The following is a 72,089-nucleotide window of genomic DNA, read 5'->3' on the forward strand; positions in this document are numbered from 1 at the left end:
TCTGAGGGTCACTGTTCCTGATCTACAGATGTACTGTTTGGATATTAATGCTGTGTTTGCTCTGTTTCCTGCTCAGGACTTTCCATTTCTTAAATTCTGTTAGCTTAAACCTCACAGACTAGAAAAGAGGTCATTATTTTCTTTTTGTTATCCTGAGATGAATAAAGTAAAGGGCAAGGATCATTGTATGCTAAGATGGCAGCAGCATCTTCAGTTGAGGCAGCATTTGAGATCTTGAGAACTATGAAGGATATTTAGGAACTAAGCACAGGTTTGTCTGGGAACACACATGTGCAAGTCTCCCCTCCAACCAGTGTGGATTCCCAAGGAGAATCAGCAGCACTCGCTCTTTGTTAGTAGGTACATTGATATCTAAACACTAGTATAGCCTCTTCCTTTGCAAGGTCTCCATCTATTTACTTATTCAGCTGTCAAGTTGTGGTTTCCAGAAATTGCATGCTGGAAATTGGAACCAGAGGTTCTAGAATTGGGTGCTCATAATAAGCATAGCTCTTTGCAAACCTACTGATCCAACTGCTGGGTCTGCATTTAAGGTCAGGAGACATCCCAAGCTGTCATGAAATTCAGGTCCCAGGAAAACTCACTGGACTGTAAGGAAAGAACATGGTAATTATAGAAAACCAGACATATAGATCAATAGAATAGGAGACCTACAAATACATATACACAAAAATGTCAAAAAACATACATTGGAGTAAATACTGAGTGATTTCTCATCACAAAATGAAGCCTCTAGTTACAGGAATGCATTCAGTTTAATAAAGTTATTAGTAAAGGGGCCCCAGGGGAACCCTCAAGCTATACAGGCTATTGCTAAGGCTATTAGTTGTTCTCTACACTCTGATGAAATCCTACTGATGAAGGCAATACCTATAAAACTCATTGAACATAGAGGATTTGAGCTGGTGTCAATCTAGAGCCTTCACCCTTACTGGGTTCATGGTACAGGAAAGTACTCTACATGCTCCCAGAGGAGAAAAGTAAACACCAGCCCAGCTACAAACCCTTTGACCTAAAATGGTGACTTGCCTGAAAGATATGCTGATGCAATAGGAGCACAGATGTTGTAGGAGTAATGAACCATTAACTGATGAATTTAAGGCCCGCTCGATGAAGTAGAACCCATGTCTGATACTGCTTTTGTGTCCAAGGACCTGAGAGCCATGGACCTAGGGGAAAAGCTATAATACTGTTATGTAGCAAATAAGATGATTTAAACAACAACAATAAAATAAACTTCTAGATCAGTGAATTGTTGAGTCATCATCAGAGATGGGAACAATACAAAGACCTGTAACTGGACAAAATGCAAAAAGAAACCTTGGTATACTCAGTCCTAAATGGGATGTCTCTGTTAAATCCCTCCTTTCACAGTCAGGGAGCCCTGCTGAAGAGCATGCAGAAAGACTGTTAGAGCCAGAGTATGTGAAGGACACCAAGAAATCAAGGCCTCCTAAACAGAGCAGAACCAACCAATGCACGTTAAGAATTCACAGAGTGTGACTGCATGCAGAGGCCTTGAACAGATCTTGGCCAGATGAGAACCCAATGAGAAGTTATTATTTTTTTTTCCAATAGAATGTCATTGGATATACAAACCACTCTTAAGGCCAGGCCTCATGCTCAGAAGTATATATCTAGTACAAAACAAATTCAATGTCAGTTTTGAAGGTTTGTGTTCTCATAATATTTTGTCAGGGCTTTTTGGGGGGCAAATATTTATTTCTCTGTGTGTGAGTGTGTGTCTTTCTGCATTTATATGTGTTTCTTAACCTTTTCTTTGTCTCCTTTTCTTTGCTTACTTGTTTGTTTTGTCCCATTCCGGTTTATTTTAATTTAATTTTAAATTATTATTACTTGTTTTGTTTATATGTCTGTATCCTAATGATAGATAGAAGGAAAGGGTTTTAATCAGAATACATTGTATTTTAAAAAGTATATTTTCAACTAGACAAAGACTGTCACAAACAAATAATGTTGATAAAAAGGGTATTTCCACACAGAAGGAGGAGGAGGAAGAGGGGAAGTATAAGGCAGAAGAGGAGGAGGAGGAGGAAGTAGAGGTAGAGGAGAAGGAGGAGGAAGAGGAGAAGGAGACTGTATTTAAATCTCTCAGCCTGCACAAAAATAAAATTAAAATGAAAAAGAGACCTTAGTGCAAGACCTTAAAATTTCAGGAATGAACTTGTGCAGTCCCCATGAAAATCAGTATCATGGTTCTCACAAAACAAAGAGACAAACAAAAACCAACCAATCAGCCAGCAATCAAAAATCAATTGCAGATGGAAATAACATGACGGATATATTCCTTCACTGTCAGTAAACATAGCACAGCAATACTTACAAGTACATGCTTATTGATGCACTATTTATCGCAATCAAGAAATGAAACCATCCAAGATATTGGACAATAGAAGAAGACAGAAGAAAACATGGTAGACACAGTAAAAGAACTTATACTGCCGCAGAATAGAATCATGCCATCTTTAGGAAATCAGACAGCCGGAAAACATTATATTAAGCAGAATAAACTGTATTGAGAAAAACAAGAACTACATAATTTCTCTTATCTGTAAGAATTATGTTTAGATTTTATTTATTCATGTGGTTAAGATATAATGTAATAGTTTTTGTCATGGCCCTGTCATGTATCATCATTATAGATTTTTCTCCTTTGCTTCCCTCTTCACCACCCTCCCCATGCCCACCATCTTCCAGATAGTTCCTCTTGTCCCTCTCTTCAAATAGTCACAAAAGGGTTCTGGGACATCTTCCTTTTGATCTCCTTTCTCATTTCCTCACACTAAGGAACTTAAGCAGCCCAGTCAGCCATTCCTAGGAGCCATAGGAAACACAGGACGGATAAGGCTCTGACTTTCAGATCTCAGGTTCCTTGTATACATCATCATCTAAACTTTTACATGTCTGCCATAAAACAAGCCCTTCTCTCCTGTAGATGCTGGGCTCAGGTCTCCGAGCCAAGCAAAAACTAGAACAAAACTGAACCAGAGGTTCACTCCATAAGTGACTAAATAAAAACACAAACCAAAATCTCTACTTAACAGGCTATTCTTTGTCAAAGTCAAGAAGATTGAAATAAAAATGGAATTCTGAGTATTAGAATGGAAAAATAGACAAGACTGTGATAAAGTCTGGCAGACTAAATCCTCAACTTTCTGCCTTCTTTCACAGCAAAAACAGATTTCCCAATACCTTGGATGAGAAAATTTAGCTCACTTTGTCCCCCACCCCAAACCTGTAATAGATCCTCTTGACATAGGTGTCCTCTTAAAAAGCCTTTAATTTCCAGAGGCCACCATCACCAAGCTTTTCAGTTTGTAGACTCCTGATTAAATACAATTTTCATAAAGTCATCATGGATAAGGCACAGAATATAATCCATATACAAGTGTTCTACACATCCAAACAGAAACTGCATGATTATCCTAATTTATGCAGATAGAGTCATGGGGGAACGTGTGTAAAATAGATGTTAAAGATGTGGGATGATGTTTCAAGATACAAAATGAGATTAGGCCAATTTCATCAACATGGTTCCATCAAATAAAGCCTTTAGATATAATGTTTTGGATCAAGAAGTTACAATATTTATTTATATTTGATTGGTTGCCTCAAGTGTAGATCAAAAATTGCCTACATCAACTAAGAATGAAAGAACAGTCTTTGTAAGCTAAAAAGGAAGTATACAAAAACTTTGAATGATCAGAATGGTTGTCTGGACTTATGTAAGAATTGCTTTCCAGATGGAAAACATAACTTTCTCCTTAACTATGAGAATTTATTCATAAGAATAATTTGAGCAGCTTCGATAAGTCTTGGAAGTCCTATTCTTCATGGGACAAAAGTTTTCATGAAAACTGCTAATGGAAGGGTCCTAAAATACAGTGGAGACAATCATGTAGAGTTGCTGACAACCACCAAAGACAAGGAGATCATGGTTTATACAATAGGCTGCTGGGAGCAGAGCCAAATTAGTAACTACACAAAGACCTGCTTTGTTGGTTAATTGATTATGGTTCTTGAAAAAAAATAAAAAGAAAAGATCAGATAATCTGTTATGTGGTCTGTATTAGTGGAAGAGTTCTAAGGCAAATTTTCAGATTATTTGAATATGATCTTGAACAGAGTAAAATAACCGCTCATTGCCAGAACCATATGATTATATCATCACTTGAATGGAGGGGAAGTTGGCTATCTTTGAGGAAGTATTTCACTATATGGATAACAAATTATTCTCATGAATCCTTTTGTCCAGCCTTTCCTTTCACTGGTATGAATGATGCTTTAACCCCCATGGGCCTAAGACACTTGCTTAACTATGTTCATAGCAGCTTTATTCACAATAGCCAGAACCTAGAAACAACATAGATGGCCCTCAACTGAAGAATGGATAAAAAAATGTGGTACATTCACAGAATAGAATACTATTGAAAACAAAGACACCATGAATTTTGCAGGAAAAAGAAAGAACTTATGAATATCATTCTGAGTGAGGTAACACAGACTCAGGAAGACAAATATGGTAGCTACTCATTGTATTGTATGGACATTAGCCATAAAGTGCAGGATAATCATGCTACAATCCATAGACCCAAAGAAACTGAGTAAGAAGGATCATCCCAAGTGAGGATGCTTGAATCTCACTCAGAAGGGGAAATAAAACAGACGTCAGAGGTAGGAGAGGGGGATCTGGGTGAGATCTGGGTGGGAGAGGGGGTGAAAGGGGGAATGGAAATGGGGATCAGGTGTGGAGAGGGAGGGCAGGAGAGGTCTGGGAGAGAGAATATAAATCTGTGAGGGGTTTCTCTGGGACTACCTAGAGACCTGGGGTGGGTTAGCGTGGGGTGGGGAGGGGAGGCTCCCCGGAGTCTATAAGACTTCTAGCGGCAGAGGAAGGGTATGAAAACTGAAATGGCCACCTCCCGTAGTGAGGTAGGACTTCCAGTGGAGGAAGGGAGACACCAACATACCCACAAAACCTTTCACTCAAAATCTATCTTGCCTACAAATATTTGCAGCAATAAAGATGGAGTAGAGATTGAAGGAATGGTCCAAGTTGAGACACATCCCATGGGAGAAAGCCAACCTCTGACACTATTAATGATACCCTGCTATGTTTACAGACAGTAGCCTAGCATAACGGTCTCCTTTAACTCCTGAGAGGCTTCAGCTAGCAGCTGATGGAAACCGATGGATAAATTCACAGCTAAGCATCAGGCTGAGCTCTGGGAGTCTTGTCGAAGAGTGAGGGATAGGACTGAGAGAGCTGGAGGAGTCAAGGACACCTACAGACTCACAGCCTACTTTTAATATCAGATGGAATATAAGGCCATATAATCCATGAGGATACAGACTTGGAGGACACTATAAAATAATAAGACCGAATATACACAAAGAAAATTATGTATAACAGTAGCAATAGAAATCATGTTTTTCTGGCATGCACATTATATTCTCCATGATAGAACATTTATTAGTTTATATGACACATCGTTTATCTAATTTTGAATAGGGTTTCAATCCAAACTCTCCAACATGCTAGGCAGTTATTTTACTACTGAGCTACACCTTGGAACCCCAATATGTCTTAATCAATTATAAGATGTAAACAATGTGAAAAATATTTGCAGTAATTGTAGAATGAAGCTAGATATCAATGACAGGACACATGGAAAATTCATATCTATGTGGAAATTCAATGCAGTTCCCCCAAGAATCACTGGGTCAGAGAAGAATCCAGGGGAACTAAAAAATGCTATGAGAGGAACAACAGCATAAGTCTAGTTATGAACCCTTGGTCACACAAGTGGCACTGGTTATACTCTGTGGGTCAATAAAGTTAAGTTATGAATATGGCAACAAACGGTAAGGGTCAAGAAGGAGACAAGAGAGGGTAGAGAAAGAATGATCAGGATGTATTAGACACATGTATGAAATTGCTTATGAACAAAATTTATTGGTTGAAAACCAAAATGAGACTGTAAGAAAACCAATGTAATGATCAGTAAGAGAGAAGTAGATCTAAGTGAGAAAAAGATGTCATACCATTGTCTTACTTCTGTTTCAGTCTCTGTGATTAAAATATCTTGATACTAGGCAATTTAGGAGGGAAAGGGGGTTATTTAAGTTTATAATTTCAGGTTATAGACCATTATTATAAGTAAAACAAGGAAGGGAATGAAAGCACCACGTCTAATCTTCAAGGCAGAGAGAAAATAAATGCATGGTTCCTTGCTTGCTTGTTTGTGCTCAGTGCCTAACTATTATTCAGTGTAATGCCAAGTCTACGAGATGGTGCCACCCATACTCAGTGTGAGTCTTTACTCTTCACTTAACAGCCAAGACATTTGCTTATAGATATTTTTATAGCCATACCTGGTCTAGGTAATTCCTCATTAAGATTTTTTTCCAGGTGAGTATACATTGTAGGAACAGTTAAAAACCTAAAAAAAACAAAACAAAACAAAACCCTACCTTCATGCTATAAGGAACTTAGATAAAATTAGTAAGCCAGAATTTAACAAAATAAATATTACCATGGTGATAAATAGAAAATAGAAAAACACTAGAATCAATAAAGCAAAAAGAAAAACAACAACAAAAAAGGTTTTACAAACTATCAAGAAGTTTGCAAAGACTTTATTTAGACTCATTAAACAAAAGACAGTGCACATAACTGAGATGAGAACAGAATTACATTACTATTGACTTTACAGAAGTCATCAGAGAATACTGACAGCAATTTAGATGATATGAATAGAGCAGGCGAATTATTAGTAACACTTAAGGAACCAAAATTTACTTAAGCAAAATAGACTCACCATAACTAAACTGATGAAATTAAATATCAGAAACCTTCCAAAAGAAATCCCTGGGGCTAGAGGGTTGGCTTAGTAGTTTAAAATGCCTGCTCTTCCGGAGGACCTGGGCTCAATTCCCAGTACCCACATAGTGGCTTATAGTCATATGTACTTCAGTTCCAGGGAATCTGAGGGCCACTTCTGGCCTCCATGAGCACGTCACAGTCACACATGTAGTATAAGACATGCACACAAAACTCCAATACACATACAATAAAACAATTAAAAAAATAAGCTCAGTCAGCTCTATCAAACACTTAAAGAATTAAAACTATCAAACACTTAAAGAATTGGAATGTTCCCCTAAAGTATAGGGTGGAAGAATATGTCATGCCACATTGTTTGGGCCAATATTGCCTTATTACCAGAGCCAGACTGAGGCAGCACAATAAAACAAAACTAATTCTCTTTGAATAAATATGAAAAAATAATTTATAAAATTCTAGCAAACCAAACTGATAAGTATGAAAAGGATTTCACAATCTGACCTGTGGGGATTTATTTCGGCAAAGACAACATGATTCAACTTGAGAAAAAAATTACTGTACTAATATGCATGGAAAGAACTTTCATAATCAGTACAAACCATCAGATCAATTGTTTAATAAAAGTTGACATGTTTTTATAATAAAAATTCAAGATAAACTAAGACAGAGAGGAGCTTCCATAAAGTATTAAAGAACTTAAGAAAATCCCGTAACAGCGACTTGGTGATGAAAAATTGAAAGATTTCTTCTGAGATTAGAAATAAGATAAGCATGCTTTTTTTTTTGTATCGGTAGTCAACATTGTATCTGAAGTTCAAGTTCTGGCAATTAGTTAACAAAGTAGAAAGCAGAGTATGGTTTGAATGAAAATGGCCCCAGAAGTCTTGAATTCTTGGTCTCCAGTTAGTGGAACTGTTTGGGAAGGATTAGAAGGTGTGGCCTTGTTAGAGAAGATATGCCACTGGGGGTTGGCTTTGAGATTTCAAAAGCCTGGGCCGGTCTGACTCTTGCTCTGCCTCCATCTTGCAGATCGGATGTGAACTCTCAGCTACTGCTCTAGAGCCATACCTACCTGCTTGCTGCCACACTCCCCTCTCTGTTGATCATGGACTAACCCTCTGAAACTGTAAGTCACTCTCCAATTAAAGGATATGCTATAAGTTACCTTGGTGATGATGTTCTATCACAGCAATAGAACGGGAGCACAAAGGGGTCCAAGTTAGAACAGGTGAAACCACACACCAAATAGTCACAATTTTGTGTGTTACAAATTCACTGAACTTGTAGAACTAATGAATATTTCCAGCAAAATCTCAGGGTGCAACACCAACAGGTGAGGACCAGTTGTGCATTTGCACAAGAACAATGAACAGCCTATAAAAGAGGTTAATAAAATGATGCCATTAATACAATTAATTCAATAATAAAGAAAACATACTGTATCTAATAATAAATTTTATCCAATCAGGTAAAAAACTTACATACTAACCTTTAAATTGTTTCTGTCAGAAATTAAAGAGGAGTTAAGGAATTAGAAAGACAGTCTCTGCTTAGTTAGAACACAGAACTTAATATTGTTTAAAAAAAAAAGGCAATACTACTCAAAGTGAGTCAGAATCAATGTGACCACTGTCAAAACAAAATTCTGTCTCCGTCTCCCCGTCTCCCCATCTCCCCATCTCCCCATCTCTCTGTCTCTCCATCTAAATCTCCATCTTGGAAACACCACTATTGCCCTTGGTTTCCCAAAGAGAAACACTTATAGGTAAGTCCTTATTGCTTTGAACACTACACAATTCAAACACAGGTTAAAGAGACCCCTGAGCTGGAACTGACCTGAATGCTTGTTCTTTGAGGAGTAGGGTATAATGGTTCCAGGAGGTGCCATATAAGAGGAGAGAAGCCAGCAGCAGTTATACCCAGTTATGATTCTTAGGAACCACAACAATGTCTGGCATGGCATGATAACCTCAAGAGTGTAATGGTGGTATGCATATCTTGGCAGTGACTACTTCCTTTATGACTGGACTGAAGACCTGCTTAACAAAAGGGAAACCATCCTAGTACTGTAAATCTATGTAACTACCTAGAGCAAGTGAAGTTGTGGATCTTGGGAAAGAATCTTCGACAATAACTTTATTAAACTTGAAGCGTGGTTGATATGCCCAGTGATACTTTATTGGAGAAAACCAATTTTGGTTTTTACAAAGATATCAACTCCATTTATAAGAAATTGACCAACAAATGATGCCAACACAGCTGATTATGCATATGCAAAAAAATACTCAATCTCTTCATACCATGTATGTCGGGGAATTGCAGGCTGGTCTTCAGTTGAGCTGAGGTCTGAACCCTGGGAATGGTGATAATTCACCTTCATGACGTAGTAGGCGTTCCCTCATGTTCCTGGAACTCTGGCCCCTGCCTAAGTTACCGCCCCCCACAGTCCCCACAAGAGAAGCATGGTCAATAGTCATGTAGGCAATGGCCCAAGCTTCTGACCTTCAGGCTAAACTCCTCCCCAGTTACCTAGCAACAGTGAAAAACCATAAAAAGGGTTGTTCAGCCCCACCTTGCTCTCTTACCTCTTACTTCTCACTCTCTTACTTGTCTCTCTTGCTTCTTACCCCTCACTCTCACCCTCTCTTTGTCTTCTCTCCTCTCCTCACCTCTCTCCCTCTTACTCTCTCTCTCTCCCCCCCTTTTCTCTTTCTCCATGCATTTCTATAATAAAGCTCTTAAACCATAGTCACTGCTCATCAAAATCCGCTGCACGCACTCTGATCAGTGTTGGGAACCTCTTCCCTCATCCCTCTCTCCTATAACCAGGGCTTTAGCAAGGTAGCTCTGGGAATCCCAGGTAGGGCTGCTCCTTGGCCACCCCCTGAAGAGTGGGATAGAGGAATGCCCATCCAGGGATGAGTGGAAGGGCAGGTAGCAGCCCTCCCATGCCTGACAGACCAGAGGATAGGGAAAACTCTGGTGGGGTGTGGGTCTTTACCCTTCCCCCACTTTCCCAGGGCCCCCATTTTTAGTTCCCAACACATGTACAAAAGTTGACTTCAAGTGGGTCAGTGACATAAATATGATGGTCTGAAATACAAAACTCTTAGAAGAAAACTAATAGATAAATAGTCATGACAATGAGTTTATTAATGTACTCTTCAGTAAGGCATTTACATGTGAACAAGGAAAGTAGATGAATTGGCTACATAAACATTTTAAGCTTTGTTCATCAAAGTAGAGTAATTGGCAAAGCAAAAAAATTGTAAAATGGTAGAAAAAGTTTATAAGTCTTATATGTAATAGTGATCTACTATCCAGAATAGATAAAGGCCACACAACACAGCAGAAAAATGTCATGAAATTTAATTTAAAAAATTGGCAAAATATTTGAAAACACGTGTGTTGAATGTATTGAATACCACATCATTTTAGTCATTACAGAAAAACAAAGCAAAATTACAAGATACCCCTTTACATCCACTATGACGGCAATATTAAAAAGAAGCAAAAAAGCAAATAACAAGGATGTGGAGAAGTTAGATCCTTGTTGGTGAGACACAACGTGGTGCATTTATTATGAAAGGGAAACCTTGTCCTTCTTCAGACAGCTAAAGAATCACCATGACAACCATTAATGTAATCCCTGGATGTCCATCCCCAATATTGAGTGCAGGTACAGGTGCAAACACTGGGTGTAAGTAGTTGTAGCACCATTCACAACAGTACAAACAAGTTCAACAACCCCAGTGTTCTCCATAGGATGAGTGGATAGACAGAGTGTAGACATAAAATGTTACTTGGCTTTTTAAAAGGAAGGAAATACTTCAATATCTTACAAAGTAGATAAATCTCAAAAACATTATGCTGTTTAAAAATGATCTGGTGCAAAATGTTCTATATTGTATCCTTCCATTTATGTGAACTAATTATTGCAGGTAACTTATAAAGTTAGAAAGATTGGGGGTTGCTAGTAACTAAGGAAAAGGGTTTATGAGGAGTAGCCACTAAGTAGAGAATCTCTTTAGTGGGGAATTAAAGTGTCTTAGAACTAGTTAGAAGGTAGTGGTCACATATATTGTGAAAGTATTAAATGTATTGAACTGTATACTTTAAAATTGTTCATGTTACTTCCAACTAATTTTGCCTTAATAAGAAAATACATTTTTAAAACCACTACATCAGAATTGCTTACTTAACAACTGATTAAGTGAAACTGAAGTATTATTAATAATGGAAAAGGTTTAACACTAAAATTATTAAGCATAATGGGTTACCTACTCATGAAAAAAGAATATGGAGGAATGCAAGAAGAATACAAACCGGGTAGACATTTATGGCTGGTGAAAAGCACACATCCAGGGGATGAGTATAAAAGAAACTACTTTCAAAGGTTGAGTAATGGATGGTGGAGAGAATGTGGCAGGTCTGCAAAGGATGGGTAATATTCTCATAAGTTCTACCCTGTGGGACAATCTGGTGATTACTTAGGATTCTTAGTAAGGGTGCCAAACAAGGAAGCTTTCTGTTGGGCAGCTGGCATGGGGAAATGAAGGGGGTGGGAGAGAACCCGTGTCCCACCAGAGCTCTGGTACTCTGGGTGGGCGGACTCAGCGGACTGCCATGCTTTCTCTACGAGGCCCAGGTGGGCATGTGGCTGTGGGAAGCCACAGAACTCCAGTCCACAGGGGTAGAGAGGAAGCAGTCGCGGGTCTCTGGGCCTCACAGAGGCCAGAGATGACAGGTTCTCAGTCTCGGACATCTCAGATGTCGCTGTATGTCACTGAAGAGCAGAACAAAGTGAGGGCCCAGGAGGCAGCTCAGTCAGCCCCAAGGCCGAAGGGAGAAGAGGGCAGGGGGAGAGGGGGCACTGGGTGGTTCCCACGCTGGTGAGAGTCCTTGGTCTGGTCAGTGGCTGGAGCTCAGTAAGGCCTTCTGGAAGGACGTTAAATGAAACTCTTTAGTGGAAAGCCCAAGCACTGCAAGTCTCAATGAGCAGAGAGGATCTATGATTTTAGAGCTTTATTGTAGAAAGGCAGAGAGAGAGAAGCAAGAAAGAGAGAGGCCAGCCATGGCCACGTAGAGAGAGGGGGAAGAGGGGGAAGAGAGGGAGAGAAGGAGAGCTAGAGGTGAGAATAAGAGAGGTGAGAGCTTAAGAGAGAGAGGAGGGGCCAAGCAGCTCCTTTTAAAGTGGGCTGGCCTGCCTTGTTGCCAGGTAACTGTGGGGCGGAGCATACCTGACTATTGCCAGGTAACTGTGAGGGTGGAGTCTAGTCAGAATGCCAGGAACTTGGGACATTGTGTGACTGATAGTCACAGGATTTTGGAGTTGGGGGCTCTGTGGTGTCAGGCTGGAAGCGTGTCTGTCTAGGAGCATGGCTCACTGTACCATCTTTTGTAGTTTCTACTGAGTCTCCGGAGTAAATCTTGTGCAACCAGAAAACAGGCTGCCTTTGGCAGTCCTACAGCTTTCTGCCACACTCAAATGCTTGGAATCTGCCTTCAGGGAGAAGCTATACATGGGAAGTGCTCTTGCCTGCTGCACTCTGTGGTTTACCAAAAGGAACACAATGGAGCCAAGGGAAGGAAGCCTGTCCTGTCCTGACACTGCCCAGTATCTCTAGACACTAACAAATAATACTATTACATCAGCTAGCAAAGAAGTGCACTCAAGATTTGCCTGCATTGTTGCACAGCAGGGAATAAAGCAAAGGTTTCATCTGAGAGACAATAAATAGATTAACTAGCACAAAAATATTCTACCAAAATGAGTTTAGATGATTTTTATCCTTGACTGTAAAAAAACAAAAAACAAACAAACAAAAAAAAACCTTCTTTATTCATTTGATTGTTTTGTTGTTTTCTTGGTCTCTAATATTACTTTTGATTATCAGGAAGTTAGAAAGATGCATGCCTTAGAAGGAAAAAGTTATGTTATTTTCCTCAATATACATGTTATAAAGTCAATTAATGATATTGGATTAAATGTAATAATGGATTTTAAAATGTTCCATTAATAGCAAGGCACTCTTATTCATAAAGTGAGAGGGGCATAAATCTGCCAATCAGAGTCTCACATTCTGGTTAGTTCTATCAAGGGGAGCCTCTACTGGGAACCCACACACAGAGAACAAGCTTTCTCAGCAAGAAGGCTTTCTGATCATCAAAAATAAAACCAGCCATATTTGGACCAAGTTGGACAACCATAACTTTGAGTATTATACAAATATCAAGTGTACAATTATGGCATCCTTATTCTAAGATGATTACTTTTCTAGCATTTTCTTAGAGCAAAGTATAATTTGCTATAACTACATTATTGCAATAGAGCGACTGTGTGTAAAGGTTATTTTACAGGATGAAAATCCTTTCTCAACTTTGAAGTCTGCTTCTAGAGAATGAGCTCTGGTTCACATTTGTACAGCAGCAGGAGACCATTATCTTGTGACAACATTTCATTGCACTGACATTATCTTTTAGTTATCTTTGCGGCCACTAATTTTGAGCCGGAAGAGTTGGATGTCTGGTCCTCACCAGTTGTACGACTGCTCATTCTTTCTCCCTGGATGAACCTAGAAGAGAAGCAAGCCTTAGTTGAAGGCAGAGCCAAGGCAAAGGTTATATTTCAGAAACATTTCTGAAGACACTCTGATTATACAGTGTGATTCTCAATAGTCATGTGTCTTAGTCAGGGTTTCTATTCCTGCACAAACATCATGACCAAGAAGCAAGTTGGGAAGGAAAGGGTTTATTCGGCTTACACTTCCATACTGCTGTTCATCACCAAGGAAGTCAGAACTGGAACTCAAGCAGGTCAGGAAGCAGGAGCTGATGCAGAGGCCATGGAGGGATGTTCTTTACTGGCTTGCCTCCCCTGGCTTGCTCAGCCTGCTCTCTTATAGAACCCAAGACTACCAGCCCAGAGATGGTCCCACCCACAAGGGGCCTTTTCCCCTTGATCACTAATTGAGAAAATGCCTTACAGTTGGATCTCATGGAGGCATTTCCTCAACTGAAGCTCCTTTCTCTGTGATAGCTCCAGCTGTGTCAAGTTGACACAAAACTAGCCAGTACAGTCATGTGACCTGCCTCTCATGTGACCTGTGCATGAAACTGTCTAAGGCACCTATCCTCATCATATTACTCTTTTCAAAGGATTTCTGAGTGAGTTTCATGTAGTTTTTGCCTGAATTTTTTTCTGCTTTGTGAATACACTCCATAGGTATTTAATAAGCACTAATTTTATAGAAAGATAATGGGATTTTTTTTTGGGGGGGGGAATGGAAGAGTAAGGAAATTCCATGAGGAATAGAAAAGCAGTGAGCAAGAAGACAAAGAACACATAGCCTTGTTTAAGTGACATGTTTTACAAGAATGTAAATCACACTCATTTACTTTGACAACGTCACCTGCACGAAATTGAGAAGCTTTTACCAGGTTAAGGACATTCCCCTTTAAAAATGTGACTTCTAGGAGCTGAAAGCTGGCTTTGTGTTTAAGAGCACTTGGTACTTTCTCTCTTGCAGAAGACCTAGGTTCTGTGTCTAGTACCTGCAGGGGGCTCAGAACCATCTGCATGTGGTTCTAAGGAATCTGACGTCCTGTCCATGCCTCTGTGAGCACCAGGTACACAGCTGGTGCATCACATGCTTTCAGATGAACCACACATACACATAAAAACACAAATAAAACTTTAAAAAATGTGAGTTCTAGTAATGAGAAACTTTATTCCGGAACTCCTAGTGCCTAAGAACACAATTTTTTCCCCAACATAATTGGTTTCCCACTGTTATTTTCTCTGAGTTAGTACAGCATCCATTTTTGCTCCTCTGGCACCCCAAAACTTGTGTAACCCCCTTTCGGTGTGTAAACCCTTGTAGAAAGTAGGTGCTGCTTTTCATTGCTCAATAGCTGCGACAATGCGGTGGCTCCAAAAGCCATAGACTAAACAAGAACCTGGGAAATTCTAACACGAGCCAGGAAAAGCCATAAGTGCAGCCGCTCTCTCACAAAAATCGCAAAAATCAATAGATCTTTATGACATTTTTATGCATTCTCTTCTGGTCACATGATTGTGCAGATCTTGAGCATGAGTTTAGCATAAGGCCATGGCATGCTGTCCTGTCAGTCACTCCTGCTCCATCACAGGGCACATCTAACAGGGAGACTACCTTTGTGTTTGAAAGAGAGTCCCATGGAAAAGCAGCTGAAGTAAGCAGACAGGCAAAACTTGTGCTGCATCCTAGTTGACACAGCTGTGACGGTGGTGAGGTGTGTGCAGCAATAGACTCATGAAACCCAAGTCAAAAGATTGCCTTCCAAGAAGAAAAAAGCTCCAATTTGGAAAACATTGTTGTTGTTGTTGTTCTTATATATATTTTTTTACAGTACAGTCATTATCCCCTTCCCAGTACATACTCTGACAGTTCTTCATCCCATTCCTCCTCCCTCATCTCCAAGATTAGAAAAACATTTTAAAACACTCTGAATTAGTAATTTAATCAGAGGCACCGGCATGCACTTGTAATCCATGCACTTGGAAAGTGGAGCCAGGAGGATCAGGAGTTCGAGGCCAGCCACAGCTACGTAGTGACTTCAACATGATCAAAACCCAACCCAAACCAAAAAACAAAACTCAAATGAATAAGTTATGTTAATACCTTTATTAGCACGATTGGTTTATGTATGAACTATTATGATACAATCTATTACTATGCTCTTATTTTTATACAAGCATGTACACATGTCAGGGAGTTAGATTAGGGAAAGTGTATTTACTGTTACTTAGCCTGCTTGGTTGTGGTATTCTGTTTGTTGAAAGTGTGTAAAGGCCTCCATTGCTGCTGTCTAAAAGCTAATACCACCAGGAAGACAGTTTATAATTTTCATGTTTTTAACAAATGGTCTTGGAGAAGAAATAAACTGAACATGTTTGAGCATAGAGAATAGAGCAGTGACCTGGCTCCAGTGGCTTCAGGCTACATTCTACTTTCATTTAACTCCCTGAAGCAAGTTATTTCTTGTCACTAATTCCAGTCACTAGTTAGGACTATATAATGTATATGTCAATGAATTATTTGTGTATTTAGTTTAGCTATAAAAATCAGAATAAATACATTATCTTAGTTATTTTAACTATTTAATTTTCTGCCACTTCAAAGGAGGATTAGGGATATTAGACATATCCTATCTATCTATCTATCTATCTATCTATCTATCTATCTATCTATCTATCTATCTATCTCTATCTACCTATGTATTAGACTATTAGTTAGCATAACTTCATTTCTTTAACTCTTCAGTGACAAAACAACACTTCAACCCACATTACACAATCTATTTTTCTTTAGTGGAGAAAGAAGGGCTCTGACACTTGTGGTGCTTTAAATATGCCTGGCCCATGGGAAGTGGCACTTATTACAAGCTGTGGCCTTATTGGAGTAGGGTTGGTCTTGTTGGAGAAAGTACATCACTGTAGGGGTGGGCTTTGAATCTCTACCCAGTGCAGAAGAGTCAGTTTCTCCTGGCTACAGTCAGATCGAGATGAAGAATTCTCAGTTTCAGCTCCTTGCCCAGTATCATGTCTGCCTGGATGTTGCCATGTTTCCTGTCATGATGATAATGGACTAAATATCTGAAACTGTAAGCCAGCTCAAATGAAATGTTTGCCTTTGTAAGAGTTGCTTGGGTCATGGTATCTCTTCACAGCAGTAAAACCCTAAGACAATACTGTGTTTGAAATGGCGGGCCTTTGCAAATATAGAATTATTAATAATAACAACTAAGAGTTATTAATAATATCTTATTAATAGTAACTAAGAGTTGTTAATAATAACTTATTAATAGCAACTTCTTTATATATTTAAAATGCAGACAATTTTGCTTCTACTGAAGAAATACAGAAAAGTGTGCAGTGTACTTAGTTTTCAGTGTGATCCTGCCTTTACCTCCTGGATGTACTGTGGAGAAAACAGAGCAAAATAGAGTTAGGTCTGGCTACTCCCATATTTCTTGCTTAGTCTGAGGGAACACATTGCTCTCTGGATAGCAAACAGAGAAGGCAGAGCAGAAGAAGTAATCTTTTTATATTAGTTATAGAACATCACCAGCCAAAAATAAACCATAATAATAAACTAGTAAAAAAAAAATAACCCTGATATCCCATAGAACACCCAAGATGTATTTTTTTTCTTGAGGACTTAAGGTTTCAGTCATCAAAGAGCGATGATTACAATACCCACAGATTTATTTTATTGGAAAATTTGGGTCAGCCAAGGTAATATTCTGATATATCTTACCCTTTAATTCCAGCTCAGTGGAGCTACAGTTCCCCTCCTTTCCCTACATCACATTTTCAAATGGTACTGTGTCAGACTAACCATTAACAATGTTATTTTTGTTCATCCATCTTTGCAGACTCTACACTTCATGCAGGATATTTTAATTGGCTTTCGGATGTTATCCTGCAGTAAAATGGCCCTCACCTTTCCCTCTAAATGAAGATGAAAGCTGCTGAAGAGCCTAAGCAATAGATAAGGCTGGTGACTAATCAGGAAGGCAGAATGAGTTAGGTCTCTTCTCTCCCACCCCCACACTTGAGATATTCAATGCTGAACACTTGGCTGTTGTGTTTGTTTTTAATCTGACCTGACACTGAGCTAGCTTTACTCCTGTGGTAAGGTTACATCTCAGGATTATGCAAAAGAAGTTTGGGGGCCATTTAAAAAGTAGCTCTTGCACCTTTAAAATCATGTCAAAAATTTAAAATGTAAATATGACTGGAAAAAAATCTTCCCATACCAATTTTTGTTTTCTTCTCCAAGTCAGTACACAGTAATATAAAGATTTTTCTAGAACATAAACACACCAAATTATCTCAATATATAGGTACAATGGGAAAGACCAAAAATTAGATGGGAAAAAATTCTTCAGTGTGCAATATTAAATTTTTTTCTTTAGGTCTACTGAATCACGACCATTTAGACCATATTCTGATTTTTAGTATGACTATTATGTTTTTTTTTTAAACTGAGACTTTCAGAGTAGGTGTAAATTAATGATGATTTATAAAACTGCAGGCATGGAGGAAATTAGAGATATGATCTAGAAACAGTTGAAATTGTCCAGAACATTATGTGAATTATCTATCATTGAATTTTTATTCAAATAAGATAAAGAAATGAATACTAAAAGGATTACATAATGTACATGTGCGTGGTATTGCACACATGTATATACATTCTGTTCTTTGGGAAACTTTAGAATGGACAGGTGTGGAACAAATGTGCTTTCACATAACTATTACTTTATGAAACTTTATCTATTTTACAGTGATGGTAACTAAATGTAGAATGTGCTAGCAAAGTGCCCTCACATTGACCTAAATCTTTAGCATCTTTTATGTTTTGTTTTCTGAGGTAAATTCTCACAAAGTTGCCTAGGTCGGCCTTGAGTTTGTAGTTCTGCCTGAGATGCTTTGGTAGTTAGGATTAGGCTTGAGATGGCTGAAGTAAGGCTTTCTCTTTGTTTACATTGTAAAGAGAAAATTAACATGGGGATCTTTGACATATATATCCACCATGCTATATGTCACAGCTACTTGGAAAGGGCTTCTGGGCAGACTTGCTGGTGAGGATCTTAGCCACATTCTCCCTGAGCGTGCCAGTTTTAACTTGAGGAAAGGCATTCACCATACTCATAAATTAGGATGCTATTGATGAAAAGATAAATTGTGCCAGCATTGTGATGAGAGAAGAAACCGGATGTGCATGAGCCAGAGGGAGTCAGTGGGTAGGATGACAGGAAGCTTGCCACATTGGAGGCTGCTGGCAGAAGCAGGGAACAGGGTACATGGTGTAACACTTCCTCTTGTAAGCCTGATGTGAAATTAACTGCTAATTCTGAGCTGGGTAGCAGTTAGTGACCCTGGCAGAAAGACAAATCACCAGAACGAAATATTAATCATAGTATAATATTATATAATAATATAGTAATGATAAATAAGACAGATGAGAGAGACATTTGGACAGTTGCTCATAGCTCTTAGGGAAAAACAGCTCACACCATCTTACTCCTTGCCCACTTAGTTCATTTATGCTCAGAAAAGACTGATTCTTATTTGTTCTTTTTGATTACAGAAAATTGAGACTTAATAGCATTAAAAGCTTAAAATAGATCAATTGATTTTCTCAACAGTTTAATTATGCTAGAGAATGGGAGTACCCATCCCATCAAAAATAAATTTCAGTTATCTGACTCTCAAGGTAATTCTGGATAATTTAAATAAAAATATATTCAAACATATTTAAAGATATCAATAAGCTCAGAAGGAAAATGGAAACTTAAGAATAACTTTCATAATTATGATCTGTTTTTCAGTTTTATAACATCTAGTATAGATGACATCTAAATTTGTATGTGATGACTAAACATAATGTTGGGCGTTGACTAAACATAACGTTGGGCGTGTTAAAGACTATTTGATGAAAACAGTCATTTCAAGGAGACCTTAATTTAGAATGGTCTAAAGTGAGTTTTCCAGAAAACTCCCCACCTATATTAATGATTCTATAAGTTGGATTGATCAAGAAGAGCTTCAAGGTTGTGGAGAGCTGGAAAGCTGTGGGTTCAGGGCTGCACTCTCTTAGGCTTTGTAGTCCTCTCGGTAACTAGCTGTTGTTGTTGCTGCTGTTGATCTCTCTGTATGACGTAACATCTTTTCAACTAGCATGCAAAATGTTTGGACTGCATCAACTTAACAGACCTCTAGCTTCCAGCAACCCAAAGCTAAGAGTATCATCAGATAACATCTAAAATCACGACCAGTGTTCTCTGTGTTGTTATAACACACCCACTCAATTGATCTGTGACTTCCTTTTCTTCTGTGAACGTTTTATACAACTACTTCCATATTGGAATGTATGATTTTTTGGGCAATCTCAATCAACATTCCTAGTTTATGATCACTCATAGATGGCTCAAGAGTAAACTTTCTTATTCCCATTCAGGTGACAGGAGTGCTTTATGTGGACAATACCTCCCACACATGTGGATCCGCAAGGATAATGAGTTTTCTTAAGTAGTCACCAGGTTAACACTAGGTACCAGCGTGGGCCAATTTTATCCACTTTCCATTTTACCCCTACTGACTCAAGTGGAGATTAGTGCTTGTCCTCAAGCCGGCAGGAAGGCTGGGGCCATCTGGTGCTTCTGGGAGCCCTGGAATAGCTGAGAACAGAGTGGGGCCCCTCGGGCCGAAAGGGAAAGGGGGAGCTCTGACTGGGTCCTGAGGGGATAGTCCATTTGTCGGTGGCCGGCTGGCTTGGCTTGGTGGAGGCCATAGTTGGGAGTACTGAGAGGCCTTGTATGGGAGATTAGACAGCCAGCTCTTTGGGCCAAGGCCTGCTCCATTGCTCCCCACTGTGGATCTCGATGAAAAGAAGCAGTCCATGGTTTTTAGGCTTTTATTGTCATGGCAGGAAATAGATGAATAAAACCGTGCCCCATTTCTCAGAGTGGGCCTGAGGTTACCTTTTGCAGGGAGGAGTGTCTGGAAAGGAAAGCTTAATTGGCTAAGCCCTTCATGCCTTTAGGTACCTCATTAAAATGGAGATCTGTCTTGAGGCTATGTGACCACAGGTCACATCCTCTACCTGTGGAGGGGCTTGGGGCATTGACCTTATGTGACTGATAGCCACCAATCTATGGAGGGCTATGCCCTCGGCCAGGAGCCTGGTGTCCAGGAACCAGGCAAAAAACCTGTTGTTTTTTCAGGGTCACAGGGTTTCCAACATTAGCTCAACCAGGAACCAGGTTGCCTTTCACGGTCCTACACAACTACACATTCTTTCTTTCACTTTCTCATCAGAATACAAACATGCTTCTAAAAAATAATAACGACATAAGACAAGTTAAAAATAAACAAACTACAATGAATAAAACAAAAAACAAAACAGCAAAAGAAAAAGTGTAAGAAACATATAGACACTAATACACACACAAAAAAAATCCCCATTAAAAAAACTCAGAAACCACCATACATACACAAAACTTCTGTAAGGTTAAAAACATGCCCACACAAAACATTTTGAGACAAAAACATCTCCCAAAAGTCTCCTGGTTCATTTTGTGTTGACCATCTACTGCTGGTCATGGGGCCTTTTCTTAAGTGTGATTTTTATACCCAGTGAGACTCTACCAAAAAAAAAAACAAAACAAAACAAAACATTTTTTTTCCTCCATTTTGAGCAGTTGTCCATTAGACAGGTTTTAGGTTAGGGATGAATCTTGTGTCTACTTCCCCTCTCAGCACCGGAAGCTCATCTGGCTTAGACCTGTGCAGGCTCTGTGCCTTCTGCTGCAGACCCTGTGTGTCCCTATGTCTCAGTCCTGCGTGTTTAGAAGACCTGGTTTCCTCGGTAGTCTTTCATTCCCACCAATTGCTCTAACAATCTTTCCTCCTCCTTTTCTGTAGGATTTCCTGAGTCCAAAAGGGGAGGGAATTAATGGAGACATTCCATTTAGGGATGAATATCCCAAATGTGTCTTATTCTCTTCACATTGTCCAGTTGTGGGTTTCTTTGTTTGTTTCTATCTGCTGCAGAAGGAAGTTTCTCTGTAATAGCTGAGCAAGATACTGACCTATGAGTATAGCAGACTATCATCAGGAGTCATTTTATTGGTATTTTTCTGTAGCAGAATAGATATATTTGGTTTTTCCCTAAGTCCACAGTCTTAGTCCAGGTTCTTAACTACCCAACCAGCAGCAGATATGGATTCCATCTCATGAAGTAGGTCTTAACTCATATTGGTTGGTTACTCCTACAAGGTTTTTGCCACCATTGCACCAGTGTATCTTGCAGGTAGGTCACCACTGTAGATCAAAGGGACTGCAGCTGGGCTGATATTTACCTTTCTCTTTCAGTAGCATGCAAAAGTTTTTCTAGTACCTTGAACATTAGTCAATAGGGTTGAAGGCTCAAGTTTGGCACCAACTCTTCTTCGCCACGTTCAGTGAGTTGTGTAGCTGTTGTCCTCAGCAACAGGGCCTCACTTGTTTGTGGAGAGCAACTAATAGTTCTGTCAATAGCCTGGGTGGTTTGTGGGTTTCTGAGGAACCTCTTTGGCCGACAACTCGATTAGATGCAACCCATTGCTAGGACAGGAGGTCTGTTTGTTGGTAAGCTATCTAGTTGGGGATACTCTTATTATTTGATGATCTCAATTTATATTTCACTCCTATATGTATACATTTGGTTTACACTATATACATCTTAGGAAGTATATAGTGTATTAGGATTCCATATGATCCCTCAAATGGCCCTTTGTTTTAACTGTACCTCCCCATATTCCCTTAGTTACACTCCTAGTCCTTCTTCCTACCTGTTTTATCCTCCCATCCAATTATTTATTTATTCCCACCCTTATCTATTTATATCTATTCTATTTCCTCTTCCTGTGACTGATCCTTCCATCCCTCCTACTTACTTACTCTATACATAAGGCTTACTCTGCACATAACCTTTATGGTTATACTGATTATAGTCTGCCTATTGAAAACTTAACAGGCAACATTCACATATAAGAGAATATATACCATATCTGTCCTTTTGGGTCTGGGTTACCTTACTAAGGATGATTTTTTTCTAGTTTCACCCACTTACCTACAGATGCCAGTTTTTAAAGCTGAATAATATTCCGTGGTGTGAATGTATCATGTTTTCTTTGTCCAACCGCGTAGCTATAGACATCTAGACTGTTTCCACTTTCTGTCTACTATGAATACAGCAGAAATAGGCATGGCTGAGCAAAAGCATCTATGGTAGGATGTAGAGTTCTTGGGGTATAGGACCAAGAGGAATATAGCTAGTTCTATCCTCACGTTCCTGAGGAACTGCCATACTGATTTCCATAATGTCAGTAAGAGATTGTAGTCCCATCAGCAATGGATGAGGGTTCCCCTGACTCCAATCCCTGCCAGCCTGAAGTGTCATTTGTTTTATTGATCTTGGCCATTCTGACTGGGGTAAGATGAAATCTCAGAGTAGTTTTGCTTTGCATTTCCCTGATGACTAAAGAAGATGAACATTTAAGTGCTTCACAGTCATTTGTCTTTCCTCATTTGAGTACTCCCTGTACCCCATTTTTAATTGGATATCTGTTTTCTTGATGTCCAGGTTTTTAAATTATTCATGAATTTTAGAAATTAGCCTTCTCTCAGACATGGAGTTGGAAAAAAAATCTTTCCCCATTATGTAACCTGCCACTGTGTCTAAATTATGATGCCCTTTGTCCTTTTCAGTTTTACGAGGTCCTATTTATTTACTGTTCTTCTTAGTCCCTTTAATACCAGTGTTCTATTCAGAAAGTCTTTTCCTGTGCTAATGGTTTCGGGACCATTCTCTACTTTCTCTTTCATTAGATTCACTTTATGTAGCCTTATATTAAGGTGCTTGAACCATTTGAAATTAGGTTTTGTGCAGGGTGAGAAGCATGGATCTACTTGGATTCTTCTATTTGCAGCCACCTAGTTTGACCAGTGCTTGAAGATGCTGTCTCTCTTGGTCTGTTTGTCTCTGTCTGTCTCCATCTCTTTCTCTCTGTGTGTGAGTTTCTGGCTTCTTTATAAAAAATAAGGTGTATGGACTTATGTCTGAGTGTTTAATTTGAGTTCATTGATCAATGGCTCAATGTGTCTGTTTTTATGCCAAGACCATGCTGTCTTTATAATTATAGCTCTGTAGTACAACTTGAAATTGGGAGTCATGATACTTCCAGCAGTTTTATCTATCTTAGGTTTTATTATCTTCACATGAAGCTGAAAATTGTCCTTTCAAGTTCTGTGAAGATAAATACTTTCAACAAAGTTTCAGGATACAAATTCACACACAAAGATTCATAGCCGCCCTCTATACACATGACAAATAGATTGAGAAAGAAATCAGGGAAATGGTCTCGCAGAAACTCTATCCAAGGAATCGAAAGAGTTGTATATTGAAAATTCTAATACATCAAGAATAGAAATCAAGGAACATATCATAAAATGGAAGAATCTTCCTTGCTCACGGATTGGTAGGATTAATAGAATGAAAATGGCCATCCTACCAAGAGAAATCTGAATATTTAACAAAATTTCCATCAAAATTCAATTCTGGAAAGTCTTTAATTTCTTCTGTAAATTTTCATTTGACCTGTTTTTCATTTATTAATGAGTAGTTCTAAGTTTCCTGACTTTCCATTGTTTCTGCTTTCATTGGTGTCCAGCTTTAATCCATGGTGCTCAGAGAGGATATCATTTTAATTCTCCTCTATCTTTTGAGACTTTCTTTGCTTCCAAGTATGTGTTCAATTTTGGAGAAAGTTGCATGAACTTCTGAGAAGGTGTATTATTTGGTGTTTGGGTGAAATGCTTTGTAACCATCTCTTAGGTCCATTTGATTTAGGGTGTTGTTTAGCTCCAGCATTTGTCTGTTTGGTTTCTGTCTGTCTTCTGGTTCCAGAGAGGGCTATCAAAATCACCACCCATCACTGTATGATGATAAATATGTGATTTTAGTTGTAGTAGTTTTTCTTTTATGGACTTGGATACTCTTGTGTTTGGTACATGTACATTTAGAATTGTAATGTCCTCTTGGTGGAGTTTTTCCTCTGATGGCTCTTTAGTGTTCTCCCCTTATTTCTACATTTTCCAAGATTTGCTTGAAATTTTGGATTTAACAAGGTTTTTTTTTGACTGAGATATCCATTTATTCTGTCATATCTTCAATGCTTGAGATTCTTTTTCAATTCTTATATTCTGCCAGTGAAGCTTGCCTCTGAAGTTTTTGTTAGAAATTTTCATTTCCAATTTTACCTAACTTTGAGCTTTCTTTAATGATTCTATTTCTATTCTCATGTCTCAGACAATTTTCTCCATTTCATTCCACCATTTCTTTGTGCTTTCATAGATTTCACTAATGTGTTCATCCGTGCCCTCTTTAAGGTCCCTGAGCATAGTCAGAATGGCTACTTTGAAGTCCTTGTCTGGTGCTTCACCTACATTATATTTTTCAGTCTCTACTGTAGTAGAGTTACTATGTTCTGAAGAAGACGTACTGTACTAGTTATTCATTGTATTTTTATATTGGTGTCTAGGCATCTGGGTTTGGGATGACTATAATTTTAGGTGTTGATACCTGGTCTTACGTTTGTTGGGTGAATGTTTTATTCCTTGGGTCCTGTTTCCAACTCTTAGAAAAATGTGGTCTGTGTGAATTGCCTGGTATGAAGACACATATACCTCTGAGCCTGTACCATGTGTGGTCACGGAGTGTCCTGGGTAGAGTGAGTTTCTTGATATTAAGATCTGACATGAAAATGTGGATGGGCTAGAAGGTGGGTATGAGAGAGCCCTCAGATAATCTGGATCCGCCACCAGAATCTCTGGGTTCCTCAGGGAGGCGAGACAAACTGGCCCCAGCTAGTGGTTTACTTCTAGGCTAAAGATGAGACTCAGAGAATTTGATTAATCTCTTTTATAAAATAGTTGAGTACTTATAAAAATTAAAATTTCTAAATTAACCACATTTATTTAAGTTTATTGTAGAACTTAAAATTTAAAATAAAAATAATTCTTAGTTCCAACTGTTCCAATGGTCTAGGCTTGGCCTTCTGTCCAAAATGACAGCTAAAGTGACTAACAATAGTAACGAATGAGGAAAGGAGTTTGATCAACTTGACCAAATATGAAGGACAAATGAAGGAGTCTAGTAACTTCAGCTCTTTCTGAAATAGCTGGTGTTTGAATGAGAACAACCCCCACAGGCTCAAAGTTTTACATGTCTGATTCCAAACTGGGTGACATCCTTTAGGAAGGATTAACAAGTGGCCTTGTTAGAAATGTGTATCACTGGAGGTGGTTTTAAGATTTCAAAATACTTGCACTATTCGAAGTCTTGTTCTTCCTGCCACTTGTTTGAGTCTTAAGTTCAGAGCTCTCAGCTACTGTTCCAGTGCCCTGCCTGCCTACTATGCTCCCTCTTGTGATGTTCACAGACTCCAACCCACTGAAGCTGTAAACCCCAAATGAACTGTCTCTTCTATGAGTTACTGTGGTGGCTGTTCTTGGTTGTCAACTTGAATACATCTGAAATTAAAGACTCCAAATGAAGGAGCACACCTGTAAGGGACTTTTGTTTAATTTGAATTACGAAGTTCTACTTATAATCTGGATCTTCTGAGTCGGGCCTTCTGCTGGAAGTCTATATGAGGACACGGAAGAAGAAAGCTTTTGCCTACCTCACCAGCAGTCAATTCCATTCATTGGCATTAGAGCCTACTGCCTATTTTTTATTTTTTGATTCTAGCATATATTGAAGACCAGGTGAGATATCCAGTCTCATGGACATATACAGTTAATGAGATTTAGTTGAGGTGTGGTCATAGTGATCATTGAGTTGTGGTTTTGGAATGTGATCCTAAAATGTCTTTGCTGCTTGAGTGAACCAGTTCATTTTAAGAGATGACTAAAGGTACCAGAATGTAACCTTACCCACATGATAATTACCTTCTCTTGGTTGTTCTATATTTATTAACTCATTCAGACTAGGAAACTCAGCTATTTTTTGCTTTAAAACAGATCCATATTCAAATCACGTCTTACCACCTCCTTTGCTGTAATCCCTTTCCAAACTGCTTTCATCTCTTGCTTCCTATTCAGAATTGTTTTTTCAGCTTCTGTTCTTCTCTGCTTCTATATTCCATGAGCACAGCAGCCCAAGAGGCCCTGGTTACTTAATGTAAGCCTGGTAGGTTTGAAACATACAACATCGCTCTTCTCCTCAGAATACTGCCTGCTACTTATTTCCCCACAATGAAAGCCAAGTTAAGCTTTGTTAACCTTAAAAGCTCTCCATAATCTCTCATTCAACCTTAGTTGGTTACTTCTCTGACCCTGTTTCCCCTTCCAATAAAAATATGACCCTGACAAATGGAGACTTTTGCGGCAGCTGTGCCCCAGGTCTGCAGGCTCTTTTGTCAGATGTGCACATGGTTTCAAACTCCCTTTTTCCTATTTGCAATCTGATGCTCCACTCTCATCAGGCTTTTAACCAAGCTGTGTCCATCCTATCTCTACTTAAAAAAACTCCTTTAGATACCATCATTTTCTATCATTTCTTTTCTTTCTCTCTCTCTTTCTTTCTTTCTTTCTTTCTTTCTTTCTTTCTTTCTTTCTTTCTTTCTTTCTTTCTTTTTTTTAAAAAGATTTACTTATTTATTATAATGTAAGTACACTGTAGCTGTCTTCAGACATGCCAGAAGAAGGCATCTGATCACATTACAGATGGTTGTGAGCCACCATGTGGTTTCTGGGATTTGAACTCAGGACCTCCAGAAGAGCAGTCAGTGCTCTTAACCGCTGAGCCATCTCTCCAGCCCCATTTTTTAAAAATAATTTCTAGTGTGCATATTTTACTGATTTAATTTACAATCTGCCTTTTCATCCAGACATGCACAGCAAAATTCTGTCAAGCATTTCTGTTACAACATCTTCAATACAGTAGATGTTGTACATGTAATTAGTGTTGTTTCAGAATATGTTCTGATTGCAGGAGGTGAATAAAATTTTGATGTACCCATTCATGTGTGGGATATATCAAATGATTTCTCCTTGTAGAGTAGGTTGAGCAATTACATAGGAGGGATTAATTTAATTATGTTTTTTTTGTGTGTGTGTGTGTGTGTGCCTAAGAAATCTCATTCTAATGAATAGTTAGTTTTTCAAAATGCAATTTTATAACACAGGTATTGGGTCCTGGCATCCAGGGGCAGCCATCTTTCTTCAGTCTCTCCTGCCATTCCATCAGAACCGGTCCTGGTGGACTCTCTCACTCTCCCTGGTGTGAGTGAGTGTCAGTCTGGTGTGATACCACAGAGTGGCCCAGGCATTGAGGAACACATCAATGTCTGTGACTCTATGATTGGACCAGGAAAGCAAGGAATATGTGAACGCAAACCCCAATACATGGGTGCACAGTGCATCTATTAAAAAATAACACTTTGAAAATGCTCTACACCAACATTTCCCAATATAAACCAGCATCCTTTGCCTTTTGTCTACATACAGTGAAGAAAGAGGGCAGACTAACAAAACTGAATTCTGGTATATGGAAATTCTGACACTCGTGCTCCTTTCTGGTGCCAATCAGTCTTCTCATTGTGCTATGTGATTGTTGGGCTCTGTGCCAGGCTACTGAGGACCTTTCCTTCAATAGCACTCTGATTTGCAGTCTGCTCAGCCACTGAATCTAAACTTACACTGAGAAAATAAAATGGCAACTTAGTTGTCAGGGAAGAACTACACTTATTTTGCCATGTAAAATTTACTTTTCTAAGCATTAGGTAATATATTAGGGATATAATTATATATACAAATTAAAACATTTTTCATTGGCATCCTTCTCCAGGATACATCCAGTGAATCTGGCTGACCCTATCCTTCACTCCATGCATGGTCCCTACCTCATGCATTTATCTTCAGTACAGCACATGTAGAACTTCTCTCTAAACTTCCTTCACCTGACTCAACTCTTTATATTTGTCCAAAATCCAGCAAGTCTTCCCTGGGGACCTGCAGGCCAATCCACCCAGGGAAGCTGGTAGGATCACCATAGACCTCTCCCTCCTCTCTTTAAATCCAATCTCCCAGTCTTACTCCCAGCGCATCCTCCCTCCCTTCCCCACCCCTACACCCAGTGGATCACACAAATCTTCCACTCCAGCCATTCCTTACCTATCCCATTGCTTGATTCCAACCTCCAAGTCCAACAGGTTATTTCTTGAGAGCCTGCAAACCACTCCAGCCAGGGAAATAAATAAGCTAACTGCAGATCTTCACCTCTTTCTCTTCTTTTCCAAATTCAGTCCTGTAGGCTCATCTTCAGCTCAGTAGCAGACAACCTGCTTCAGCCTCCCTTTCCTCTCTGCTCCGATCTCCAGTGGATCATATAGACAAACCTTCTCCTCCAACCTTCATTTACCCCACCTATTCCATCATCCCAGCCATGAACACCAGCAGGTATTTCCTGGGAATCCACAGGCCACAAGGGCTGGGGGAGAAGGTAGGCTAACTACAGATCTTAATCTCTCCCTCCTCTTTTCCAAGCTTCACAGTTCCATCTCCAGCTCCCTAGCAGAGGACCTGCTGCGGCCTCCTCCGGCCTCCTCTTCCTCCCTGCCTCAGCCCCAGTGGATCACACATAAATTCCCATTCCACCTTCCTTTCCCCAACTCATTGCTTTATCGAAGCCACCAACTCAGGTGGGCGTTTCCTGGGAAACCTCTAGCCAGGATGGCCAGGGAAAGAAGTAGCTAGCAAAGCACACAGGCAAGCTTCAGATCTCCACTCTCCATCTTCTCCAAACCTTCAGATCTCCACTCTCCATCTCCAAATCTAATCCCCCAGACACATTCCCAGCTCTGTAGCAGAGGACCTGCTGTGACCTCTCCTCACTCTCTACCCACATCCTAAGGGGAGTAAGCAGATCCCAGCAGGATTGTTCTCTTCTTATGTGAACTCTCTTATTTCCCCCTAACCCATCTCCATTCCCAAGTGTCAGCTCCTAATACCTAGAAACACATTTTACCTAGAAATTGCAATGGCAACACTAATCACGGTCACAGAGCAGTTCCCAGCCAGGCGACACATACCTATCACACACTTTTGAGAAGCAGAGGGCCACAGAAACCAAGAAACAAAACACTCACCCGACAAAGATAAAGCTGTACTATCAACCCATCTAGAATAACAATCATCCCTAAACCAGAAGCCAGCATAAAAAACATTTAGTAACAACCAGGATAGTATGTCTCTACCACAGTCCAGAAATTCTACCATGGTATGCAGCTGATGCACAAGAATACAACAACAATGACATCAAAAACAACATAAAGTAGCCTTTATGAATAGGATAGAGGTCCTTAAAGAGGGAATGGATTAACCACTTAAAGAAATCTATGAAAACACAAACAGTGGAAGGAAATGAAGTAAACAGTTTAAGACCTGAAAATGGAAAAGGAATTGATAGAAAATCGAAATGAGGGAAAACTGAAAATTTGAGGAACTCGGAGAGGAGCACCAAGAGAATACAAGAAATGGAAGAAAAAATCCAAGGTGTTCAAGACACAATAAAAGAAGTGGATGTCTTGGTCAAAGACAATGTTAAATATAAAAATCTCCTGGCACAAAATATCCAGGAACTCTGGGACACTATGAAAAGACAAAGTCTAAAACTAATAGGAATGAAGGATGGGGAAGAAACTTAGGTCTAAGGCACAGAAAATATTTTCAACAAAGTCAATGAAGAAAATTTCCCTAACTCAAGAAATAAATAATCCCCAACCAGAAAAATCAAAAGAGGAGAAACATGCATGCATTCACATGTACATAAGTACACACACACACCACACAAGCTCGTGTGCATGAGCTTGCCTGCCACAAAATAACCAGAATCAACAAACATTGCTTATTGATATATCTTAGCATCAAGAGCCTCAACTCTACAGTAAAAATCTATCCATTATGTTGATGCAAAAACTCCGCAATTTAACATGTTAATATAAAAAACTCCACAGTAAAAATCTATCCCTAATGTTAACGTGTATTTCTTAAATGCAACAGAGGGATAGACTTACCTAAAGGTAAGTACGTTACCTAAAGGTAAAAGGATGGAAAAGTTATTCAAGACAAATGGATACAAGAAGCAAACCAAGAGAACCACTCTAGTATCTGACAAAATAGACTTCAAACCAAAACCAATCAGAAACAGAAAGATGCTAAAGAGTCATCAAAGAAAAAAATCAACCAAGAGGATATTGCAGTTCTTAGTATTTATACACCAACCAGAAGGACACCCAAAATATTAAAAAAAACATTACTATACCTTAAATTTCACATTAACCTCCACACACAGATAGTGGGACCTGTCAATACCCCACTCTTGCCAACAGAGAGATCATCCAGACAGAAACTAAACAGAGGAATGGTGGCCCTAATGGACCTTATAAATCAAATGGACATAAGAAATGTTTACAGGACATTTCACCCAAACACAAAAGAATATATCTTCTTTTCAGCCCTTCATGGAACTTCTCTATAACTGACCACATACTTGGTCACAGAGTGAGTCTCAACAGATACAAGAAAACCGAAATAACACCCTGCATCCTATCTGATCATCATGTATTAAAGCTGGATATCAACAACAACAGAAGAAAAAAAACCCAGAAACTCATGGAAATCGAACAGCTTACTACAGAATGAAAAATGGGTCATGATAGAATTTAAGAAATTAAAGTCTTTCTACATTCCGTGAAAAAGAATACACGCATACTCAAACTTATGGGACACAATGATAGTGGTTCTAAGAGGCAACTTCATATCAAAGTACCTACATTTAAAAACAACTGGAGAGATCTCACACTGGCAACATAACAGCACATTTGAAAGCTCTAGAACAAAAAGGAAGAAATCACATCCAAAAGGACTTCATGGCAAGAAATAATCAAATTCAGGACTGATATCAATAAGATAGAAACAACAACAAAGGCAATACAAAACTAGAGTTGGTTCTTTGCAAAAAATTAATTATGACTAACACCTATCCAAATCAACTAAAAGGCAGAGAGAAGATCCAAATGAACAAAATTAGAGATACAAAGGGCATATGAAGGCCTTGAGGAAGTCCAGAGAATCATAAGCACATTCTTTAAAAACCTGTACTATACCAATTTGGAAAATTTAAACTAACTAACTAACTAACTAACTAACTAACTAACTAACTAACTAGAATAATTCTCTCAATACATATCACCTACCAAATTTAAATTAAGGACAGAGAAGTAATTTTAACACACCTGTAACACCTAGTGAATAAAAGCAATAATTAAAAGTTTGTGAACCAAACACAGCTCAGGCCAGATGGTTTTAGTGAAGAATTCTACCAGAAATTTAAAAGAGTTAATGCTGATACTCTTCAAGTTATTCCACAAAATAGAAATAGCAGGCATATTATCCAATTCTTTTACAAGGTCACAATTATCCTGAGACCCAAACCACATAAAAGACTCATCAAAGAAAGAGAATCATGAGCCAATATTTATTATAAACACAGATGCAAATATTCTCAATAAAATATTTGCAAAATGAATAAAGAACACATTAAAAGAATCATCTAGCATGATCAAAAAGGCTTCTCCCAGAGAAGCAGGAATGGTTCAACATACACAAATCAATAAATATAATTTATTATATCAATAAGCTAAAAGATAAAGACCACATGATTATCTCATTAGTTACAGAAAAGGCCTTTGACAGAATTCAACACCCCTTCATAATAAAAGTCCTGAAGAAATTAGGGATACAAGTAAACTATTCTCCATTCATAAACATAGAAACAGACAAAAATCATCTTAAATTCTACTAAAATAAAAAAGACAAGATTTTTCACTTTTTTCGTACCTGTTGAATATAGTACTTGAAGTATTAGCTAGAGCCATTAGATAATTGAAGAAGATCAAAGGGATACAAATAGAAAGAGAAGTAATATATATCTTTATTTGCAGATGATATGATTGTATAAATAAGTGACCCTAGATAGTAAAAACAGCATGATATTGGCATAAAAACAGACATGTTGATCAATGGAAGATGAAGATGCATGCATAAATCTACATGCCTGTGAACATATTCCTTCCTTCCTTCCTTCCTTCCTTCCTTCCTTCCTTCCTTCCTTCCTTCCTTCCTTCCTTTTTCCTTATCTTTTTTTTTTTTTTAAATAAAGGAGCCTCAAAATATATAGTGGGAAAAAAGACGGCATCTTCAACAAATGGTGCTTGCCAAACTAGATGGCTGCAGCCAAATAGATCCCCTGTACTTACCACTCTGCACAAAACTTATTGAAAATGGACCAAAGACCTCAACCTAAGCTCAAATATACTGAACTTGATAGAAGAGAAAATGGGGAATTTTCTTGAACTTGTTGAAACAAGAGACTTTCTGAACAGAACACTTTTAACATAGGTACTTAGGCCAACAATTAATAAATTGGAGTTCATGTAACTGAAAAATAAGAAAAATGTTATTTTTTTTTTACCTTTTGATATGGGTATTTTTGATTCCTATTTGTTACCTTATAACACGTGAAAAGACTCTGTACATTGATAGAAGTGGTGAGATAGCTTTGTTTGTACCATAGTGAGGCTTGCCAAGGTTTCATCCAGAATACATTAGCTGAAGATTATTTAATTTTTACCAGATAAAGGAGTTTCTTTTTTATTTGCCTCCCTTCTATTCCAAGACTACTTGCAATGTTACTGGGAAGGGGTGTTGGAATTTGGCAAATGTCTTTTCTTCAATTGTGTCTTTGATTGTATCTTGTTTCCTTTTGATGTGTTTGACTAGTAAATGCCTTTTTAATTTTGGACATTTTATCTCCCAGTGATGTGTCAGGTAAGACAATCAGCCCACTAGATAAGTTTCAGCTGGTGACTATGCCTACCCTTCAGGACAAGGTCACACCTTGTCATATGTGTAGTGCCATCCTCCTCTCTTCCTTTCACTACCTGATTTAATCTTCATTTCTAGACAGTGTTTCATTATCAAAGATGCAATAAGTTCAGATGCAGCAAAGTAGCACCTGTGTTTTATTTTGGAGTGAAGAATATTCAGTCTCAAAAAGTTTTTATAAAAGGTAAAGCATTTTAGAATGCAAACAGTATGTAATAATAAATATTTTTAAAAGTGAAAGATTTAGTCATGCATCTGTTTTATGAACTACTGTAATATATATGTATATATGTATATATATATATAATTTATATATAATCACAGATAACTTTATGGGAATGTTCTAAACATTTAAATAATGCAAACATTTAATGTTTCCATAAAATATACAATGAGTGTTTCAGACTGAACTAAATAATGTTATATGGTCACATACAGTTCAAAGACCTGTGACAATATAGATTACTGAAAAAAGTAATCCTTCAGTTAGTAAAATGAAAACTCCAGTGTCGTCTTCTGGAGAAGATGGGAATTAGACAAAATTATAAAAGAATTGTTCTGTAATATCTTAACATGTATTTCTCAACAGGAGTATATGAATTTTGTTTTACATTACACACAGTCTCTCCTTCAATTTAAGCTCATATAAAAACAGCTAATACTCTTTTAGTAGGGAAATGAATTGTTACCTGACAGATACACCATACTTAAGATTTATGGTCATTTAAACTTCTTGACTTCTTTCTCCTTAAATACTCTTGTTTTTATTTCATTTTTTCTACACAAAGCACTAACTAGAGCCCAAAGAGATGCCATACAACATCCATCAGAAAAAGCATTTGAAACAAATGTAATAGTGCGGCTGTTATTCCCCTTAGACATAAGAGACACAAAGTGAATTAGCTCTGAGAATGAAGAATGGCTTATTAAATAAGACTCTGAGCTGTTCTCTTTGTTTTCTTAGCCAAAGAATAAAAACTATTTTACAAAGTAACTGGAGATGCACAAGATAATTGAATAGATATATCTATACTCACCTGATCTGCCAGAAGGTAAAACTGAAGCCACAGCCGTACAAGTTCACACTAAGGCTAAAGACCATAAGACAGCACTGGGATTCAGCCACAGAAAACTATTAACTTATAAACTCTGGAAGCATGAGACAAGGAACACAGCAAGGAAAGTGGAGCCATCACCCTCTGCCTAGTTCCACTGGCAAGATCGGAGTGTTCTTCCATGGATACAAAGGTGAACCAGCCCAGAATGTGCTATCAGTACAGATAGCAATAGTACTAGCTGATGGTGAAACCGTACAGTAGTCTGGCTTGGGAAAAGTTGCTTGTTAGGCTTGTAAATCCTCAGGATGCTGTAGTCTGGAACCAGAACCATCTTGAGTAACCTATTGTTTGAATTTGGAGTGTGTTAGGGGCTCAGGCATCTTTATATATCATCATCATTGAGACCTCATAGAAACCCCCTTGCTCTGATTCAGGCCTCAGGAGGCAACTTGGCCTTGGTGGAATGACTGGTAGAGACCTGAGAATGTGACATACAGGGACCAGGTATGGTCACGTAAATGGAAGCATATGATGCTATTCACAAAAGCTAGGGGACTTGGGATACCTCTGGGGTATGAAGCACAGTTAATCACCTATGACACTACTGCATGGTTTCTAGAACTGAAACAGATGCCTCAATGACCCTGCTATCCCTTTCTTGGAATTGTATGTAGGTTCTTATTCCCAAGAAGGTGAAGAAGGAACTCAGGAATTCAATGGTGGCTTCAAGCGAACCACCATTGCTACAGCTGTTGCTTCCCCAAGAGTTCTCATGAGAATTTCTCTAGAGAAACTTCCTCAATGTCATCCATATTTAGTTTTCAATCCCCCTTTACAGGACCTCCACTGAGAATTTTGCCCATTTACAATGATGCCTCACTCCCACTACCTTCCAGTAGCTGCTGAGTGGTAGTGGTGGAAAAGTGCCCAGCTATGGTCTTATCTCCAGGTAAGCACAATTGGGAATGTGTCCTAATAAACTTTAATTGCTAACTTTGTACAGCCTAAAGTTAACTGAGAGAAAAGCCAGACTTAAAGAATCGTGTAGATCACATCGTCCTATGTGCGTATGTTGGGAACTGTCTTGATTATCAGTTCATGAAGTAGGACCCAGTCTATTGTGGACATTACCAAGCCTAGGCTGGTGACTCCAGCTGAACAATAAAAGAGGGTACTTAACAAGGATGACAACAATAGACATGTGAACATGGAAGGAAGAAATCTCATTGAGTATCAACCCTAGGAAACTAGAAGTGCTGAGAGTGAGAGAAATAGTTTTTTCCAAAAAAGAGCCAACTTGGCTATCTATTACTAAGTGGTCAGCCCTGAAATTATATATATATATATATAATTATATATATAATTTGTGTGTGTGTATAAACAATTAAATATCCACAGGAGTGGTATAGCTTAGTCTTGAGATAGAACTATTCTCAGTCTTCTAAGAACCCACCAAATTGATTTCCAGAGTGGTTGCACAAGTTTGCCCTCCCATCAGCAGTAGAAGACTGTTTCCCTTGCTCCCCAACTTCAGTAGCATGTGCTGTCCTTTGGTTTTTTTGCTTAGCCATTCTGATGGGTGTAAGGTGGAATCTCAGATTTTCTTTGATTTGCATTTCCCTGATGACTAGAGTTGAACGCTTCTTTAGGCGCGTCTCAGCCATTTGAGATTCCTCTATTGAGAATTTTCTGCTGGCTCTGTACCCCATTTTTAATTGGATTATTTGGATTGGCAGAGCCTAGGTTCTTGAATTCTTTATATATTTTGGATGTTAGCCCTCTGTCAGATGTAGGGTTAGTGAAGATGTTTTCCCAATCTGTAGGCTGTTGGTTTGTCCTATTGACAATGTCCTTTGCCTTACAGAAGTTTTTCAGTTTCATGAGATCCTATTTATTAATTCTTGACCTTAGTGCCTGAGCTGTTAGTGTTCTGTTTAGGAAGTTGTCTCCTGTACCAATGAGTTCAAGGTTATTCCCCACTTTCTTTCTATTTGATTTAGTATTTCTTCTTTTATGTTGAGGTCTTGATCCACTTGGACTTGAGTTATGTGCAGGGTGAAAGATATGGCTCTATTTGCATTCCTCTACATTCTGACATCCAGTTAGAAGACCACTTGTTGAAGATGCTCTCCCCCCTTCTTTCGGTATGCTTATGTTGTGTTTCAGGTGTGAAGTTTAGATTAAGTGTGAGCTGAACAGAGCAGAACATTTACCATAATAACTATGCAAAGTATCAATTGTTAAAGTGTAGCCTCTTTTTGCCTCTTCTCTCCCCACTCCAAAATTATCTTATATGACACTAAAAAAGTATTCCTATAAAGGGAAATAGCCACAGAAGATACACCTCGGTTCCTCATTCAAACTTTATATATGTCTCTTACTAAGAGCAAGATTCTGGAGAAAATATTGAGGTTATTTAAGCATCCACTTTCTCAAACGAAACATAAGTTGATAACATTCATCATTAGGATTTGCCATGGTAATAAAATACCTTGTGTATGGTGATATATAATAGGCAAACCAAGATACAAGTTGTTATGCAAATGCTTGCATAATGAGGTTAATGAATGGAGATGTTAATTAGGGATTCTGGAATAAAGGAAAAGGAGAAAGCGAAATGTTAGACAATAACAAAGTTTCTGGGTCTGAGAATAGAAATTAGCTCTGGGATTCTTGACAAGTTGAAAAAAAAGAGTCAAGATGTATTATAATCATCCAAACTATGCAAATGGGAAAACATGATTGTTTACCAGAAGAGAGATTTTAGTATCACATTCTGCAAAATAATTCTCACTCAGGATTTTATAGTGGAGGAAAGATGCATTTTTAAAAGATGTTCTTGAATGACCTTACTCCTTTCTCCTAAGCCACCAAGGGCTGGCTAGGTGCAAGCTGAGAAAGACCATGGGCTGGGGTATGTGAGCTGAGCTCGTTGGCTCTCTGGGGTATGGTGCAGGCTTTTAATTCATAAGATTCAGCTTACAAGGAGCTAATATGCTCTTCACTTATAAAAATTAGATTTATTCATTTTACATGACGTGTGTCTGTCAGTATGTATGTCTGCACTGTGTGCCAGGGTGTGCATACTTGGTGCCTGTAGAGATCAGAGAGGGCATCGGATACTCTAAATCTGGAGTTACAGATGATTGTGAGCCGCCATGTGGGAGCTGGGAGATGAACACGGGTTGTCTGTAAGAGCAACAAGTGCTTTTTGACCACCAAGCCATCTTCCCAGCTTTGCTCTTCGTTTAGAACACATACGTGGTCTGCCACAGAATGATCTTTCTGAGTATTCCACTGTGTCCACTCGAAATGCAGCTTACACAGTGGTTCTGTTGTAAACTACAATCATAAATTTATAAAAATCTCCTTAGGGTAAGAATCCTGGCAGAGCTGCCCGAGAATAGAGGAGCTGTAGACTATTTCTATAGTTTAGAGGTAGAGAAGAAATCATATATCCTTCTTGAAAATATCCCAGGTCCTAGGAGTTTAGGTCTCTTTCACACTAAGATTTTTCTAAAGTCACTGTTTTTTTTTTGTTGTTGTTTGTTTGTTTTGCTTTTTGATTGTTTAAAAGTATAAGGCTTAAAGACTCCCAAACTGGAAACTTCAAGGCATCCATTTGGCAAGTAACAGCTGTTGGCACAGGGATATCATTTTCTATATTGGTATAGCCACTTGCACTTGCTGCAGTCAAGGACTTATCGCTCATATTTGGACAAGGAACGCAAACTAAGCACAGTGGGTCACATGGAAGAAGAGGAAAGCAGCAGGGTGAAAGGGGAGGATCAAAAACAACTTAAATTCATTGTGTAAATGCATGAGACTGTCAGGCAATAAAATATTTTTAAAATAACCACCATGGATAATTGATTACATATATTAATTTGAAATATACTGTAATGCAATAATTGAAACATTACTCTACTATATTCTGTCTTATTGCTTTGGCAAATTTAAGAATAAATTAAATCTGTTATTTTGGATTACATAGATGGTACCAGATACTTGGTCAAGGGCTTTATATGTATACATATTGAGCAAAAGGAAGGAAGGGAGGGAGGAAGGGAGCTAGGAAGGAAGTATGATAAGGATGCCTTCTGTTAACAATTAAAATAAAATTGGAAACCCATAATTTAACTCATGGTTTCAGGAGACACAGTCCATACAGTGAAAAGGTACATTGACTGGGGGTTTCAGTCTGTGGTGGAAAGAGTGCAGGCCACTCCTTCTACTGTAACAGTGTGGTTGTGCTGTGATCCTTGGTCACATCTTGACAGATATTGAAAGAAAGGGCTCAGCACATCTCTGCTAACCAGGGAGCTTTTAATAAAACTTCTGTAACATCCATTCCAAAATATCAACATCAACTGGAACAGTCTTCATACATGCGATCCTGTGGGGGAACATCTCAGACCTAACTCAAGTATTGCAGATTTTTAATTCTCATGAGTGATAGGTAACCTGTGTGGTACACACTTTATTCTTGTACGTACTGCTTCACAACTAATAACTACAAATCTAGATGTTAAAAATGATCACCTATTCATATCAGCTCATGTGGACAGAAGTCAGGGGGTCACTGCTTAGGTTTTCACAAGGCTAAACCAACGCTGGGTTTATTGTGTGCTTGTTCTAGCTCCTCATGTTCTCATCCATTCACTGTTTTTTAATAGAACTTAAGCACAGATACACACCCTCAGATGTGTTTTTGAGCAATGTGGTTTAGATTATGTTGTCATTGTGGAAAAGATGACCTAAGAAAACTATAAGTTCAGTGGTGATAACAGCCCATGGGACCACCATCATATGTGTGATCCATCAGGGACATCATTATGCATCACATGACTATTCTTATATTGGGATGACTGAGTTTTCTGTTATCATCAGCCTGGGCATGAACTCAGCTCATGCAGAGAGTTCAGTTTCTCCCCATGCAGTGCCTGTGAGAAGTTCCCATTATGGGTGCTTGCTTATTTCCAGGTCTGTAATCAGTCACTTTGCTTTCAATGGGCTTGTATATTTAGGCCAGGGAAAACTAACATTCCTATATTAATATGAAGTGACTTCATATCTTAACTCTATCATGTTGACAATAGTACTTACGTACTTTGGCTTAAAATACTAAGAGAAGTCGTGGGTTACACTTGGCACTGGGAAGTGTGAGGGTTATCATAGAATGGGGACTCTCAGGGCCAGAACTTAACATCATGTTCCAGGGTAAGCCACTTGAATTTTCACATTTCTGGAGAGCAAATATTTCTTATGATTCTCAAAAACCTAAACGTATGAAAGTCATTTTCCTATTAAGACTACTAAGGATGTTAGACTAAATTTAATGAAGTCTGAAGGATGCGCAAACATTAATTCTGCAGCGTAGCAGGGAAATACAAACAGGGTGAGGTATTGGCTGAAATTCAAGGTAGGAAATAAGAGATAACCTCTAGCTACTTACCTTTCTTATTCAGCTAAGACATTTTTAAAAATAGGTAATGACTTTGGTGAAGGTTTTAGCATCCTGTCATGTCACTGCTCCCTGGGAAGGTGTATTTTGATTATCTTGAGGAGCCGGTGGGCGGGAGGAATATGGCTTTGAAGATTCAAGCATTCCTTTAACTCATGTGCTTTGCTCAAATGCCTTTATTGCGTATTTTGCAATTATAATGTGATATTTTAAAATAAGAAACATTTTATGTACGGTATATCATTTATTATGTAATTGATGATTAATTGAAAAATTCACAAAGGAAACAAAACAATTTCTTATCTTGTTAGGATGGTGAGAATGTTCACGTGTCTTTAAATATTCATAGTGACTTTTTTTGCTATTTAAAATGTACTCGTGTTCAGCATATCTTGTCAAAAGTCATATCTGATTTTTAAGATCTAAAACTTTTTATTCCTAAAAATAATATCCTATCACTGACTAATAAAATCGTCCGCAGGTGCTTTTGTTAATTATTTATTCCACATTTGCAAGTCCGACCAGATGTTTTTCAAACTTGGAGCCTGGTAGCATTTACAACTCATTAGGAAAAAGGAGAAACAAGCAACCTACCCATCTGTGTTCAGTGTGCCGTGCGCTAACCTCCTTAGAGAGCGTGCACTGTGCTAACATCTTTACAGATTGTGCGGTGCGCCAACCTCCTTACAAAGCGTGCCCTGTGCTAACATCCGTAGAGTGTGCCATGTGCTAACCTCCTTACAGAGCGTGCCGTGTGCTATATCCTCCTTACAGAGCTAATATCCTTAGAGTGTGCCGTGTGCTAACATCCTTACAGAGCATGCCGTGTGCTATATCCTCCTTACAGAGTGTGCTCTGTGCTAACATCTTTATAGATTGTGCCATGCGCTAACCTCCATACAGAGCGTGCCCTGTGCTAACATCTGTAGAGTGTGCCGTGTGCTAACCTCCTTACAGAGCATGCCGTGTGCTATATCCTCCTTACAGAGCTAATATCCTTAGAGTGTGCCGTGTGCTAACATCCTTACAGAGCATGCCGTGTGCTATATCCTCCTTACAGAGTGTGCTCTGTGCTAACATCTTTACAGATTGTGCCGTGCGCTAACCTCCTTACAGAGCGTGCCCTGTGCTAACATTCTTTCTTCCCGCCATCTAATAGTCTCATATCAAGACTTGTACTGACTTCCAATTTATTTTTATTTTCTTTAGTTGACAATACTAATTATGTACTATATATTTATGGAACAATGAGGTAATTTAATATCTTCTTACTAAGACATTTTATGTTACCTCTTAACTACTGCTTCTTATAAGCATTCACCTATACTTATATTAAAGTATATAAGCACTCCCCTTTGATATCCATGCATTATTTCATCATGATACATTATCTATTTTATATATTGCTAAGATTTTAGGTTTCCTTTCCTTTTATTCAACATCAAGGGTCGATGTCAGGGTTCTACTGACCTCATAAAATGAAATGGAAAACTTTCTTTTTTCCTCTATATTTTGAATAAATGTCTAATTTTGGTTTTGCTTCTGCCTTCATTTAAATATATGTAGGAATTGACTGAGATCTTATGCTCTTGAAATTTGTCTTCGTGAGGAGATTGCTGATAACAAGATTTCCTTGAAGTAGAAACAAATCTGTTATTTTCTGTCTATCTTGTATCGTTTACTATGGTGCTGAGCCTGGATTACCCCCAAGATAAAGATGTTATTAACTCTGTTGCAGTTCAGCGTTGAACAGTTTGCTTATGATGTATGCAGGACATAGCAACTGCTTCTCTTTCATTTTCAGTGTCAACTGCCTGCTTTTCTGTCTCCTAGCTCAATCAAACTTATTTCTTCAAAAGGCATATCTTTCCATTGATTATTTTTCCATTTTCCTATGTTCCAATCATCAATTTATGCTCTTTGTTAGTCTAAGCACATAACACCCATTTACTTAAAAATGAGAGATATATTTCAGCTTTAGTCAAACTACTTAGCAAATTATATTACAATTTATTATACAATATAATGACACACACACAATACACACACACAAGTACATAATGTGAATTGAACACAACAAATAATTTTATTAGCTTACTGTTTCACATATTCCAATCTAATACTCACATATTGCATTTTGATGTTTGGCAGGATGCTGGAGGTCTATTTCTTTACTAATGCAGATTGTGAAGTTTGCTATTATTAATTTTAATCACCATCTTGCATGTTAGATCAGGATGCACTGACATAATATTATAAAATAGATTTCACGCATTGATAAGGATCTCTCAAGTCTCTCAAATCCTAGTCTGTCATGACACTGCGTGCTACTGGGTTCAACTTTTTCAAAACATAATTTAAATGTGTGAATGATAACATACAGTATTTATCTTTATCAAAAGAGTCTCATATGTATAATTCACTCCAAATTCTTCTGTGCAGGGTCTTCTCTGTAAAACTTGAATAATAATGTTTCTTTGAATAGTTTTTTGATCACTTCAAATGTTACCTGCTATAAAACTTCAGACTTCAATTCTTTCCATTTGTGTGAAAATTTATTTTCTATCTGTTCATTCAGTTTATTTGTGTTTATAAGGGTAAATTGAACAGTCCATAGTTAAATCAGATTATATATCAAATCTGTTTTAGACTGGCAAACTTAATCCAGTTTACATTCAAGAAAAGACTTTGGAAGTTTGGTCACTGTTTTCTGTATGGTTAGCATAAACAGTTGCTCCCTTGTTACTTATTTTTTTTATTATTGGTTATTTTATTTATATTTCAAATGTCCCCCTTCCTGGTCTCCCCTCCACAAATCTACCATCCCATTCCCCCTCCCCTTTGCCTCTAAGAGTTGCTCCCCTCCACACTCTAGCCTCACCCCTCTAGCATTAAGGCTCCACAGGACCAAGGGCCTCCTCTTCCATTGATACTAGATAAGGCAGTTCTCTGCTACATATGTAGCTGGAACCATGGACCAGCCCATGTATACTCTTTGGTTGGTGGTTTGGTCCCTTGGAGCTCTAGGGGATCTGGTTAGTTGATATTATTGCTCTTTCTATGGGGTTGCAATCCCCTTCAGCTCCTTCAGTCCTTCCCCTAACTCCTCCATTGGGTTCTCCAGACTCAGTCCAATGGTTGGCTGTGAGTATCTGCATCTGTATTCGTCAAGTGCTGGCAGAGCCTCTCAGAGGACAGCTATACCAGGTTCCTGTCAGCAAGCACTTCTTGGCATCAGCAATACTGTCTGGGTTTGGTGTCTGCAGATGGGATGGATCCCAAGGTTGGGCGGTCTCTGGATGGCCTTTCCTTCAGTCTCTGCTCCATTTTTTTGTCCCTGAGTTTCCTTTAGGCAGGAACAATTCTGGGTTAAAATTTTTGAGATGATTGAGTGGCCCCATCCCCCCTTTTAAGCTATTAAATGGTTTTCTATTGGTCCACTTTGACTCTTTGCCAAATAATTAGACTATCTAATGCAGGTGTCTGTGAAGCATCTTACAGCTGTGATCGTTTCAGATAGTGACAATTCAAGTGTGACTCTAAACACCTTGTGCATTTTCTCCCTTTGATGTGTATAATCATACTATTGCATGATTATGGCACATTCCTTTTTGGATAATTGCAGCTCTTATTATTTTTAGCAGTTTGGTCTCCGCGTTACTATGTATTCCTGTTCTCTTGTTTGATGTATATGAATGTTTGCCTGCGTGTCTGTAATCATGTCCAGAGGGCACTGGATCCTGAATGGGAGGTACAGATGACTGTGCAGCACAATGCGGATGCTGGGTCTTCTGCCAGAGCATCACATACTGCTAAGTACCAAGTCACCTCCCCAGCCACACTGCTCTTCTGTCTCCTTTTTACTTTTTTTTTTTTAGCAAAAAAAGTTTCAGTATTATATTTTGGTTTCTTATCTATATTGAATATGTAATTTTCAGTGTTTCTCTGGAAACAATAATACTCGTTTCTAACTTGTGATTTGTTTAAAGTTAATACGATACTAGTCCATGTTAAATACAGAAAATCTGAAGAGGTCTGCTTCCGTTTCTCCTCTGCCATCTTTATTTCTCTTTTTGTCATATTACTGTCTTTACAGTATGTCACACAGTATTGAATCTCATAGTGCCTAAGTGCACACATGTGTGTGTGTACCCATGTGTGTGTGTGTGTGTGTGTGTGTGTGTGTGTGTGTGTTGGAGGCCAAACTCAGAAACATGGTATGCTAGGCAAGGACTCTACTGGGGATCTAAAATCCTAGCTCTATGATTAAAATGTCCTCAACAATAGAATGGTTTACTATAGTATCACCTGGAACCAGCCATCTCTGAAGAAACATGTGCACATTCATAATGTTTCTGTTCCTAGAATGGTTTTACTGGACGGATATGTCATAACTCTTAAAGCATTCTCCTGGTGACAAACATTTAGTTATTAAAATATAAATATAAACATGGAGTTTAGAGGCTTTAGCTGTGCATATATTTTATTTTATGCTTTGGGTAAATACTCTTGAATGCAACTATTGTGCTATAAATTGGATTAGCATTTATCTGTATTGGGAAGTATCAGATTCCTCCTAAGTTCATTGCAGCAGCAACGTAGGAACTGTAAGTGGCCTCAATTGTGCTACTACAGGGGACATAAAATCCCATTACACTGTGATTTTGACATTGCTTTATGCATCCGTTGTCTAGTTATATAGATGCTTTCATGGGGAGAACAGTTCTGCCTTTTGATCATGATTGGGAAGCGAGTAATTGTTTGTTTGCTATACTGTTTTGGAAAGCTCTTATATATTTGAGGCATGAGTGTGTTAGATTATGTGCTGTGAGTCTTTCAAGTGTGTCCCAGCCCATCTCTTCAGTTTCCTATGCTTCTTTCTGTGAACAGATTGTCTACTATTCTTTTTATTAAACCCAACATATAAAAACCTTCCTTCTTCTCCATCCCTTCTTCTTGCCAAGAGAATGACTTCTGATACTCTTCATTCTCCATTCTCTCTCTCTCTCTCTCTCTCTCTCTCTCTCTCTCTCTCTCTCTCTCTCTCTCTCTCCCTCTCTCTCTCTCTCTTCCTCTCTCCCCCTCTCCCTTATAACGATGTTAAACTGATTAATATTGTTCGGTTGACCACTGGTAAGTCGTCTCCTCTTCACAATTTGTTACTCATACTGTATGATTTTACTGTTAGAATTTTATCTAGAATTGGTTTCAAGTTTAATATCTTTTTTTTGTTGCAGCATCATATTCAGTTTACTATCACATTCATCCTGAAATTTTTCATTTAGATATTAAATGTTAGTGTTTAGATAAAGCTCAGAGGCTCAGTGATTGCCTGGTATGTACAAAGCCAATGTACAAAGTTCCATTCCCTACACTACAAAAATAACCAACAAAATGATATTGGAGTTTTAGATATAGATTTCCAGTTGATTGTTTTAGAAGAGGTTCTGCTTTTATTATCATCATCATTTAAATAATTTAAAATATGCACTATGTCTGGTATAAATGCTTGTTAAACTAATCTGAACATCTGGGGCTTCACAATTTGAAAACTTTTGTTTAACCAACAATACAGTGTCTTAGTCAGGGTTTCTATTCCTGCACAAACATCATGACCAAGAATCAGCTGGGGAGGAAAGGGTTTATTCGTCTTACACTTCCATACTGCTGTTCATCACCAAAGGAAGTCAGGACTGGAACTCAAGCAGGTCAGGAAGCAGGAGCTGATGCAGAGGCCATGGAGGGATGTTCCTTACTGGCTTGCTTCCCCTGGCTTACTCAGCCTGCTCTCTTATAGAACCCAAGACTACCAGCCCAGAGATGGCACCACCCACAAGGCGCCTTTCCCCACTTGATCACTAATTGAGACAATGCCTTGCAGCTGGATCTCATGGAGGCATTGCCCCAACTGAAGCTCCTTTCTCTGTGATAACGCCAGCCTGTGTCAAGTTGACACAAAACTAGCCAGTACATTACAGTGTTCTCTTAACTTTCCCACATTAAATTTCTTTATCGTATCTTAAACACACAATTTTCATATCATACAGAGTCTAGATGTGATTCTTATTTATTTAATATATATATTTTTTTTCTTGTGATGCTGATGCAGGTTTGTTTGTGTTTGTTAGTGCTCTTGTGCATCAGTTCAGGCACGTGTGCCTTAGTGTGCACACGGAGGTCACAGGACAACCTTAGGTGTGGAGGCTGAGGTTTGTTGCTGGAAGGTTTGCTGTTTGTAGTTCGCTAGCTTTCCTATGAGTTTCTGGTGGATTGTCCTGTGTTTGCTCCCTTGTTGCTATGGAAGTGCTGGGATTCGAGATGAATAGGACTTTGTGAGGATTCTATAGATCAGACGGTTGTCCTCATGCGTGAATGGCTATCGCCTTATCCTCTGAGCTCTCCCCAGCCCCAGTGGTGCTGCTTCTAAGTGGTGTTGAGCTTTTGATTTTTGCCTTTTTTTTTCCCTCCCTCGAACGTGATTAAATGATTGGCAGGTGATTTGTTTGGTGATGGCTCTGATTTTTTTAATTAGACAATATAGTCAAGTCTTAAACCATCTGTTTTAAGGCACCCTTGAATCCAAAGTACAAGTTCAATACATTCTCTGAATGTCAGTGGACTGACTCTCTACTCTCTCCTGCATATGCTGGTCAGTTTTCGGTGCAGGGCAGGTGGGCTGTGCCAACCCTTCTAGGTTATCATTGTGTGCATGTGTGGCTTCGTTGTCTGTAGAACTCTGCTGAGTCCTAGTGAATACTTTGGGTTTCCACATGAGCATCTTTCCCTTGTCTAATCCCTGAACTTCAGTGTGTTCATTCTGGGCTCATAAAGATTATAATATACTGAACCTCTACGTTGAGACCTCATAACAGAAATGCCCCCAACTAAAAGTCAGAATGATTTCGAAGTATGTTCTAACGTTTTCTTTCTCTAAAAGAACACTGTCACCTACTGTTGTTTGTCAGTTCCCTAAAAATAGTTGCCTCCTATTTGTCATCGTTTATAGCTCTTTTTTTTGGCAGGAAGAAAAACCTGGCATATATTCAATTAAGTTTGCATTGTATTATTCTAAAGTTTTTACAGTACATCTTGCAATAAAAAAAGAAACCCTGAGATTTTAAACCAAATGAAACTGGGTACAGGTCTTAGCTCGATGTCTTATTTTAGGATTAGAATCATCTATGCATATCATGCAAGGAGATTAATCTCCATGCAAGCATTTATTGTGTTATGATCAAGTTCTCCCCTCTCTCCCACTGTCCCTCTTGTCTCCTTGCCCCCAGTTCCTTTATCTTCCCTAATAGGCCCTCTTTTACCTTAAAGTCTGTTAAAAAATGCTTTCACAAATGAAATATTTTGTTTGAGCCTTACTCAGCTCCAAACTGCACATGATATAATTTCACTTATTTACTGTTAAGAAATATTTCAGTGTTCACAGGCTGTATTATATCATCAGTTGAAGGCACCTGAGCTGATTTCATGCTTTGAGTATTCTAAATAATATCATAATAAACATAGGTAGATAGTGATGCATTTTATATTGACTTCATTTCCTTCAGATAAACACTCCAGAGTGTTACAGCTTTTGTGAACTTAGCCAGTTTCTGCTTGTGGGACCTTGAACAAGTAGATACAATGAATAAGATTGGTAACTGGATCCAAATGTAGAAATGTTTCTTTCACCTTGTTCTAAAGATGCATTACTGTGCCTTCTGTATGTTTTTTAGTAATAAAGTTGATAGTGCCTATAGATTGTTTATAAGATGAATGGAATTCAACAAGTAATAGCATTCAATTAGCTTATCTCCTTTTTAAGGTATAGAGAGGTATAGTTGAAGACTCTAGTCTACAGAGCTACTCATTATGGCTATGACAAAGTAAGACAGAAGAGTTGATGAGACATTTCTAATGGAACATCTGTCAACATTAGCTGAAGCAGAGACAGGAAGTCTAGGATTCACAACCAAAATGACATTCAGCATGTGTTACAACTTACTGCTTGACATTTGGCATTTATTGCAACTTACTGCCCTGTTCCATTTGGTTTGCTCGGCTACTTTTCTGACAAAGCCTAGGCCCACCAGGCCAGGGCTGGACTGCTGAGCCCACTTAAAATAATAAGAAAATTCTCAGGCAGACAGTGGTGGTACACACCTTTAATCTCAACACTCAGGAAGCAGAGGCAAGCAGATCTCTTAAGTTTGAGGCCAGCCTGGTCTAGAGAGAGAGTTCCAGGACAGCAAAGCTACCCTATCTCAAACAACAACAACAACAACAACAACAACAACAACAACAAGAATAAAGAAAATACTCCACAGATATACCCACAGGCCAATGAGATGGAAGCAATTAATTAATTGAGCCTTTTGAAAACAGATGGGAAAGAAAGTTAAATATATTATTTGTTGAGCCATAAATTCAACTGACCAAGTAGCTGTTTCCAGAAATTCTTTTGAATCCAGTGGAATCTCTAAGTGTGTTAACTGCGTTTAGATTTTTCCAGTCGTGAAAATTAGAAGAAAAGACACAACAGAAGGCTGAGGAGTTTGTTTAGTTGGTAAGAGCTGTTGCTGAACAGCAGCGGATCTCAACCTTCCTAATGCTGTGGTGCTTTAATAGAGTCCCACATGTTATAGTGACCCCCCCCCCAAGCATAAAGTTATTTCACTTCTACTTCATAGCTGCAAGTTTTTACTGTTTTGAATCATAATGTAGATACCTGGTATGCAGGATACCTGATATGGGACCCCTGTGAAGGATCATTCGACCCTGACCCTCAAAAGGCTATCAGCCAAGGTTGAGAACCACTGCTGTACAGGTATAAAGACTTGAGTCTGAATTCCCCAGCCCCTAGATTAATTAAAAGCAGGGCTTGGCCACACATTGGCATGCAACACCTCTGCTGTGGGCAGTAGAAGCAGGAAGATAACTGCATCTTGCTGGCAGCAATGAACGATGCCATCTCTAAGAGAACAAGGCAGAAAGAGGAGGCCATCCAAATGTCCTTGTTCTGGATACCAGAAGGTATGAATCTTTTTTTTTTTTTAATTTTACTTTAAACGCATTTCTGCTAGAAGCACTGGTCGTCTTTGCTTCCCGTGATTGGAATGTGTATGAGGACATCCACTGAATGATAAAGGCCACCTAGCAGTGACTGCAGAAACTCTACGGCCACTATTGCTATCAATTATTCTAAAAGGCCTCGGAGCTTCAGAGGGGACTTATCTAGTTTCCCAAAGCTCCGTGCTGTTTGCCTTACTGCTTTCAGATTTACTGTTGGGATTTTTGTGTTAATGGAACAGAAAACCTCTGGGAATATAATTATTTGTGTTCTAGCAGAGGGATCTGTAGGCCTTGTAATTATTTTAATTGAGAACTACTGCTCTCTTTGTGCTACTTTATTTGATTAATGAAGATCTAGTTGATTAGATTCAGAGGAAAAGAGCTTATCTGCTGATCTGCAACACGGACTTTTAGTGATGTTGAATCCTCAAAAGAATTGAGAACACCGGGGTGTTGGAATCCTAGAATATACAACAAACATGACTACAGGTTTTCAGTAGATAAAGAAGTGGTAGGCATATGCTCTGCTCTGCTATTTACATACATACACACATGTGTGCATTCACATGCATGCCATAAACAGCACTATTTCAGTGTCACTAAATTCACAAGGGCAGCCTATCCTAGTTGGCTATAACTGCCAAACTAACAGCCTAGATTCGTCAGAGAGAAAAATCTCAAGGAATTGCCTAGATCAGATTGGCCTATGGGCATGCCTGTTGGGGATTTTCTTGATTTTAATTGATGTAGAAGAGCCCTGCTTACTATGGGAATGACCATTCCCTAGGCTCTATAAGAAATCTAGCTAAGCATGAGCCTATAAACTAGCCAGCAAGCAGCAATCCTCCATCATTGTGGGAAATATTAAAGAATTGACACCATCCTGCTCTGCCCGGGCAGTCTCACTGCCTCTAGGCTAGCTCCAGGCGGCAGTATTCCCAGCTCCAGGTCGCCTGCCTCAGAGCCACCTGTACCTTCTCAGCCATCTACCTTCTGAGATCAGTGGTCCCAGATCCCAGTAACCTGGTAAAACCAAAACTCTAGAAGCTTCTAATTAATCAGTCAGATCTATATATCAATAAATTCTCAATTTACAAGATGCCCACACAATAATTTCAGAGCCAATTGATAATGAATATAAATTGCCCACCTTGATAAGACAAATTGTCGTGTAATTATCCATCCCTTATAAGATATCCATAGCTACCTGTGGCTTTTTAAAGTCACTAGGAACCTGGATTGTCCTGTTCTTCTTCCATCTTCCTTCCTCCTCCTTCTCCTCTTCCCTCTCCTTCTCCCCCAAACTTTTCAGCTCTACCTCCCTTTCCACTGCCCAATTACCAGCTCTTGCCTTTATTTTACAAGTTAAGGTGGGGAGAAGGTTTACAAGAAGTCACCTGTGTAAGTGATTCACTCCCTGTCCATAACCCCTCTTGGGAGAGTGGGATTAGCATCAAAATACAAGCAGCACCAGGCTATCTACATCACTTCATTGTTCCTGCTACAGTTTCTTTGGCTACTGAGTTCCTTGGCTCTGTGGAATTGCAAGTAGATCTGCCTTCTAGTTCCTGATTGAGTTTTTCCCCTGACTTCCCTCAACAGTGGCCTAGACCTGCAACCTGAAATAAATTCCTTCCTCCACTAATTGCTTTTGGTCATGGTATCTGTCCAACCAAAAGAATAGAACTAGAACATAGCCTCATGAGAGGACAGGGAAGCAGAGTGTCTCATCACCTCATCATACTATTGTCCCACACTGCCAAGGTGCTCATATGTTCATGGCAAAGCAGGTGCAAATGACACCACTACCAGTCCCGTAAAGAAGAGTGAGTTCAGTGCACTTTCTTGCCAGAAAACGACCATGTTACCACTTTATGTACTTACTGCTCTATCTTTTGATAATTAAAGTACATTCTTTCTACCTAAAGATATTTAAAGAAGTATCCTGTCACAGTGGCAGCTCTGGCTTGTATGTCCTGTTTTCCATGTCTCTCGATGGTGTCACATAGCCTCATCAAACAATTGACCTGTATAGTGTAGATTCTCAGGACTTACAAACATCTACCCAGACGAATGTCCGGCAGGTTTTGGATTATGTTTCACGAGGGAGACTCTGAACTTTAGAAAATCAAATATCTTTTAATGCACGGTAAGATGGGCTATCATTTTTGTGCATAGGGGAAATATCTTGTTGCATTAGGCAATAACATTTACTACTTTTGATATTAGATAAAAACATTCCTTTCTTTTCTTCAAAGGCAGTAAACAGATCTGTCTTGCTCTGTGGGTAGGGGCAGTACTTCCCAAAGCTTTTCATAAGGCTATAGCCTTGAAAAAGCACACAGAAGAGGAGAGGTGGCACATTACATCAAAACTATATAGAAGGATACAAGACAAACGGTTAATTTCACTCTAATACACACCTTTCTGCTCACATTATCTTTGCTTGAAAACATTTTCTGTGCACATGCCATTCTGTTGGTAGATGTGATTGATCTAAAAATACATTTAGTTAGTTTTCTTAACACTTAGAGCAACAGCTATCAATGCTTTTAGCAAAGATTTTTAATTATGTTGTACTTACCCAGGCTGTCGATGGAATAAAAGTGACCACTATAGCAGCCTGCTCTGGATGTCCAGGTGGATTTCAACTTTAGGCTCTGCACTGACAGCGCCAGGTGCCCCAAGGCACTGGTTCAGGCAAACGAGGATTATTAGCACCCAGTGACTATACCAGTCATAGCCTTGTACTGTAAATTAAGCTGATAATTGTTTTCAGGGTGAAGTGATGTTGTTACTATTTGAGATGATGCCAGAAGCAAGTTTTAGTCTACCTTTTCAAGTTAAATGACCACACTATTGGAATAATTACCTACATGCAGAGATAATAAGCCAGATATCACTCAGGTGGCTTGTCTGAGGAGCCAGTTACAAACTCACCTAAATGGAGTTCTGGTACCTTAGGACTGACCTATGCTAATGTGTCAGTCACATTGTCCTATTTATTCATGTCACCATCTGGGGAGATTTTGTTGAACACTATCTGTGAGAATTTGGGGTGTTGTATGGGTAACTTGGGGTGCAGCACCATTCTTTGATACTTGTGATTGATTTCATAATCAACTATGATCAGATTGAATGGGATTGAGAATAATGACTGAGCAGACACATCATTCAGCTAAATTATAAGCAGCACGTTTCAGGAGCAAAGCACTAATATTTTAATTAATAAAGATGGCTAATGGGGTTCTGAACGACACTCTTTTAGTGTGAGAAGTGTTTAGTTGTGGCAAGAAGACAAAAGACTAAAACAAAAAGGGCTACAGATAGGAAAGGAAGACACCAAAGTATTCTTATACATGCATGATATAATTCTATGTGTTAGAGATCCTGAAGCCTCTACCAGAAAATAAATGTTAGAACTTGAGAAATAGTTTTAGCAAAGCGGCATGAAAAAGGGTGAACGTGCAAAAACGGTAGGTATCCTGTATTCCAATAACAACAGGCTGAAGATGAAACCAGAGGAACAATCCCATTCATAATTCTACAAGAATACCTTAAGCAATCTTATGGAAAGGCACAGAAAGACTTAGACATTAAAATTGTGAATAAGATGAAGAGTGATATTGAAGAAGACACCAGAAGATGGAAAAAAAAATCTCTCACACTCATAGATTGAAAATTCAGTTTTACCAAAATTCAAATGCCATTCTTCCCAGAGAGATGAAAACGATTTACAACGTTTCTAAAGGTGGAGGCTGAGGAGATGGCTCAATGAACACTGGGTTTGCCTTTAGAGTACGCAGGTTCGATTCCCAGCATCCACATGGCTGCTCAGAGCCCTCTGAAATTCCAGTGCCCTATTCTGGCTTTTAAAGGCACTTCACACATCCAGTGTACAGACACATATGTAGGATAAACAACCATACATACAAAGAAATTAAATTAAAAATAAAGACTTATGCTGATGGTGTCAGTTATAGAAATTAGAGTAGATACACAGTACAATGGAATAGACACATAGATGCCCAGAATACAAACCCAAACTGCAAACTGGATCTTTACAAAGTTGTAGAAAGTATACATTAGAAGATTTTACGAAATGAGTCTGAGAAAATTGGATATCCAAATTATAGAACGTGCGACTATTAATGGCTCCCTCCTCCCATCTTGTACAGAATATCAAATCCAAAAGTGTCCAAGATCTTCATATAACAATCGAAACCGTGAAACTGAAGAACGCGTTCAAGACACAAGTGACTTAAGGACTTTCTGAGTAGTACTCCAGTTGTTCAGCAAATAATGTCAACATTTTACAAATGGGACCTCAGAGAATTGAAAATCACCCACTGAACAGAGGAAACATTTCACTGATTGTAAACGCAGCCTACACATTGAAGAAAGCCTTGACTGGCTTCTTACCTGATTTCAAGTAATATCTGGAAAATACAAAGAACTCAAGAACCAAAACAGGCAGTCAAATAATTGAATCAATGAATGAATGAAGGCAATAAATATAAAGTTCTCAAAATATCAAATACAAACCTATAACTCAGACCTCCAACCTCAATCACAGCATGGAAATGCATATTAAAGTTACTTTGAGATTCCCAGTCAGAATGACAGCCATTAAGAAAACAGACATACACACACAAAGAAAAAAGAAAAAAGAAAAAGAGAAAACACCAAAAGAAAAAAAAATGTTTGTGACAATGTGCACACACAGAAACACCTACATACTGCTGGAAAGAGTGAAAATTAATCCAGCTGCTACGGACATCAGTATAAAGTTATTTTCAAAAACCAAACTTATCTCTGCTATATGATTCAGTTATCCAGGGACAGAGGAATTGATTTTTTAAAAAATTCTATTTATTTTGCATGAATGACCACTTTGCCTTCATGAATGTTTACATACCAAGAGTGTGCAAAGCCTCAGAGACAGAAAAGGATGCTGCATCCCCTGGAACTGGAGTTACAGATGGTTCTGAGCCACTCTGTGGGTGTTGGGACTCCAACCTGGTTCTTCTCGAAGAGCAGCCTGTGCTCTTAATTGCTAAAGCCTCTTCTCCAGCCCAGAAATTGATTTTTAAAAATGTGTTATTTACACAAAATGAAAAGTTTTTCAACCATGAAGAATGTGCACAAGACAACAGTTGCAAACGGCATTAATCGCATTAAGCAAATGAAAACATCTTTATCATTTAGATTGTACTCTTGGCACTGTGCTATCTCAATGTTATTCGTTCCAGAAAATACAATTAGTGGTACACTTTGAGTTACAAAATTTAGCTATGGCATTTTTCAACTCAATTAGTTCAGCCACATTGAGGTAAGGCTGTAGATTAGGGACTGACTCTGTGTGACATGGTAAATGAGAAAACAATATCATAAAAGACCGTATTGCTTTACAGAGAGAAAGAGTGAAAGAACTTGAGAAATCACAAACGGTGTGTGTGTGTGTGTGTGTGTGTGGTGGGATAGTATGAGAGTGTGAAAGACTAGAAGGATGAGTCAGTGAAAAGATTTAAGCAGCACAGGGCCCCAACAGTGAAGCTCTGCAGCTACCCTGAAAGAGAAAGAGAAGGCTCATATGCAGGAAGCCAGGAAGTTCTGAGAAAAGAGCCCAGCAAGGGGAAAATCCACTCAACATAATTATGGCAAAAATCCTCCTCAAATCTAGTGAAATAAATGTACAGCCAAGTCCCAGAGACATTTAGAGTCCTAGATACACACGGCCAGAGAAAAACCTCTCCAAAATACATTGCTGTCAAGATGCCTAATGTAAAAACGGGTTTAAAAGCTGCAAAAGAATAAACAAAAAAACCGAGCCCTCTCAGTATAACAGAGAGAGCAGAATAAGATCAATCCTTCAGCAGAAACGCTAAAGCCAGTAAGGCACGGAAAATATACCTCCCTCAGTCTCCGAAAGCAAACACATTCCAACCAATATTACTGTTTCCAGCAAAGGTATCTTTAAAAAATGGGAGAGAAAATTAAAAACTCCCACCAGCAGTAAAAATGAACAGGTGACACTGGAAGACTTGCGAATACAGAGAAGGCTTTTTTTTGTTTTTTGTTTTTTTGTTTTTTTTTTGAGACAGGGTTTCTCTGTGTAACCCTGGCTGGTCCTGGAACTCACTCTGTAGACCAGGCTGGCCTCGAACTCAGAAATCCGCCTGCCTCTGCCTCCCGAGTGCTGTGATTAAAGGCATGCACCACCATGCCTGTCGAGAAGGCAGTTTTTAAGAGGAGAGTTTGTTAGGATGAGTGTCTTTAAAAAATATTGGAAACTCTAATAAATAATGTTAAATTTTTATTTATTTTATTTTATTTTTATTTTTTTAGTGTTCTTAATTGCAATAGAATTACATCACCACCCTCCCTCTTCCACTCCCCATGTCCTCTCAGTTACCTCTCCCCCTCAAATCCCTCCCATGCCTTCCTCAAGTTGATAGCCTCTTTTTCTTTGAATATATGTATATATATATATTTCTTTGAATATATATGAGTATGTACACATATATGTATATTTGCATGCATATATATACTCTCTTTGTATATATACTATATATATACCATATATGTATATATATGTGTATATATATATATATATATATATATTTGTTATATATATGATCACACACACACATATGTTCATTGATACCATTGTTATTCCAGTCTTGTTTATGTACTCATTTCTAGGAGAGACTGCTTCACAACAGACTTATCTTAACTCTTAGGATATCTTTAGTCCTTCTGAAATGCTCCCAGAGCCATAGATGCAGGCGCCATGATGCAAATATATCCCTTGTGTCCGGTGTGGTTTTCTGTGATGGTCTTTCTGTGTTATAAAGGTGTTTCTTTGATGAAGGGTGGTAAATAAACTTCTCCGTGGGTGTGAGGGTCTAGAATGGAGAAAGAAATTATGCTCGTTCATCAAAGTGACAATTGTAGATTCTTTAGGACTGAGTCCTGACTACTTACAACCACAGCCATCTGATATTTGACAAAGAGGCAAAGAACACACATTGGGGAAAAGATAACACCTCCCAACAATGATGCTGGGGAAGGTAGATATTCACATGCAGAGAAGTGACATTAGAAAGAGAAAGGACAGCAACAAATTCATTCTATGGAGCCAGTACTGCTCTAACACCAAAACTAATACAGAATAACAACAAGAGAAATATTATAGACCTATTTTCCCCATCAGCATACACATAGTTTTTAATAAAATATTTGCAAACCTAATAAAGAAACATTAAGAAGACTATATTCTATGACCAAAATTATTTTATTTTAGGGTTACAAGAATAATTCAACAGATACAAACAGATACAAATGAATGAGTGTAAAATAAGACATCAATAAACATAAAGGCAGAAATCCCATGATATAATGGAAAAAAGTATTATGACAAAATTTATATTCATTTACAATAAAGTCTTCCAAAAAACTAGGAATGGAAGGAACACACCTCACCATCATAAATTCTGTATGGTAAGTGTATAGCCAACAGTGTGTTGAGTGAAATTATACTTAAAACATTTCCTCTAAAATCAGAAGTGGCACAAATGTGTCCACTCTCTTTGTTTTTATTCACTATTGAGTTTGGAATCATAACTGGAGGAAGAACATAAGGGAGAGAAATGAGTGATACAAATAGGAAAAGGGGAAGTCAACCCCATTTGCACATGAAATAATCTTATATTTGAAAGACTCTAAAAACTACCATAAAACTCTTAGACTTGAACTAAATGATTCAAGGCGGGGTTGAAACCCCAGATTGGGATTTTTTTTCCTACAACAGGGTAGGTCTGTAATGTGGACCCTAGAAAGTAATAATGTGGAGAGACATCCGAGAAATGAAAGTAAGGCAGAGAAATTGTCTTCACCATACCCTGACCTGTCTACTACAGTGAGAGCTAAAGAATGGCTATCAAGAGCTTAGTTTTAATTTTCTGTTGTAAACTGTCAGGTTATTATTATTATTATTATTATTATTATTACTATTATTAAAAAACCTCTCATGTTGGGGAGAGGTTTCAATCGCGGACTCACAATAGAAAGCTTTACATTCCTCATCTTAAGAGAGGTCATACAGAAAGAGACCATAGATTGAAAAGAAACTCAGAGATTGTACTGTCTCACACTGATGTAAACTCAGAGAGATTGAGGAATGACCTGACCCCACAGGAATGAGTATCTGGGACAGTAAGATGTCCAGTGGGAGGCCTAGGGACTGGGGAATAAAGAAGAAATAAAGAAGAGAAAATCAATAGCTTTGGGACCAGGAGGTCTTGCATAAGTTGATGACTTATGCCAAGCAACCTTGTTAAGAAGTACAACATCATGTACACTGTTAACAGGGGGAAAATAGCCAAGGTCAACAGAGAGCTGCATCAGATAACGTTGGTAAACATAACCTGCGCTGCTTTGGACATGCCTGTCTCAGGACTGATAGCCACAGTCCTGGGGCGGGGGTGGGGGAGGAGAGTTGAGACCCCAGAAACCACAACTTTGACTCCTTTGATGCACTGGCTCCAGCCCCAGACAAGCTTTGGTGTATGTCCATTCCTGGACAAGGGACACAGAATGTCTGTTCCCTTTGTCCTTTCATCAGGACCTCTGAGAGAGTCTTGGGTTGATCTGGCTTCCCACAGAGGAGAAACACCCAAGAGTGTCATTGACATGGAATGACTCTTTAATATAAAAAATGAGACTTCCAATGAGGTAGATCTTTTGATCGTCCCCATTTAGAACTGTGAAAGGTTTTTTTTGCAGCTTATATTTTACATACGACACCTTACAAAAAAAAAACATGTTGATTTCTTTCTGTTGCAAAGGATCCTTCATACAAAGAACTCACACAAGAAGTCCTGCTTCATCTGTGCCTCAGGGAGGCCAGCAGAGTGACATAAACCATCCTGGGCCCCGTCCCTTCCCATCAGCCCTGACGCTGCTGGTTACTGTCAGAATGTGCGTCTCCTTGTGTCGGTAGAACATTTTTTAAAAGGCTTTCATTAATTTTGTGTCCTCATGGTGCTTTTATTTTCTGGAACCTTGAAAATATTCAGAAACTATAACAACCATGATCGCATTTACAACATACTTTTGACAGTTTTAGCATTTTCCAGTTCAGCATTGCCTCCCAAAAGACAGGGAAAACTTTGTAAGGATGATTTACAAGAACTCTGTGACACTCTGTACCTGGCAAAGGGCAGGACAGAATATGACTCTTTACTGAAAGCACAATAGCCAGAAGGGATGAAAGTTCAAGTTTGTAGCTTACACGGCTCTTCTTTTTCACTTATTAAAAAGAACAGGAGCTATACCCAGATGTATGTCTAAGTCTTTCCTTTTTCACTCTGGAAGAACTAATTCAGGATGGCTCACAGTGACGATAACCAAGGGCTTTAGAATTGTGTCTTTCTCCTGCCTTCCATTTTACTCGCTTTCTTTGAGATCTGATTAAGTAGAACATATCTTTCCTTCAACGCTCTTGGGAGGTAATTCCTACTCGTGTTTCCTAAGGTTACGCAAACTTCATAGATTGATGCAAGTTGTGGCACACATATTTGATTGTTTTAAATAATCTAACATTTTATCATGCAAAGAGCTTGAAGTTAAATTTGTTTTTCTTTTCTACATATGAAAACACCTGGTTAGTACATACAAAGATTACTACGCAACAATAATTAGGTTTTGTTTAATATCTTTTTGAACTTTGTAGTGCATTATTCAATGAACATGGTAATTCTTTTATGCTTACTATGCCAACTAGGAAATGATTACTACTTATGTATTTAAAACGCCTACAAAAATAAACTCTTCGAGAAAACATGAATATTTAGTGAAATTTATTTACCTAAGGTAGTGTTAACATTTAGCCAATGATTCATATACCAAATTATTTTATCAACAATTTCAGCTTCATTTCTGATTTCTTTTATCAACAATAACTTCATTAAGGCACAACTATTAATATTTACTTTTGCAAAGATGGCTAGTGAACTTATGGCTATTATGGTTAATTCTAATTATTCATAGTGGAAAAAGTAGGTCAGCCTTACATGTGGCAAATTTGATTTATTACTGTGATATTCACATAGGAGGGTAAAACTAATAACTAAGAAAATGGATCTGGAGTGTGTAGAACTTGCTTCTTTGAGTAAAAAAGGCACATTTGTATATGACATGTATAGGTAGTAATTAAATTAATTGTTTAATGATATTGTCATAAGAATAGTAAGAGAATAAGAACTAAGACTTGAAAATGAACTCACTAATGGGACAAAATATGAGACCTGAGAGAGGGGGGAGAAGGCTATGTGTTCTGTAATCTGAAATTCAGGAATACCTGAAATAAGGCTTAAAACTTTTGATTAACCTTTGATTGAGTGCCCATCACCTGAGTAGGTGATATGATTCGGAGATTATCCCCAAATTATTAGCTATCTCAAGAAGATAACAGTCCGAAGGGCCAGTGGGACATTGTCCTATGCATAAAGCTGAAGTCGCAGATTGAGTTGCATGCTCTGGAATAGATGAGCATTGTCTTGCAGCAAAGAGCTCGTTGAGGTTATAAACCACTTTGCTGATTAACCATTTCTTAAGCTGAGATTAAAGACTGGAGAACAAATGGATGAGGGAGCATGGTAGAGGAAAAGGCATTCTGGGTACAAAAGAAACTTAGGTCAAGATCTTTGTGTCAATGACTTGCATTGTGTCAATCACTGACCATTGTGGAGAGCACAGAAACACTGCTTAGGGACAGACATGGGCCAGATCAGTGAGTGCTTTGGGCAGATTAGACATTCTGATATTCAATCACAATAAACTATTTGCTCTTCAAACAGGCAGTTTTCAGCATAGGCAACCAAAAACTAGACTGGGCTTATGGGAAGAAACACACATGTACACATGAGTTTCATGACGAAATCAAGATAACCATGTAAGAGAGGGAGGGGTTGGATCTTGAAAACTATCTATGGATTTGGCCAAATGATGTTATCATCCTCTGTCACAATGAAGGGCCAAGGGTGTGAATGGGATTGAGAATCACACATTTCATTGTTTCAGGGTTCAGGTAAGGAAACTATATCATAGATATCACCCTCTCCAGATATCTACAGTCTCAAAAGTATGAAGCGACAAGTGGGAATATTTGAAAAATTGTGTTCAGTTGTTAAAGGTCTGCAGGTCAGATTGCATGCCAACCAACTAACAATCCTTCTTGGGTATATCACCCTTCCCTCAGTCTCGTTGTTTAAGGATCTCTGTTTTTTCTTTCTTCCTTCTACAAAATATTGGGTTTAGCTGCCTCTTTCACCTTCTAGGTTAGCGTGACCCATTAGTCCCATAGCGTACAACACTCTGTTAATGGGAAGGAGCCCCTGCTCCTCCATTTAGCTGAGAAGATAGTTTTGTGATCTTATCTTGCTATTAAGACTTTAGGAACTTAGTGAAAGTTCTTTACAGACATTTTACTAAGAAGTTTCTTTAGAGGGTTTTATGCTGTGGAAGAAAAAAAACATTGTTCTGCCATGCCCTTCCCCAAACCAAAACTTATGGGGTTACAAATACAAACCAAACCCAAAACTCAGCAGTGTCTTATCTATGGTATCACCCACGATAAGATAGAATATTTGCATTATTTTCAAACATATTATAAACTGATAATCATTTGTTGGTTGCTTAGACTAAGCAGTGGGGAAATACTCTACCCTCACAGAACTTGTGCTGGAGAAAAGCAGAAGTGAACAGAGGTGTTTTAGTTGTGAGTGATTACAGGGTTGAAGTAATGCAGGGAGATGTAGCAAAGGTCAGGCTTCTTGATGGTAAATTTCGTTTTAACTGAGACCTGAGTAGCATGTGGGAACAAGCCATAAGGAGATAAAAATGAAGCCCATTTAGGAAGGCCAGGGAGCCAATAGAAAGTTTGTAAATCACAAATTATTTTATGCTCCAGAAGGAAAAAAAAATGAAGGTCAGCATATCAAAAGAATGGGAAATGAGGAAGGAATCCTCTGAGTTGGAGCCACACGGGGAGGGGTCACACAGATTGTGTAGAATTTACTGAGTTAAGCAGACTTTTGGATGTTTATAGGTCCATTGGGACCTAGTATAGGATTTTGCTTGGGAGAAGCAAGCTGTGTTTCATTTGTGATGGGCAAAGATAGAGCAGAGATAGAGGGAATGGCCAACCCATGATTGGCCCAACTTGATAGCAGTTTCATGGGTAAGAAGAAATCACTGTTACTGTTAATAACAATCTGTTATGCTTGCAGACAGGAGCCTGGCATAACTGTCCTCTGAGAGGCTCCACCCAGCAGCTAATGGAAAGAGATGCAGAGACCCACAGCCAAACATTAGATGGAGCTCAGGAAGCCTTATGGAAGAGTTGGGAGAAGGATCGAGGGAACCAAGAGGACAGGGACTACACAGGAAGGCCAACAGAGTCAACTAACCTGGACCCTTGGGGCTCCTAGAGACTGAAGCACCAGCCAAAGAGCAAGCAGGGGATGGACCAAGGCACCCAGCACATATGTAGAAGAAGTACAGCTTCGTCTTCATGTTGGTTCCCCAACAACTGGAGTGGGGGCTGTCCCTGAATCTGTTTCCTGTCTGTGGTTCCCATTCCTCTAACTGGGCTGCCTTGTCTGGCTTCAGTGGGAGAGGATGCACCTGACCCTGCAATTACTTGATGTGTGGGGTGAGGGTGATAACCAGGGGGTGGGCTCCCCCTTCTCAGATGAGAAGGGGAAGGGATAGTGGGGGGAGGATCTGTGTGAGTGGGAGGCTAGGGGGGCTGATATTGGGATGTTAACTAACTAACTAACTAACTAAATAAATAAATAAATAAATAAATAAAAGATGGCACAGGCTACTATGGGATAAATGGATGGACAATGGGGGAACATTGATCTACTTGCATGGTTAAAATTGACCATTTCTTGAAGTGGAGGGAGCAACGTTCCTGATTTTGTTGTTCACTTTCATGGTGTAAGTGGTAGGAAATGTACTCTCTCTCTCAGTGTAGAAAGAAAGAAACACATGAACACAGCAAAAGTAACCTGTGGAGGCAATTTACTTTTGTGAAAAGGGTGCGCTGCAGCCCAAGCTTTCATCACTATGCAAAAATACTGTTTTCTCATTGGTTGGGACTGACTCCATCAGTGTTGGCTAGTTTTCAAAGAATTTCTGCATAGAGATGAAGGCTATTTTGTTCCCTATTCTAAGGAGGAATGAAGTATCCACACGTTGGTCTTCCTTCTTCTTGATTTTCTTGTGTTTTGCAAATTGTATCTTGGGTATTCTAAGTTTCTGGCTTAATATCCAATTATCAGTGAGTGCATATCAAGTGACTTCTTTTGTGATTGGGTTACCTCACTTGAAAGGATGGACCATCCAGAGACTACCCTACCCGGGGATCAGTCCCATAATCAGTCACCAAACGCTGACACTATTGCACATACCAGTAAGATTTTGCTGAAAGGACCCTGATATAGCCATCTTGTGTGAGCCTATGCCAGTGCCTGGCAAATACAGAAGTGGATGCTCACAGTCATCTATTAGATGGAACACAGGGCCCACAATGGAGGAGCTAGAGAAAGTACCCAAGGAGCTGAAGGGGTCTGCAACACTATAGATGGAACAACAATATGAACTAACCAGAGCTCATGTCTCTATCTGTATATGTAACAGAAGATGGCCTAGTCAGCCATCAGTGGGAAGAGAGGCCCCTTGGTCTTGCAAACTTAATATGCCCCAGTACAGGGGAACACCAGGGTCAAGAAGTGGGAGTGAGTGGGTGGGTAGGGGAGCAGGGCGGGGGTGGGGGAAGGAAAGTATAGGGGACTTTCAGGATAGCATTTGAAATGTAGATGAAAAAAATATCTAATAAAAATTACAAAAAAAAAAAAAGAAAGAAAGAAATGAAGGAACTGGGGGTTGGGGGAGGGGTATGTAAAAAGTTCCAGGAAAGTAGGAGAGCCTTTGAGTAGACAAAATTTTTCGAGTGGGGAGATAAAAAGATTTTCATAAAAGTTTTACAAAGTGGAGATTAAATGATTTGAATCTCTTTGTATAAAACTTTAGCAAGATCAGGGAGGTAATGGGATACTGGCACTGTGGCTAAGGAGACTGAAAGATGGACGTGGAAAAAATGGTCACAAAAGTATTCTGATTGTGCTAATACTGTCCCGAATGACAATGTCTAAATTTAACAATTTGTTCCCATGACTTTGTGTGGACTGGGCAGAGCACAATTACTTATAAAGCTAATGTAACTCTCTTAGAAAAAAATGTGGAAATGTTAGCAATAGAAGAAAGTAAGCAAACATGACATGCTAGGGGGGCAAACACACACAAGTCATAATTGTTCTGGACTGGTTGGAAGAACACAAAAAGGAATTTCAGTCGAGGGACTAATGTGTGGTTGTTTTATGCTCAAGGAGAAAATACCAGAGGAGGGATGGCTTGTGAGAAATGTTTTGTTTGGTCATATAGGGATTGAATTTTTTGACAAATAAGTCAAAATGTCAGCTAAGGTAATAAAGATCTGGAGGGAGGGATCAGATCAGTTTCTTATGCTGCCCACTTTCAAAGTTATAATTTTAAAAAATTGGTAATTTTGAAACTAGGCAGCATAAAATACACAAAAATTAATCTCCTCTGCTTTCAGAATAAATGAGAAAGCTGAGGTTTTCCTCCTAGCAGATTAGTGCAGAGATGTCTCGAAATACAAACTCAATTATGTGACGTCACAGCTGCTTCTGGTTTTCTATCTACTGTGAGTCCTTTTAATGAGTTGTCAATCATGGAGGTGGCAGAATCTTGTCCAATCAGAAACTCTTTACTGTAGTAACATTTACTTATGCGGTGGTCTTGCATCAGTAGATCATCATGGGGAGGGCGTCCTCAGATTCTGGTGTCAACCATCTGTAATGGTATCTAGTAATACACATTTAAGTCTGTCTTTCTTAGAGTTTTCTGAGCAGATGGTTAATCATTCATGTCATCAATGGCTATTTGATTTCCTCAGCATCTCTTGGCTTTTAAAGTTAGCTTAGAAACTTCTCCTGGGGACACAGGGACCTAATTTTTGTGGATGCTTTTCAAGTCCTTTGCCTTTGAGGTACTTATAAAGAGTACAGGAACCAGGTATGGAAGTTAGTGGTCTGCTAAGTTCATATATTTTGAAAATTCCTGAGAGTTGAAAGAATATTCAGACAGACACAGGGATGATCAGTGAATGATTATTTAAAGTAGTAAAGATCACCAAAAACTAGTGGGCTCTGGATCTGTCCACAATCATGAATTTCTAACCAATCAACTGCCCTGGTTAAAACTTTACCATTAGGGACTTTTAACATTAGCCTCTTTTACTTGGAAGCAATTTCCTAACAGGTAAATACATTTTATACATGTCTTTCAATTTATACATTACTGTTAAAAAGTGGATATCTGAGTAGAAATAGCTTTATAAAAATACCTGGTTGGCTAAATGCCAATGAAGAAGCAACTCGCGGAAAGGAAGTCATGGCAACTTTTAGTTTGTCAAGTAAACTCATGTTTCAGGCCAGTTAGGAAAGTATTTTCCATTTACCACAGAACATGTGTCTGTGTTTAACCCCCCTGTATCCTTCCCTTTGCCCAAGGACCACGAACTATGTAGCTTACATGAAAAATCTTCTTCATCTCTAAGAAAATTATCATTGCATTTCATTCTAAACATAGAAAATTTATGATGGCATTTGTTTGCCCTAAATTCTTACTCTCACATAATTATGTACAATATTATAATGTGGTCTTCAAAACTGCTGGCAAGCGATAATTGGGTGCCAGCTAGACTCTACAATTTTACAACTTTGAGGAGCCAATGTTGGATTCTGTGTTGGACTTATTTTAGGCTCTCTAAGCCACCCCAGCTCTCCTTTCACTTCAACATAGTCAGCTGCAGATTCCTTGGCAGGCACATTATTTTGTCATAACCAGAGCCCTGATAAGACCTTTCTATGCCCAGACACTATGAAGGGTTAAACCCAGTCCAAGACTTTCAGAGCTCTTTCTTTCGTGTTATTTCTCAGAATCTAGGCTCCTTTTCTAAACTCAAAAGACTTCCGTCTCTCAAACTGCTTATTCTGAAGAACAAGAATTGGGCAAATGTGATAACCTTCAAAGATTTTAATGACCAGTGCTACTTTGAATGCATCTTCCTCATTAAGTGTAGTCTATTTAACCCTAGACTTTTATTCTGAATCTCTTATCATCATTCTATCCTCTCTTGCAGCCAAATCCCTGGTGCAGAATTGCCATACTACAAATGCTTGTTAAAACAACAAATACCAAGAGTAGTGACACTTGAGATGGTTATCATCAAAATGGATCTAAACTAAGGTACCTATGTTTATGACCAGCATAGGCAAAATATAATGATAGTAATGAGAAACTTTAAAGAGGAAGTGCCCTTCACTTGGTCTCCTTTCTGCTGCTATGATGAAATACTCTGACTAAAGCTATGTAAGGAAGAAAGCATTTATTTGGCTCATTGTTCCAGGATACAGTCAAACTCCGCAGGAGAGAAAGGTTACAGGAAGTTGGAGCAACGGGATAACATCACATTCACAGCTGAAAGCAGAGAGTCAGTATATGCTTGCTCCTGCTCAGCGTGCTCTCTCCTCTTCCTCTCAAACCAGCAGCCATTCTAAGAAATAAGGACAGCTACATCAGGGTGGGTCTTCCCACCTCACTTAAGCCAATTAAGAACACCCCCCTAAGTGTGCCCAAAAGCTCATCTCTCATTGTGATTCTAGACTATGTCAAGCTGCCAAGAATAACAATCCATCGCAAATATTATAGTTAAATGACTAACAATCCTTACTCATTTGGAAGGAATTTCTATCTGGAGTTAAAATTTGAAGTTCCTTACTTTCATTTTCTTTGACTTGGAAGTACTAGATGAGTGCTGTACGTTTAATGTTCTAAATTTTGCTACATTTATTTATCTCCATGTGTGTGGGCATATGTGCATGTGTGTGGAAGCCAGAGGACGACCTGCCGGGTGATTCTCTCATCTAACCATGCCGGTTCCTTGAGTCAAACTCAGGTTATGAGAGACTCAGCAGCAAGTATATTTACCCAATGGACCATCTCCCCAGCCCAAACTTGATATTTTAAAGGCTTCTTCCCCTCTTCCCCGCCAGACCCTGCATAATTTTGGGTTTCACATAAATGGTAGCAACTCCAAAAAGGAACAAACTGCAATCCTCTGAAGCCATTTATTGGGGGTAAAGATACCATGTTCACGCTGATGGAAACAGAGTCAAAACCTTCCGCAGACTTCATGGTAGCTACCCTTACATAACTAAATACACGAGGGACCTTGTTAAAAGGCGGTGGGAATCAGAGCCGAAAGTCTGTCTGCCTTTGCCATCTCCCTAACCAGGAATTACCGAGACTCCAGCTACAGGAAGCTAAACCATTATCTGAAGACAACTGCTTTTTATCTTTTTTCTATAAAAATCAGGATGGGATCGGGGGAGAGAGACACACAGAGACAGAGAGAGGAGAATCACATAGAATTTAGTAATTGTATGATTCTCTTCTATCGTGGTTAAGGTCTTGTTTTTGTTGTTCTTTCTAATGAAGATGCAACACATATGAGTCCCAGCACTTCCATGGCTTGAAAGAAAGCTTCCAATCAGCCTAGGCTTTCCTGCCAGCTTCCCAGGACTTTCTCTGTATGTGTGGAGCAAACTGAACAGTGCCCAGCCGCTCAGGGCTGAAGATGGTCCAGCTGACCTCCAGAAAGGCCTTCAGGAAGACTGCTTCACAAACCCTCCCCTTTAGAGGGACAATTTTCAAAGTATTTTCACTTCAGACATTTTCAGTCTTGAGTTTGAGGTGATGGGGCGGGTTGGGTTGTGAGGAAAAGGGCCAATGGCCCAGATATTAAACAGAGCTTTCATTGAGAGAGTGGCCTTAATATTTTATAAATATTTAAGATTTTTCTGTTGGTGTTGGGAGAATGACCCTTAAGTTAAAGGTACGTCTATTCAAACACATAAGTGAATCTTTAATAACACAAGGTGGGTGATTTTTTTTCTGAAAGGGAAAGGGCATGTGGGGAGAGGCAGGCCTTCCTAGGACAATGAAGAACTCCTTGGTAGGGTTGGTATAGAGGACACCTTTGCCATGGGTGTTGATGGTTTCACACAGGCACATTTATCAGAATGTCAGTTTTGTAGGTTCGAATACCTGCACTACCACACGTGGACCATGCCACTGATGTACCCACCTGTGGCATTAAACAGTTATAATAAGCAACTAAGAATAGAATAAAATAATATAGTCTATTTCCTTTTGCTGTTGAAACTAGGGCCTTAGGCTTGTTAGGCAAGTGCCTTACCACAGAGCTATATCCCTAGCCCTCTTTTATTTATTTTATTTCCTTTTAGACAGGGTCTCATTAAGTTCCATAGCTGGTCTGAACTAACTCTGTAAGTCAAGTGGGCCTTGGCCTTGAGACCTTCTGTCTTAGCCTCTTCAAAAGCTGGGATTACAGATCTGGCTGGTGCACTCAGGATTTACATAAACACCAAGAGGTTTGAATCAAGAGGACCCACAGCAAAAGAATCAGCTGAGCACCGTGCCCTCTCTCATGCCGTGACAACAGCCTTCCTTACAGGCAAGTCAGCAATTCACACACAAGCTCATCTGATGCTCACAACCCTCTCTATCCCTCAGGCTCTATGTGTGAATAAGAAATCACAGCTACGTTTGATTTTTTATTACCTTTGCACTTACCACCCCACTCCCCATTTGTGGGAAGCCACATGTGCCGTTGCTGAGTGGCACTGACTACTGCTGGCCACCATGCATAAGATTGGACAAACAACCAATGTGTACATATGCAGTAAAGTTTTTTGCAAAAACACTGCCTGGCCCAGGCATGATAATGAGGTTCTGTAAGGTACTGAGAGTATAACCAATCGGATGTGAGACATGCAAATGAGGTATGATAATGAGGCTCAGTGAGGTACTGAGAGAGAGTAGCCAATCAGATGAGGAACATGCAAATGAGGCTTAGTGCATAACCAATCAGGGTATGAGACACGCCTCTCCTAGGCCTATAAAAGCAGCACCAGCTCTGGGCAAAAAGTCTTTTCGCCTCTGCAATCAAGCTCTCCCAATAAACGTGTGCAGAAGGATCCTGTTGCAGCGTCGTTCTTGCTGGTCGAGTCCGGTGCGCGCAAGAAGTGGTGCCGAAACCCGGGACAAGAAACATCTTCAGGCACGAGCGAAGACCCCCTACTACAGGGAGGATTCAGAACTGCATCGCGGGGAAGGAGCGGTTAATAGAGGTTCCCGTAAAACAGACTGCTGAGAAGGATCCGGCGTGGATTCAGAACTCTTCAGCTGGGGAGCGGTGTTAATAAAGGTTCCTGCAAAACAGACTGCTGAGAAGGATTCAACAGCATGGATTCAGAACTCTTCAGCTGAGGAACGGCGGTACCGGTAAGTGTAAAGAAATTAATGTAAATCTCTGAGAGGCATGCTCTCCTACGAAGTAGATCCATTAATTGTCGCTGGGATTGTGCTGCTTGCTTGCTTTCTTGCCTTAATTTTATGCTATTGCCTTAATTGTCATCGCCCTGGGCACGAGTGTATCTGCTGGGAATAATTTCACGTAGATAACGCTTTAGTCCAGGACGATCATGGGTAATGGCCAGTCTACGCCCTTAGTAGGGCCGGTGCAAGCCTTGCTTAAAGAAAGGGGTTTAAAAATTTCAGAAAGCACAGTGAGCGGGTTTTTGAGAGAAATAGACAGACTTGCTCCTTGGTTTGCCCCCACTGGGTCGCTGACGCTACCTAGTTGGGAAAAGCTGGGAAAAGATATAGCAAGAGAGGAAGTAGATGGGAAAGTGAAAGCAGGGACAAGGCCGTTATGGAAATTAATTAAGGCTTGTATCCAGGACAAGAAATGTGAGCTAGCTGTTAAAGAAGGACAGCGACTTTTACAGGAGCAACAGGAAAGTATGTCAGAAACAGAGAGAAATGACAAAGAAAGCGCGCGCAGAAAGATAAGTAAAGGGAGAGAAATAAAAGGAGAAAAGGAAAAGAAACCAAAATGTAAAGATACAAAAGATAGAATAAAAATTAAAGAACAGAAAATTAAGTCAATTTACCCTCCTCTGGAGGACTTTGAGTTATTAGAATTGTCTAGCTCAGAGGATTCGGAACTATCAGAAGGAGAGGAGAAAAATTTGGAGGAGGCTGCTGCAAAGTGTAAGGCAGAAAGATCTGGTCCAATAGGAAGGAGTATCAGTGCTCCCCCACCACCTCCGCCTTATACAGATAAGAAAACAATTGGCTATGGCCACTCCTTTTGCACTCCTAAAGGGCTGCAAAAAATATGTCAGGCTTTTCCTGTTTTTCAGGATCATGCTCAACAGCGATATTATGAGCCAATATCGCATAAACAAGTGAAAGAGCTAGCAGAGTCAGTAAGGACCTATGGAGTTAATGCATCATTTACTCAGTCCCAAATTGATAGATTGGCTCACAATGCCATGACTCCTTTTGACTGGATGAGTGTGGTAAAGGCATGTCTTACGATGGGACAGTATCTAGATTGGAAGTCTATATGGCATGATCTGTGTTTGAGTCAGGCCCGTGCTAATGCTACTGCAGGGCAACAAGCATGGAGCTTTGAAATGCTTACAGGTCAGGGTATATGGACAAATAATCAATTAGGATACCCAGTGCAGGTCTATGATCAAATTAATCAGGCAGCAGTGAAAGCTTGGAAAGCATTGCCTAATCGAGGAGAAGTATCTGGTAACTTGACAAAAATTATTCAGGGAATTAATGAGCCGTTCTCTGAATTTGTAGCTCGCATGATGGAAGCGGCAGGACGTATATTTGGTGATTCTGAGGCCGCAATGCCATTAATTGAACAATTAGTTTATGAGCAATGTACCAAAGAATGCAGAAATGCTATCACACCATGGAAAGGGAAAGGAATACAAGCATGGATGAAAGCCTGTAGAGAAATAGGAGGACCTCTTTCAAATGCAGGGCTGGCTGCTGCAGTCTTGATGGCACAAACAAAAGAAATAACCTGCTATAATTGTGGACAAACAGGTCATTTGCAAAAGCAGTGTACAAAGAGTAGAAAGAGTAGGTTTGAAAAGACAGTACCAGGTATTTGCCCAAAATGTGGGAAAGGAAGACATTGGGCAAATGAATGTAGATCAGTCAGAGATATAAAAGGAAGGCCAATACCTCAGTTTAAAGGGCAACAGCCAAAAAACGGAGTGAGGGGCCCCCGTCCCCAGGGCCCCCAAATGTATGGGGCATTCCAGACCACAGTGTCCATGAGGCCACCCAGAGACCAAGGAGAGCCACTCCGGGTTCAGCAGGATTGGACATCTGTGCCACCTCCAGAGTAATTCTTACACCTCAAATGGGGTGCCAGCCTATTTCATCAGATTTTAGAGGTCCCTTACCAAAGGATACAGTGGGCCTACTGTTGGGTAGGTCCTCTTCTGCTTTGAAAGGATTGGTAATACATCCCGGAGTTATAGACTCAGATTATGAGGGACAAGTTAGGATTATGTGTTCTGCACCCCGAGGTATTGTAGCCATTTCTCCTGGAGATCGCATTGCTCAATTGCTGATTCTTCCTAGTTTGCATAACATGTTCCCTAGTGGCCGGGACTCGCGAGGAGATAAGGGACTCGGTTCTACAGGAAATAATGTGGCCTACATATCTTTAGATTTGGATAATCGTCCCACTTTACAATTACAAATAGAAGGAAAAACCTTTCAAGGTATAATGGATACAGGAGCAGATAAAAGCATTATATCTAGTAAGTGGTGGCCTGCTTCTTGGCCTGTTAATCAATCATCACATAGCTTACAAGGATTAGGATATGAGGCTACCCCAACTATAAGTGCAAAATCCTTACAATGGAAAGATAAAGAAGGAAGGACAGGGCTTTTTCAACCTTATGTACTCCCTTTACCTGTAAACTTATGGGGGAGAGACGTGTTATCAGCTATGAACTTTATATTGACTAATGATTACTCTCAGAAAAGCAAGGAAATGATGAAAGAAATGGGATATATACCTGGACTAGGTCTTGGAAAAAATTTGCAAGGTAGAATTTCACCAGTTAAAGCCACTGTAAAGGCAGACAAGAAAGGGCTGGGTTTTTTCTAGGGGCCACTGAAGAGCCTTTGCCCATTCCGTGGCATACGGAGGACGCGGTGTGGGTGCCTCAGTGGCCTTTACCCTCTGAGAAATTGAAAGCAGCTAAAGAATTAGTACAAGAACAATTAGACCTGGGACATGTGGAACCCACTCAATCACCCTGGAATACCCCCATTTTTGTTGTAAAGAAAAAGTCAGGTAAATGGAGATTGTTACATGACCTAAGAGCCATTAATGCACAAATGCAAGTTATGGGTCCTGTACAAAGAGGACTCCCCCTACTCTCAGCTCTACCTAAGGATTGGAGAATTATAGTAGTAGATATTAAGGATTGTTTCTTTTCAATTCCATTAAATAAGAAAGATAAACCTAGATTTGCATTCACCTTGCCTTCTATTAATCATATGGAACCTGATAAAAGGTACCAATGGCGGGTATTACCCCAAGGAATGGCAAATAGCCCTACCATATGTCAGTTATATGTAGGAAAAGCTTTACAACCGGTTAGGGATGGTTTCCCCTCCTTAAAAATTTGTCATTATATGGACGACATTGTAATCTGTGGACCTGAAGAAGAAAGTATACAGCAAGCTTATGGCTTGCTTAATGAAACTTTAAAAAATAATGGTTTGAGTATTGCACCAGAAAAGGTACAGCAGTCTAATGTTAGTCATTTTCTAGGAGCCACTATTACTTTACAATGTGTCACCCCACAAAAGATTAGTATTAGAAAAGACCATCTAAAGACACTAAATGATTTTCAAAAATTATTAGGAGATATAAATTGGATTAGACCTTATTTAAGGATCCCTACTTCGGAATTAAAACCTTTATTTCAAATTCTA

The sequence above is a fragment of the Mus musculus genome, chromosome 15, assembly GCF_000001635.26.
Source record: "Mus musculus strain C57BL/6J chromosome 15, GRCm38.p6 C57BL/6J".
NCBI classification, from domain to species: Eukaryota; Metazoa; Chordata; class Mammalia; order Rodentia; family Muridae; genus Mus; species Mus musculus.